The sequence below is a fragment of the Spermophilus citellus genome, assembly GCF_964194105.1.
Source record: "Spermophilus citellus genome assembly, chromosome: 10".
Classification (NCBI taxonomy): Eukaryota; Metazoa; Chordata; class Mammalia; order Rodentia; family Sciuridae; genus Spermophilus; species Spermophilus citellus.
The window spans coordinates 78,614,655-78,686,743 of record NC_138197.1 but is presented as its reverse complement, the minus strand read 5'-3'; the positions used below and the strand labels follow the sequence as shown (position 1 = coordinate 78,686,743).

The 72,089-nt window shown below is 37.1% G+C and overlaps 1 protein-coding gene and 1 long non-coding RNA gene across 5 annotated transcripts; one reads left to right on the top strand and one right to left on the bottom strand.

Annotated features, from left to right (window-relative positions):
- Nucleotides 1-43,754: 43,754 nt before the first annotated feature.
- ATP23 (ATP23 metallopeptidase and ATP synthase assembly factor homolog) lies at nt 43,755-57,968 on the bottom strand. 3 transcript variants are annotated; one of them, XM_081311876.1, is made up of 7 exons: nt 57,573-57,664; nt 54,567-54,612; nt 53,611-53,717; nt 53,369-53,450; nt 48,949-49,086; nt 47,143-47,226; nt 43,755-44,374 (listed from the first exon to the last, which is right to left on the bottom strand). In XM_081311876.1, exons 3-7 carry the CDS (start codon nt 53,646-53,648, stop codon nt 44,171-44,173), a joined length of 546 nt encoding a protein of 181 aa, XP_081168002.1. In that variant the 5' UTR covers nt 53,649-53,717; nt 54,567-54,612; nt 57,573-57,664; the 3' UTR covers nt 43,755-44,170. The 3 variants fall into 3 exon arrangements, 2 of the variants coding, with proteins under 2 accessions (XP_081168002.1, XP_081168001.1); XR_014024256.1 differs by lacking the exon at nt 53,611-53,717 and adding an exon at nt 46,788-46,926 and having other exon boundaries at nt 44,239-44,374; nt 57,573-57,968; XM_081311875.1 differs by lacking the exon at nt 53,611-53,717 and having other exon boundaries at nt 43,758-44,374; nt 57,573-57,966.
- LOC308658098 lies at nt 57,683-62,047 on the top strand. Of its 2 annotated transcripts, none has more exons than XR_014024138.1 (3): nt 57,683-57,819; nt 61,162-61,315; nt 61,983-62,047. It is a non-coding gene; the product is annotated as an uncharacterized lncRNA (long non-coding RNA). The 2 variants fall into 2 exon arrangements; XR_014024139.1 differs by having other exon boundaries at nt 61,162-61,331.
- The last annotated feature ends 10,042 nt before the right edge of the window (nt 62,048-72,089 follow it).

The following is a 72,089-nucleotide window of genomic DNA, read 5'->3' as shown; positions in this document are numbered from 1 at the left end:
AAATCAAAGATGCTTAATTTCAACTCAATCCTCCCTTCAATAGATAGGGAAATGAATATTGTCAACCACAGGCTAAGACTACCCACAGGCTTACTAATAGGAGGTATTCCTCCATTTCCACACTTGACTACATGAAAACAGTTTATTAATATTTGTGTGAATGCATAGTCCCCCAAAATGGACAGTTTTGCAATTAATTTGAATTTTCTCTGTGCCCTCACTACAAATATTTCTGAAAGTTTTGAAAGTGGAACAGAAAAATTTCATGGCTAACAGCTCTAATAGTGGTTGTTTATGTGTTTGTGTGTGTTTGTGGGGATGGACAAGTAGCGTGCTTGGGGAACGTTTTATAGTTTATGTGTGTGTGATAAGTATGTATGTTATAAGATCCCTCACTGTTTATACATGTGCTACACATGCCACTATTGTGTGAGAAATCATGAGAAAACAAATTCTGAATTCCCTTAGAGTAAAAAACTTTTAGATATAAGATTTTATCAGAGCATTATAGTTATACATAATAGTTGCATTCATTTTGACAAGATCATATATGCATGGAATTTGATTTACTCCATCTCAGCCCCCAGTTCCCCTCTTTTCCCCTCCTCCTATTCTCCTTCCCCTAATTTACTGATCTTCCTTTTGCTTATTTATTTATTTACTTATTATTGGTGCTTTCTACATTTACATAAAAGTGGAATTCCCTGTGGTATATTTATATATGTACATACCCTGATTTTATTAAATTCATTCCATATTTCCTCGATTTTCCCATCTATTATGGTTTAGACATGAAGTGTCCTCCAAAAGCTCAAGTGTAAGACAATGCAGGAAAGTTTAGAGGTGAAATGACTGGGTTATGAGAGCCTAAACCCATCAATATATTAATCCACTTGGATGAATTAACTAGGTAGTAACTGTAGGCAGGTGGGGTTTGGCTGGAGAAATAGGTTACTGGAGGTGACTGGGGCATATATTTTGTCCCTCATGAGCTCTATCTGTGCTTCCTGATGACTATATTCTGAGCTGCTTTCCTTCACCACTGTCTTCCTCCATAATGTTTTTCTTCATCTTGGGCTCAGAGCAATGGAGCCAGCTGTCTACCAACTGAGATCTCTGAAACCATGGGTGCCAAATAAACTTTTAATACTCCAAAATTGTTCTTGTCAGGTCTTCTGGTCAAAGCAATGAAAAAGCTAATTAAAACACTGTCCCTTCTCCCTCCCTCTCAATCTCCTGCTTTTCCTACTCCACTGATCTTTCCTATATGTTTATAATCCCCACACTTTTTCCCTTATTTTCTAGCTTCCACATAGGAGAAAAAATATTCGAGCCTTGATTTTCTGAGTCTGGCTTATTTCACTTAGCATGATGTTCTCCATTTCCATTCCTTTACTGCCAAATGCCATAAATTTCATTCTTCTTTATGACTAGGTAAAATTCCATTGTGTATAGATCACATTTTCTTAATCTATTCTTCTATTGACAGGCATCTGGGCTGATTCCACTATTTGGCTATTATGAATTGTGCTGCTATAAACATTGATGTGATCATATCACTGTAGTATGCTGATTTGAATTATTTTAGATACATAACAAGGAGTGGGACAGCTGGATCATATAGTGGTTCCATTCCTAGTTTTAAGGAATCTCCATACTGCTTTCCAGAGTGGTTGTTCTAATTTGCAGTTCCACCGACAATGTATGAATGTACTTTTTCCCATATCCTCACCAGTATTTATTATTATTATTATTATTATTGATAATTGCCATTCTGACTAGAGTGAGAGGAAATTTCAATGTAGTATGATTTGCATTTCTCTGAGTGCTAGAGATGTTGAACATTTTTTCACATATTTGTTGACCATTTGTTTCTAATTTTGAAAAATATGTTTTTAGTTCTTTTACACATTTATTGATTTGGTTATTTGCTTTTATGGTGCTAAAATTTTTTTATTTTTTATTTTTTTTTATTTATTTATTAAACCCCTGTCAGATGAGTAGCTGGCAAAGATTTCCTCCTATTCTGTAGACTCTCTCTTCATGTTTTCAATTGTTTCCTTTGCTGGGCAGAAGCTTTTTAATTTGATGCCACCCCACTTACTGATTCTTGGTTTTATTTCTTGAGCATTAGGGGTCTTGTTAGGGTCTTGTCAGTGTTAGAACTATATGATGAAGTGTAACTCTATGTTTTCTTCTACCATTTACAAAGTTTCTGGTCTAATTCATAAGTCCTTGATTCACTTTGATTTGATCATTGTGCAGGATGATAGGAATATCTTCTACATATGGAAATCCAGTTTTCCCAGCACCATTTGTTTAAAAGGCCATCTCTTCTCCAACATATATTTTTGGGAACTTTGTCAAGCACCAAATGACAAAGTTATTGATTAGCTATAAATGTAGAATTATACATGTAAAGAAATTCAACATTTTTGAGGAGTTAGTATGTTCCCAACACTATTTGCTATCATCTGAAAATTTGTGTCTCCTATTTTAGTTAGCTTTTTCACTACTGTGGCCAAAAGACCTGACAAGAAAAATTTTAGAGGAAGAAATGGTTTGGTTTGGTCTTGTTTTGTTTTGTTGGTGCTCATGGATCTCAGTCCATAGAAGACCAATTTCATTGCTCTGGGCCCAAGGTGAAGTCAAACATCATGGTAGAAGGACATGGTGGAGGAAAGCAGCTCAGGACATGGCAATCAGGAAGCAGAGCTAGACCTCTGCCCACCAGACACAAAATACATACCCCAAAATCATGCCTTAGTGACCAACATTCACCAGCCACACCCTAACTGCCTACACTTATCAATCAGTTAATCCATATCAGTGGGTTAATCTACCATCTATGTTATAATTCTCATAATCTTATCACTTCACCCGTAAACATTCTTATATTGTCTCACACATGAGTTTTGGGGAGACACCACATATCCAAACCATAATATTCTCCCCCCCTGCTCCCCAAAGTCTCATGCCCATCTCACAATTCAAAATATACTTAATCTATTTTCTTTTTTTGTAGAGGGTGGGTACTGGGGATTGAACTCAAGGGCATTCAACCACTAACCCACATTCCAGCCCTATTTTGTATTTTATTTAGAGACAGGGTCTCACTGAGTTGCTTAGTGCCTTGCTGTTGCTGGGGCTGGCTTTGAACTCGAGAGTCTCCTGCCTCAGCCTCTTGAGCTGCTGGGATTACAGGTATATACCACCATGCTACTTAGTCCATTTCCAAGAGTCCCCATAATCTCAACAGTTCCAGCATTACCCAAAAGTCCAAGTCTAAGGTCTCCTCTGAGACTCAGGGAAAACTCCCAGTGTGAGCCTCTGTAAAAAATCATAAGCAAGTTACTACATTTGATATATAATGGCATAGAATAAGCATATTCATTCCACAAGGAGAAACAGGGGCATAAAAAGAAGGGATAAGACCAAACCAAAACCAAAATCTAGCTAAGTGAATAAATCCTGTAGCTCTATGTCCAGCATCTGTAGCACAAGGCATTATGATGTTCTCTCCAAAGGGCCTGTGTGGCTCCACTCCTATGACTTTGTTGGTTACAGCCCACATGGCCTCTCTTTTAGCTTTTCTCTGCTCAATTCCTATAATTTCTCTAGGCAGACATCCCACACTACTGGAATCTCTTAATCTTGGGGGATCTATACTGTAGCTTGTCTTCCTTCTAATTTCTTCATCCATCACCCTCTCAATGGCAGCCCACAGGGAATCCAACCCTGCTACACTTTGCCTGTATGCCTAGGCCTTCCTTTGAAATATCAGTGGAAGAAGCCTCCATGATACCCTAAGTAAGTCCAGCACCCAGCATTCCTGCAGAACAAGCACCACATGGTTGACACCACAGTCTGCCACCATCTCAAGCAGTAGCCAAACCTCTAGAGACCATGACTGCAGCAGCCTCTGAGTACCTGGCAGCTCAGTATTATGAAAAAAACTTCCTAGGTCTCCCTTTGCAAGCAGGGTGCCCCCACAGCCTCTTCTCAAAGGAATTTTTATTTTTACACCCTTGTAGCTAAGATGGGTATAGCTTTGCCAATTCCTGAGATGCCCTCAAGCCATCTTTCCTATTATCTCTGGGTAAAATATTTAGCATCTCTTTAGTGGCTGTAATGTCTTTAACAACCACACCTTCCTTAACCCTAGATTTACTCACAATTTTATGGGAAAATGCAAGTTTTTCAAATATTTCTACTTTGCTTTCCTAATTATCACAGTAAACTTGAACAAAGTCTTCCAGCAATAACCATGCCATCACCTAAATGTTGTGCTGCCTTAAAATTTCCTCTGCCAGATTAAGTAGTCCACCACTAATAAATATAAACATTCAAGAAGCTCAATGAACTACACATGGAATGACTTCAAGGAGCATCACTTAAGACACATTATAAGGGCTGGAAATGTAGCTCAGTTGTAGAGCACTTGCCTAGCATTTATGAAGCCTTGAGTTTGATCTCCAGCACCACAAAAAAAAAGACATATTATAGCAGGTGTGGTGGTACATGCTTATAAATGCTTATTTATAATCCTAGAAACTCAGGAAGCAAAAGCAGGAAGATTATAAGTTCAAGGTCAACCCTGGCAACTTAAGAGAGACCCTGTCTCAAAATAAAAATAAAAAGGCCCAAGGATATAGCTCAGTGGTAGAGAATCCCTGAGTTCAATCCCCAATACTTAAAAAAAAAAAAAAAAAAAAAAACAGAACTGATGATGTAGTTCAGGGGCAGAGCACTTTCAGGTTCAATTCCCAGCATATATAATCAAACTATCTAAAAACAAACATAAAGAGAGATTTTTTTTTAATTTTATAAAGAAAAGTTGTTTATTTAGTTCACAGTTGTGGAGACTAAAAGTACTTGATTGGGCAGACCCATGTGTTCAGTCTTTGGTGAGGGCCCAATGGCAGATGGCATTGCAATGGTGGAAGCATATCCAACACACAAAGCAAAGAAAGAATTTTTATAGCAGCAAAAGACAAGTGATTTATCACATACAAAGAATCCTCAGTAAGATTATCTGCAGAATTTTTTATCAGAAACATTTGAGGTCAGAAGAGAATGGACTGATATTCCCAATGCACTAAAAGAAAGGAACTGTTAGCCAAAAATCCAATATCTAACAAAACTATCCTTCAAAAGTGAGGGAGGGAAAAGTGAGGAATGGTGGAATAAAATTGAATAAATTATGTTATGTAAATATATTAATATACCACAATGAATTTCACTTTTATGTAAATCTGTAAAGCACCAGTTTCTTAAAAACTCTAAATAAATGGAAGGAAGACCAGTAGAGTTGAAGAAGGAGAAGAGGGGAGGGAGGGAGGAAGGAAGGAAAAGAGGAAGTACTGGTGACTAAAGTTGAGCAAATTATATTCCATGCATATATGATTTAAATTAAAATGAAACTTGATTTTTATGTATAGCTGTAATACACTAATAAAAACCTTTTAAAAGATACATAAAAAGTGAGAGATAAGTAAAGGCATCTCCAGATAAACAAAAGAGAATTTTTCCCACTCAATCTGCCCTGCCGAAATATGTAAAGGAAACCCTACGTGGTGGCACACGCCTGCAATCCCAGCAACTCAGGAAGCTGAAGCAGGAGGATCACAAGTTCAAAGCCAGCTTCAGCAAATTGGCACCTCCCTGGGCAACTTAATGAGACCCTGTCTCAAAATACAAAATTTAAAAATGGCTGGGCATATGGCTCCATGGTTAAGTGCCCCTGGGTTCAATCTCCAGTACCCACCCCCCAAAAATGTAAGGGAGTCCTGACAGGTACAATAAAAGAGGAACTCCAGGCCATATGAAGAAAGGAAGATTTCAGCTAAGGCAAATGCATGGGCAATCATAAAAGCTAGTATTATTGTAACTGGTTTGTAACCCCATTTTTTTCTTTTCTGATATGAGACCAATACATTTTCATTGGTGCATATTAACTATACAGAATAGTAGGTTTCACTGTGGCACGTTCATACATGCACATGACATAATTTGATCAATTTCATTCCTTGGCACCTCTGCTTGCCCTCCCCTCCAACCTCGATTCCCTTCCTCTCCTCCAATGGTCTCCCTTCTTTTCTTTTTTTTCTCTCTAACTTCCATATATGAGACAAAGCATCCAACATTTGTCTTTCTGAGGTAAGACTAACACATTTTTTAAAACAATCATTAATCTAATAATTATAGGATAGTATTATTGTAACTTTAGCATAACTTCACATATTATTTTCTACCTAATTTAAGAAACTAATGCATTTTAAATAATTATTGGTTTAAGTTTTAGGGCACCATGTATAAAGATGGAAAATTGTGACATCAACAACTGAAGGGAGCTATTAAAGGACTAGAGTCATATTGTTGAAATTAAGCTGGTATAACAATGGAATATTATGCAGCACTAAGAAATGACAAAATCATAGAATTTGCAGGGAAATGGATGGCATTAGAGCAGATTATGCTAAGTGAAGCTAGCCAAGCCCTAAAAAACAAATGCCAAATGTCTGCTTTGATATAAAGAGAACAACTAAGAACAGAACAGGAAGGAAGAGCATGTGGAAGAGACTACAGTAAACAAAGACGAATGGGGGGAGAGAAACGGAGAGAGAGGGGAAAGCATATGGAAATGGTAGGAGACCTTCAAGGATACATAAAATTATAAGAGGCTATGAGGGGCAAGGGGGAGGGAAAAAAAAGGGAGAGAATTGAACAACAGCAGGGGAGATAGAGAGGGAAGATGGGAGGGGAGGGGAGGGGAGGGGGGATAGTAGGGGTTAGGAAAGGTAGCAGAATACAACAGACACTAATATGGCATTATGTAAAAATGTGAATATGTAACAGATGTGATTCTGCAATCTATATTTGGGGTGAAAATGGGAGTTCAAAACACAATTTGAGTCTAATGTATGAAAGATGATATATCATGAGCTATGTAATGCTTTAAATAATCAATAAAAATAAATAAATAAATAAATAAAAATAAAATAAAAAAAAAAAAGAAATTAAGCTGGTATAATTTCAAATTAGATCATTATAAGTTTGGGATTTTAAAATAGTACCCAAAGAAAATGGCTACAGAATATTCACAAAAGGAAATGAGAAATGAAAACATTTTACCACAAGCAAAGCAAACAAAAGAAGGATAATAGTGCAGGAAACAGGGACCAAAAACAGGTAATTGGCACACAGGAAACAAGTAGCAAAATGACAGAAGTTCCACCTTATTAGTAATTACTACAACTACAAGTGGATTTAGCCCTGCAATCAAAAGACAGAATTGGCAAAGGGACTTTTTTTAAATGATCCAACTATATGCTATCTACAAGACACTCACTTTAGAGCCAAAGATCCAAACTAATCAAAAGTGAAAAATTGGATTTTCCATGCAAATAGCAACCAAAACAGGGCAGGAGTGAATATACTAATATCAAACAAAAGAGATTTTGAGTCAAAAAAAAATATTACAAGAGATAAGAACATCATACATTAATAAAAGGTTTAAACAGCAAGAAGATATGAACATAAAAGACCATCAAAATATATAAAGCAAAATCAGAAGTGGAGGGAAAAATAGACAGTTCTCTAATATTAGCTGGTGATTTCGATACTCCTCTCAGTGTGATGGGTAGAACAGTCAGACAGAGACAAGTAAGGAAATCGAGGCACTAAATGACACAACAAACCAACCAGATTTAACAGACATACAGAACACTCTACCCAAAAATAAGAACAAACACATGTACATATGAAACATGTTCCAGGATATACCACATGTTGGGCCACAAATTAAGCCTCAATAGGTTTTAAAAGATAGATATCATACAAAATATCTTCTCTACCTCAGCCGTGCGACCAGCACGCTAGTTTCATACTAGAGGTTCGAAGCATAGAAGTTAACTAGTGAGATCAAAATAAACACACAAAACTCAATTTACCTTTTTCTTTGACCAGGTCTGAGACAGCTCTCCCTCTGGCTCCCACCTCGAGCCACCCGGTGGGGCAGCGAGGTTACACAGACTAACAGGAGAGAGAGACAGGGCACACCAGCGAGTGGCCTTTTATTGGGGAACAAGAAATTCAGGGGAAAATTCCATCCAATGAAGGTCGAGGGGGACAGCATTCCAAGGTCAGGGTCAGTGATTGGTCTCAGGGTCAATGGTCAGTCACACCCCCACACGGATGGGCTCTCGCACCTAGAGAGGGTGGGGATTAGTTCTGACACAGTTTGGCCAGAATGCCTCACGCCCAATCAGGGAGGTGCCCAATCACGTGCGAGAATGGCTTCCCACATCTACCACTTAGGATAAAGCTGGAAATCATAACAGAAGGAAAATGTCACAACAATGGATTTGACAGTGATTTCTTGTATATGACAGTAAAGGCACAGGTAACAAAAGAAAAAATAGACAAATTGGACTCCATGGACATTTAAGAATTTTGTGCATCAAAAAGTACTATCAGCAGAATAAAAAGATAACCCAAGAAATGGGAGAAAACATTTGCAAGTCATGTATTTCATAAGAAACTCATGTCTAGAATACACAGGACTCCAACAAAAAATAAATAACCTGATTCAAAAATGGGCTAAGGACTTGATCAGACATTTCTCTAAAGAAGATATAAAAGTAGCTAACATGCACATAAAAAGATGCTCAACATTTATTAGGGAAATGCAAATCAAAACTGCAATGAGATAACAACTCATAACTGTTAGAATAGCTACCTTTAAAAAAAAAGGAAAGGACAAATATTGGTGGGGATGTGGAGAAATCAGAAACTTGTGCACTGGTGGTGGGAGTGCAAAGTGATACAGCTATTGTAGAAAATATGGCAGTTCCTCAAAATTTTTAAAGTAGAAATCCCATATAACCCAGCAACTCTAGGTATATATACTTTCAAAAGAATTGAAAGTAAAGTCTGAGAGAGAAAGTTGTATACCCATGTTTACAGCAGCATCATTCACAATATCTAAACTGTGGAAGCCAGCCCAAGCATCCATGACTGACAAAATGGCTAAGCAAAATATGGAATATTATTCAGCCATTGGCAATGTGCTACTACATAATTGAACTTGGAGGTCATTATGGTAAGTGAAAGAAGCCAGTAACTGAAAGTCAAACTGTATGATTCTACTTATATGAGAGACCTAGAATAGTCAAAATGAAAGACAGTAAAAACAGTGGTTACCATGGGTCGGAGGAGAAGGGAATAGGGAGTCATTGTTTAATGGGTATAGAATTTCATTCTTGAAAGATGAAAGGAGTTATACATATAACTTTTCATGAATATATTTAGTACCATTGAACTATACACTTAAACAGGGTTAAGATATTAAATTTGATGTGTTGGGTTTTTATCTCCTTTTAAAATAAATAAAAAAGGACACATGAATTTTTATCAAAATCATTCTCAAAAAACAAAGCCCACAGTGACAGAATGTTCCCACAATATGGAGAAAAAACATTATCATTAAAAAATAATAATAGTCTTTTAAAAGGATAGGAGTGCTCCTAGAGTCTACTAGCTGCTAACTTCTACATAAAATCCTAGCCTCTGCAGAAAGAGAATCACAACAGCATCATCTACCCAGATTTCAACCAGTAGTTTAATAACTCATTATGATCAACTTGATTGGGATCCCAGAACTTCCAATATTAAATTTATTGTCCTAAGTGCAATTACACTATAAGCCTGTTAAGCCTTGGGATATTGGTGATTCGAACATTTAGACAAAAATATATTAAAATATTATAAAATTTTAAGATTTATTTAAGAAATCAGCAACATCTATGAATATACAATCTCCTTTTCCCAAAGGATGTAACTCCAGTCCCAAAATAAATCTTTAAATCTAAACAGCTATAATAACATTCCAACCAATAATTTCATATTTTCAAAATATCAAAATATATAAATTGTTTTAGGGTATTAAGAAAATATTGATAATAAAGCACTATTAGGAAATTTGGAACAACATTCTGTTACCATGGGCTTTGTTTTTAGATCAATGATCTGATAAAAATCATGTGTTCCTTTCCATTTATTTTGAAACAAGACAAAAATCTACCACAGTAAAATGCCTCTGGGTCTATACATAGTGCCTTAGAAATAAAAATTTATTATCAAAGGATGGCTGTAGCCTCAGCTCATCCAAAGAGCTCCTCCTACCATTTTTCCAAAATATTGGAGTCCAAAGAGAAGATCTTCCACTAAAACACAAAGCACAACAAAATAGAAGAGGAGGAACCAAAAGCTGAAGCCTCCAAATCAGAGCCTGGTTTCTGGTTCCTGGAGCAGGACAGACTGAAGGTCATACCGTGACCTGGGCCAACCTTCCAGGTTCATCCTTGAGGCCTTTCCTCCCAACCCAAGCTGCCCTGTCCAGGAACTGTGCTTACTTGCCACTTGACAGGAACTTTCTGAAATACAAAGAAATGCAGCTCAAATAAGAAAACGCCAAGCAAATGACAGAGTAGTGGGAGAGAATTTTGGAAGTAGGCACCTCTTCCCATCATCCCCAACACTCCTCCATAGATAACCTCTCTTCTGCACACACACTCTTGAAGAGAAACAAAAGGTAATTCAGCCATTGAACAATTATTTTTCTAAAACAAGGCATTAGTTAGAGGTTTCTAATTGATTCTAATTGCTTCATTCATCTCTGACATTTTTGGTGAATAAGTAGTAGATTTCATTTTTTTCAGTCCATGGGCAGGAGGGCATACAGAGAACCACAAAAAGTGAACGGTGACAGCCACACCAAACTTAATGCATGGCGGGGGAAGAAATGGGGATAGGACTTTCCCTTCCCACTCAATGTCAATCTGTGCTATTTGAATTTTTTATAATAAGCATGTTTTTATATATAACATCTCAATCTTTATTTTAAGGTATAATCTAAAATAATATTATCTGTGATATACTCACATATCCAAGCAATAATCCATGTTCATTTTTTTTAGGTGTAATTGGACAAAATACCTTTTTTATTTATTTATTTTTATGTGGTGCTAAGGATCAAACCCAGTGCTTCACCCATGCTAAGTAAGCGCTCTACCACTGAGCCACAACCGCAGCCCTTCACGTTCATTCTTTGTCCACTTTCTTCAGTCATTCCACAGAGTAGCTCTTTTCAGGCCCTAGTCCGCAGAGCAGGCACTGTAAGGAATACAAGCACAATTCTTGCTATAGCAAACATTTATGGAGTGCAGATGATGTGCCAAAAATTTTATCAGAACAATCCTATTTAACCCTCATCCAAGATGTCACACTGGGATCACAGCCATTCCTCAAATGAGGAAACAGCACAGAGAGGTTCAGTAAGTTGCCCAAGATCCGTCAGCTGGCCATTTGGCTTCAAAAGCACCCTTTCTGGCTGTGCTGTTTGGCCTCCCAAGAGATGAAAACCCTTCCTACCTCTAGAGGTTTGCAATCTCATTGGGGAGAAATGCACAATCCTGCATGGTAAATGGCATAATAAAAGAGAAAAAGAAGAATAAAACTTGACTGAGTGTGGCAGGAGGGCTGAGTGCCATCAAAGAACAATGGAACAACAGCGGAGAGCCGGCCTTTCCACAAGAGGGAAGGCAGGGCTGATAGTAACCAGCTGGTCCACATCAGCAGTTGGCCAGCTATTTACACAGATCAACAGCCCTGTGTAGAGTAATCCCTACTAACTAGATTGTAAGAGATTGATAACCCTAAACTAAACTAACTTGCCTAAAATGGTTTTAGGTGCCAGAGCCAAGTCCTCTAACTCAAAGCCCCTGCTCTTTCCACTGCTCACCTCTCTCTCTCTCTCTCTCTCTCTCTCTCTCTCTCTCTCTCTCTCACACACACACACACACACACATGAAAAGAAAAAAAATAGCAAAATGATACACATTAAAAATATCAGGGCACATAAATCTCCATGCTATCAAAGCAACCTGTTAAACTACACAGGGAACCACTGGCCTGATTAATCTGAAACCCAATTTAAGATTCAAACAAATTCAAGTCTAAGGCAGACACAGAGACACATGCCTGTAATCCCAGTGGCTCAGGAGGCTGAGGCAGGAGAATCTTGAGTTCAAAACCAGTCTCAGTAATTTAGTGAGACCTTGTCTGTAAATAAAATATTAAAAAGGGTTGGGGATGTGACTCAGTGGTTAAGCCCACAGGTTCAATCCCTGGTACCAAAAAAAAAAATTTTTTTTAATTTAATTTTAGTCTAGTCTCAGCAATCATAAGTAGCTAAGCTTCAACCAATCACAGGTTGCCAGCTGATCAGACTTTAATCAAATACGGTGTTTTATTTAGCTTTTTTGCCGTGTGACTAAAGGACCCAACCAGAACAACTATAGAGGAGGAAAATTTTATTTGAGGGCTCACGGTCTCAGAGGTCTTAGTCTGTAGACAGCCAGGTCCATTCCTCAGGGCTCAAAGTGAGACTGAACATTATGGCAAAAGAGTGTGACCGGGGAAGGGGCTCACATTGTGATCAGAAAGCAGAGAGAGAGAGAGACTCCACTCACCAGATACAAATATATACCCCAACGCCACACCCTCAATGCTCCACCTCCTCCAGCCACATCCCACCTGCCTTTAGTTACCACTCAACCCCATCAGGTGTTTAATTCACTGATTGGGTTAAGGCTCTCCTAACCGCATCACTTCTCCTCTAAATCCTCTCACATTGTCTCACATGTGAGCTTTTGGGGGACACCTCACATCCAAACCATAAGGCAAAGAGCTGTAATCAATCCAGCTAGGCTGCACTATACTCCCCTTTACTATCTATAAATACCATCGCTGTTTAGGAGCACTCTGAACTTTTTTGATTCTATGTACTAACAGATTCATAAGTAGTTCTTTGATCAAAAAAAAATCCCTGCTAAATATAAATTGTGCAAGGTTTTTCCCTTTAACTGACCAAAGTCAACCAGCTGCAGAATAGATCCCATAAGATGAACTTCCACCTCTGGAAATGTTTGTGCAAATGTTAGCACCTGTCACCCTGTCATGGAAGGCCTCTCTATCTGACCCCTAAGGGTCCTTAAATCTAGAGATGATACTATTCCATAGAATAATTCTGGGTTTCCATGGTAACACAGGCACTCAGAAGTAGAGTCACAAGTGAAATCCTACTTAGCACTGGTTTTACTTTTTTTTTTTTCCTATGACAACATTGTCAGTCCTTTGAAGACAAAAATTGAGTTTGGTCCCCTTTTGTTATCAGGGTCCTCACTCTTCTCAAGGTCACACAATAACCTTTGAGAGATGAGTCTAAAGATTCTGTCTCTGTTCTCATCTTACTTCACTCTTGGTAGCGGGACCCTTCCTCCCTGAAGCACTGCTTTCTCTTGGTTTCCTCAGCTCCACACTCCTCCAGCTTCCTCCCTGACTGCCCATTATATTAGCTGTTCCCTCTCCATCTCCTTTGCTGACTTCTCCTCTTCTTCCAGCTTTTATATTGGTGTGACCTGGGAAACGGTGCTGGACTGTCTTCTCATAGTTTGTACTCTCTCCCTAGATCTTCTTTCCATCTGGGTAAATTGTTCAAGACCAACCAAAAAAAAAATCCACTCTCCCTCCATCCCCACATCTAATCCATCGGTATAAACTATTGTTCCCCTCTCTAAAATAATCTTTTGAAATCAACCCGTTCTCTCCATCTCTACTATTTCCACTTGAGTCCAAAGCCCCTGAGCCTGGCTGACCTGAAGTAGACCAGGAATTCTCCCTGCTTCCATTCATGCCCCACAGTCACTCTCCTCCTAGCAGCTAGAATGATTTTTTTAAACTCTTATAAAGCTTCTGACTACTCTTAGAATGACATCTAAACTTTTTACCAGGGCCTTACAAGATCCCACACGACCCAATCCAGGTTTCTCCTTCCCGGTCCTCCAATCTCCCTCCCTCATCATTAGGCTCCAGCCATAAGAGCTCCATCCAGTCCCTCAAACATGCCAATTTTGCACCCACCTCAGGACCTTTGCGCTTGTTTTCAAGAGGATGCATTTCTCCCTCACTTATCATTGCTAACTCCATATCTTTAAACTACACCCTCTCAGAAAGGCCTTTTCTCACCCCATGGCCATTGTTATTACCCTATTTTATTTTCTCATGGATTCTTCACCTTTTTTTGTTTAATCCAAATGGAAAGTAAACTCTGAGACAGCTGGGACTTCATTTACCTTGTTCACCAGTATCCCAGTGTCCTACAATGATGCCTGGTACATAATAGGTACTCAATAAATATTTGTGCAAGAAATTAATTATAAGTATCTTTTAAATGTTTTGGTCAACTGAGTCTAGTGATGATTTTATGCCACAGTTGGAATTATAGGTGTTTAAAACATTGATCTTTAAACAAGTCATTGGAGAGTCCCAAGTTTCCCAAGTTGCCCTAACGAGTTCACATTGGATCTGTGACTTGTGAGTGGTTCTGGAAAAGAGTGCAACCAATAACTCCCAAGCTCAACCCCTTTCATCCTACATTCCACATTCCTTAGACTTGCATTTATGATTTCTTAATGTAGGAAACACAGCTTAGAAGTAACTTCTTTCTCTCAGGACCCCACCGTGTCCTTATATGAAATGGAAAGACACCAAGGTAGAACAGTGCTCACGGTGCCTGTTTGAACAAAGACATGAATGTTCTCATTTATATGGTCAGATATGTGTCCTATTCTCCTAGGAGACTATCCAAAAGTAATGTCATGACCCACTCACAATTTCCCATGAAGAATCCCTGTGTATACGATCTCTGCCGCCCCCAGTGAGTTTGTGGTTCCATGGCAAGTACATGTGCAGAAATGTCCATTATTTTTAGATAGTAAAACAAATCTCATAAGGAAGATTAAGGATTACATGTTACCAATGTAAAGAGAAAATAATCATTCTTAATCATGACTGTATTATGTGAAAAAACTGACTTCCTTTCATTGTATTTTGGTTTAAACCATTGTACTGAAATTGGCCTCTGAAAAGTTCTCTAAGTAACTTATTCATAGTGGAAAACCACAATTTGCCACAGTATTCTATTATTTCCATCCTGTTCAGTTATTTGTGACCTGAATAAATAAGCCCTGGTGAATTCATCGAATGAAAATCCCACTAAGATATGTAGAAGCAAAGATAAAGCCTCTCATCTCTTCTCTCCAAGAAGATGAACTTAATGAAGACAAATGTCATCATACTTTCAAAAGTAAGGCATGCCCCAAGCCTCCACATTGAGAGCCCCACTTCACAAGGGGATGCACAGGGTGTCACACAGGGACTGGCTTAAATAAGGTGAATCAAGAGGAAAAATATTTTTTTACAGCAGGAAAACATATTTCAAGATGGAATTATCAGGATTATTGTTCATCATCTTCATCTCTCCCTTTGCATCTCTAATCACAGCTGAATATTTCATTTCCAGCTCCTCTATTAATGGTGCAACTCCAAATTAATTTCACTTTCCCAATTGGTAATATGCTACATTGCTAGATAAGGTTTTTAAAAGATTCGCAGAGAAAAGATGCCAGAATAGTGTGAAATATCATCCTATCTCTGGAGAAGAAAGGCTAGAGACCCTGCCAGCCATCAAAATTACCAGAAAACACCTGAAATTGTTTATTGTGTAAACTCCAAACCCTTTGACCCATCCCTTGACATGAACATCCACATCCTTCATCTGGTTTTATTCATCCAACAAAGAGCATGGGGATGTGACAAACTGATGGGGTGAGGTTGAGTGGGTCTGCCTGTGCATGCACGTGTGTGTGAAAAGGAAGAAACCCTTTTTCTCAGGGTGTGTCAGAGATGTCTGTCTGATTCTTAATGACTTCTACTTACCCATATTTGATGTTTACATTTCCCATCCTCCTAATATGTGAGCCATGCTAAACTAATGGAAGACAATGGTAATTGTTAATGAGGAGAACGAAAACAAAATGCCACATGAAGAAATCATTGGCAACCCTGTTATCCATTATCACCGTCCTACCCTAAAAACCAGATAAATAAAATCACAGGATCTGAAGTTTTATTCCCATTCAAACCAAAGGCCTTTTTCCTTCTCTGAACTGTAAACTCCTCTCTCTAGAAGAGAATCTATAGTAAAACAAATCTCATTGTCTCTGGGTCCTAACCCAATGCCCTACAAATGGAAGGTGCTGAATATAGGTTTTCTGATCATGGTAATAATGAACTCTTAATTCCAGTCAGGAAATACATTTCATATATTTACTCATTAGACCCATGTTTCTCAAAATACGTTTTATAAAAGGTACATGTCTTGGCCTGGGATTGTGGCTCAGCGGTAGACTGCTCGCCTAGCACATGGGAGGCCCTGGGTTCGATCCTCAGCACCACATAAAAATAAATAAATAAAATAAAAAGGTATTGTGTCCAACTACAACTAAAAAATAAGTATTTTCTAAAAAATATTAGTCTGTCCTAAAATTAGAGCAAGTTCCAGGAAGTCTTGCCTTAAATAGTTATTTTTAAAAAAAAGTTACATGTCTTGAAATATTTAAGGTTTTTCTATTAAAAATTGAGGAAAGAGGTGTTCTTCAGTCAATTAAGATTGGGAAACCTAATTTATATGAAGTTAATTAAATAAGTTTTATTTCAACAGAATCTCTTTTCTTTTTTAGGGGGATGGGGTTACTGGAGATTGAATTCAAGAGATTGACCACTGAGCCACATCCCCAGCCCTATTTCATATTTTTTAGAGACAGTCTCACTTAGCGCTTCGATGTTGCTGAGGCTGGCTTTGAACTCATAATTATTCTGATTCAACTTCCTGAGCCTCTGGGTTTATAGGTGTGCTCCACCATACCCAGCGCAGCAGCAGAATCTCTTAAGAAAACATTTTCTGTGCACTGGAAAATCATAAGAGAGAGTTAAAGTTTTCAATGTATGCAATATTAGATGAATGTTAAGTAAATACTCACTATAAACAAACAATAGTACCCATGGAAACTCTCTCAGCATTGGTTGTTTCATCTGTAAACAGATGATAACTACATCTACCTCACTTGGTTATCATGAGATTAAAATAAAATTAAATATAGTCGTGTATCACCAACTACAGTCACAACCTGCATGAGGACATTTCAGTCAATGATGAACATCATATAAAAGTTGGTCCCATAAGATTACAATGCAGCTGAAAAAAATTCCTATCACCTAGTATTTCTCACAAATACAATGTGTTACAATTGCCCACAGTATCTAATTCCGTAACATGCTATACAAGATCAGAGCCTAGGAGCAATAGGCTACATATTAAGATGTTCACACAAAGACAAAACCATCTAATAATGCATTTCTAGAATGAATCCTCATTGTTAAGGAATGCATGGCTATATATAAAATGCCAAGGTTAGCACAAAGAAAGCCAGAATGTGTCTTCTTTCTCTGTCAAAGAAGGTAGTACTGGTGGGAAAATGAAACTGTCTTTTGACTTTTTCTAGATTGATACATATAGGTGTGTGAGTTTGGGGACAGAACTGTGGCATGTGACTCCTAATGCTCTGGTTCAGGAGCCAATTCAGCCCAGCCATGGAGGACTCCCACCCAAACTGGGATTTTCATTTCCTTAACTTGATAAAACTCCACCCATCACTGCCTTTCTTAATTAGACCTATGATTACTCACACACAGTCACAGGCACTTGCAAGAACCCAAGCATTCAAGCATAAACCGGAAGCACAGTGCTTCCATCTGCCAAAAAGGACTAAAGTATTTTCTTAGCCAAGGAGCTAAGAAATATATCATTTAGGGAAATGCAAATGCTGAAGAGTACACTAAACCTGCATTTAGTTTCTAATCTGTTTTTGCACCACTGCATGGCAAAGTTGATTCAAATAAATATTTAAACAAAATCTAAGTTGCACAAAACGTACAGAAATGTTTGGGCCATTTTGACTTGAAATTCATAAGTGATACACTAGCGCCCTCTGCTGCTTTTAGCTTTTCTAACAGCTTGGATTTTTCAGTGCATGCTGCTTTTTTTTTTTTTTTTTTTTTTTTTACTCTTTTTAAGAATATTGCAAATCTTTGTTTTGGCTCAGAATTTTGCATATAAGTTTAAAATTATTAGTAGAATGATAATGAAAATACATAGAATTATTTTGTGTTAATCTCAAACTGATTTTCTGGTCAAAATTGCTTAGAAATTGAGCTACAATCGTGGAGTATATGTCACTCCTCTTTAAATTGTAAAATATTCCATTAAAGGTAATTAATGTATGTATCCTGATAGCATATCAAACAGTCTCAAGTTTTCATTAATTATATATGTAGTTTATTCCTCATCTTACATGATCTATTTCTTGGGGTTGCTAGATGTAGCGTTTATAAACACAAATTTGCATGAGATCTACTTATACTAAATACTACTCATGCTTAAAAAAATAATTAAATTATCAAATAAAAAATTATTCATTGCTTATCTGAAATTCAAATTTAGCTGGTTTTCTGTATTTTATCTAATGACCTTAACTATTTTCATATATTCTCTATTTCCTTGTGATATTCAGTGTTTCTCCCTTCACATTTTATGACTCTGAATAGATTTTAATATATCAAAGCTTAAATTTTTAAAAATGCTGAATTAGGGTCACCTACACATTAGATTAAAAACATTTGTTCTTAAAAGTCATGCAATTAATGGATGAGTGGGATGAGAAAAATTCTGAATTCCTCAACTTTCTTTATTCAACAACAAAGATACTATATAAAATACATATTGAAAATTTTGTTTTTAGCAGGTGCAGTGGTGCAAGCCATAATTTTAGCAACCCAGGAGGATTGCAAGTTCAAGGCCAGTCTCAGCAACTTATCGAGTCCCTGAGCAACTTAGTGAGACCCCATCTCAAATACAAAGGTCTGGGGGTGTGGTTCAGTGTTTAAGTATCCTGGATTCAATCATGGGTACTAAAAACTTTTGTTGTTGTTTTAAGAATGGTAAACTAGAAAGAAGAGGTACCCAGATGCAACATTATCCTAAAGCCGTGAGTCCCAAGCCCACCTGAAACACCTATGGAAGTCTTAAAACTCAACGGACAAGCCTCACCTATAGATCAATTAAATCAGAACTCCTAATGTTGGAACCCCCAAGGAAACTTGGGCTTAAAAGTGACCAAAGCAGATTTAAATATTCAGCCAGGGTGGAAAACCATCATCTTTGTTAAGTATCATTTGGAAATGCTTCTTGGCTTTGATGTGCACTTGAGTCAATGCAGATTGATTTAGTAGAATCTGGATATTTCTGGCTGTTAATTGATACTGTGCTGCTGGATCAAGGACCAGACTTGGACAGCAAGATTGTAGGAAAGAGCAAAAAAAAAAAAAAAAAAAAAAAAAAGGTAATTTGTTTCAATATGGAAACATAAAGTCTGTGTGAACTGAAAATGTGAATTACTTATAATCACATTATTGCCATAGTGTAAGGATAACTTCCATAGAAATGAAGGGCAGGAATTAGAATGAAAGAAAAATTTAATAGATTTCCAGTGGGTTTACTTATTATCTTCAGTGACTTCCCTGTTTTCTGTCACAGTATCTCTCATCAGCAAAAAGGAGTTAGTATTTGTTCCCTGACTACTTTTTCAAAAATAGTTTTGAGAATTTTCACTAATTCATTTTATATGCGGCATCTCAAATATGCAGTAATTTAAGTTATACAAGTTTAGATCATATTAGAATTTAGTTCATAGATCGTTTCCATCAGACCTTTTTAACCATTTTGTTCTGTTGGAGCTGAAAGTAGCAATATGCAGATTGTGCATCCATGTGAAGCTGATCAAATCAACCCTTTAAAGTGTAATTGGTAAATCTCCTCATGTGATTTTGAAAAATTAATCAAGACAGGTTTGGTGAACCTTTGCTGAGAGAGTCTCTCTAGGACAAATGACTTCGTTCCCAATGTGTTGTCATAAAGGAAAACTTCAGCTGCAAATCCCAAGGTGACCCATTTATCTTGCTTGGTTGGAGAATAATCACTTCTTAAGCCCTGCAAATAATTCTGCTGATTAAAATCAATTTGGTTAATACAATTAAATGCAAGTATTTGATCTTTCAGGTTCAAAAACCATCAACTTGACTGATACATTAACATTTTAATATGGAAACAGCCACCATAATTCCTCCAATGCCTTCTAACAATGATTTATAGGAACAGAAAGCAGCACAGCAGTATAGTGTTGTCTTTAAAACTTTCCAGAATTAGTCATGAGATTTGCATTTAGTTTTCTTGCCTTAAGCACTCATATTTCACCTCAAAATCAGTGCCTTTACAAAGTCTTTTGCATGTATTTGCCAGAAAAAGTGAAGAGTTACAAACTGCATCAGGTTCCAGTGGGAAGCCAATATCCTCACCTTCAAAGTTATGAGACCTCCTTGAAGCACATAGTCATGGTCAATGTCAAGAACTCATTTTCAATTTTCATCTTAATAAATTAGTCTGTTGTATGTAACACGAGCAACCACTCCTTCTCTTCTTGGAACTCTCTTCCCTGTTTTCTTATAGAATATCACTCCTCCATTTGACCTCTTTGATCACATTTTTTTTCAACTGTTATACCTAAGGTCTCTGACAAGCCCTTAAATGCTGGTATTCCCAGTTTCTAATCCTTGGCCCTCTTCCTTTCCCATTTTATTCATTGCCCCTTTATTCTTATGCTCACTTTTCAACCATAAAGTGGGATAACTCCATTTATAACTCCTGGCCTGGCCTCTCCAAGCCCTAGAGACATGCTGTAAAACAGGGTAGCTAACTAAAATTAAATTAGTCAAAATTAAATAAAATTTAAAATTTTATTCCTTCCACATTCCAGTACGCAATGCTATAGTTTGGGTGTGGTTTCAGTGTCCCCAAGAATCCATTGTGACTGAGGGTTTGGTCCAACAGGGCAGTGGTATTAGGAGGTGGTGAAACCTCTTGGAAGGGAGGATTAGTGGGAAGTTCTTCAGTCATTGGGGGCATGAGGTATTTTTCATATAAGCCTTTCGTTCTTGCTAGACAGTTATTATAAAGGAGTAAGACTGGCTCCTCCTATCTTCTGAGATAGATAGAAAACAGAGAAGACTTATAAAGAAAAAATTATCAGTGCCCAGTATATAGCAAATGCTACGTATTAGTTACCATTATCTAGGTAGTACTGTCAAGTAGAACTTTTTGTGATGAGAGGAAATATTCTTTAACTGAACTCTCCAGTAAGGTATATACTAGCAATATTTCATTATTGAATGTATTAGCTATCTTTGCATCACTACTGTGAAAACCTGGCACAGCCTACTTATTAATAAGGGGTTTATTAGCTCACAGTTTTGAAGGTTCTGAGGTCAAGATTGGATGGAAATGGGGTGGGAGTAGCCCATTGATCTGGCATCTAGTGAGGGCAGTACATGATATCACATCATGGCAGGAGTGCATGTAGGAGGAAGGATCTTGTATGGAATCAGGAAGCAACAAGATTCTAACGTAAGAATCGTTATTATTCTCCTCATTTTACTATTGAGGAAACCAAGAGGTTGAGCATTGTTCAGAGGCCATGTCCCTAACCACTATACAAACTGCCTAGAAGGTATATGAATTTTTTTTTATTTCTAGCTGTCTACCTGGTATCCTAGAGACACCTGAAACTTATCACATCCAAAGGTAGTTACAACCTTATCTTCCACTTTCCTCACTCTTAAACAACCCATCCTGTGCCTCCTTGTCTCAGTTAATGCCCTATTACAGATGGTAACCTCAGAATTTCCCTTCTCTCTTCCCTCACCACCATATTGAGATCATCACCCATTCTGTTCGAGCAAGTTTCTAAGCAAGGTTGTTGGATATAAAATTTTCATATGTATGGGATACAGTAAGGAAGACCGGTGTCCATGGAGTAACTAACAAGCATGTATGATTTTGTACCATTTTTGCTTCATGAGTTAGTTTCTCATTGCCACTGTAACAAAATTACCATAAACAGTGGATGAAAACAACACAAATTAATTATCTTACAGTTCTGGAAATCAGAAGCCCAAAATGAGTCATGGTGCTAGCCTCAAGGTGTAGGCAATGCTGTTTCTTCTGGAGGCTCTATGAGAGAATCCATTCCTTGTCTTACCTAGTTTCTAAGGTTGCCTGCATTTCTTGGCTTCTGGCCTCTTTATCTTCAAAGAACATCACTCCAACTGTTGCTTCCACCCTCCCCTTTCCTCCTGCCATATACATTCTTCCTCACTGTTACTTAATTCCAATGGACCCACCTATATAATCCAGGACAATACTCTCATCTTAAAATCCTCAACCTTATTACATAAAAGTAACATATTCACATGCCCCAGGAATTAGGATGTGAACATCTTTGTGGGGGAGCCTATTAAATCTCACCATTCTGAGCCAGCACTCAAATGTTGGGGGAAATTAATGACAAACTAACTCTCCCTCAAATAACAATTATAAAATCTGGGGAAAATAAAAAAAATGTCTGGAGGCACAGAAGAGTTGTCAAAAGCAGGCAGAAACTAGAAGGGATCTTGAAAGACAGAAGGTGCATCTAGTAAGAGAATTTGAGAATTTACAGCCTCTTCTTGAGAGCAAACAAGAATGACAGAAAGCCACAGCCTTATTGATATTTTGTGACAGAGGAGAATGTTGGGACTAGAAAAGTAACTATATTGTTAGAGGGAAGTCTAGTACGAAAAGTATGAGCAGACTGGGTGAACACTACAAATAAACCCTGCTCAAACTCTTGGCTGGCTGCTGCACTACAGATATAGTAGAGACACCCCAAGGGAGAGGTGAAAAATGTCACCTGGAAGTTGCTGCCCAATCCAGAGGAGACCAGATTTGGAGTACAGAAAAAACTGTCTACTAGAATTAAAATAAACACTCTGCAGAGCAACAGAACATAATCTGGAGTCTCTAAACCATGACTCATAATGTGCATTTTTAAATAAAATTAAAAATGACTAGACATGCAAGGAAACAGTAAATATAGTCCACACTCAGGAGAATACAAACTCAGTAGAAGCAAAGCTCAATATGACATAAATGGTACAACTAATGAACTACAAATACAGCTACTAAAAAAAGATTCAAGAACTTAAAGAAAAATATGCTAAGAATGAATAAGCAGATGAAAATTCTCAATAGAAAATTTAAAACTATAAAACAACCATGGTTTGATCCCCAGAACTACCAAAAAAAATCTAGTGTTGAAAAGCATAACAACTGAAATGAAAAGTTCACTGTATGAGCTTTAACAAAAGATTAGAGTAAGTGAAAAAGTCAGTAACTTGAACATAGATCAGTAGGAATTATCCAATTTGAAGAATAAAGAGAAAATTCTAAAGAAAAATAAATGGAGCCTGCCGGGTTTCTGTTCTTGCGACTAAAAGGCTCAGGGGTCACTCTAGTTAAACTGGGCTAACTGGGCTGCACAAAATAACCACACAAGAGACACAAATACCTTTTTCTTTGGGGTTGCTGTGACGGCTCCTCTGACCTTAAGGGTCCGCAGAAAGAAAGAGAGAGAGAGAGCATGCGCTGACCCCTTTTATTGAGGAGAAGCTATTCAAATGAGGCAAGGGGTCAGGTTTCAGGGGCTGAGTCTATCTTCATGATGTCCACTGTCAGCAGGTTGACTGACACCTGGGTAGGCCACACCCAAGGGCACAGTAAGAGGAGGGGACACACACAAGGCACTTCCATGGAAGATTCTATCCTAAACAGGGCAAGGGGTTATATTACAGAGGAACAGGTGAGCATAGCTTCACCCATGGGGCTGTAGCAAGACACACCCATTTCTGTGACTGAGCACCTCAGCACCCAGCTGGGGAGTGTAACTCAGTCACTCATAAGGTTGGCCTCCCACAGGAGCCCTAGAGACTTATGTGTATGTAGGAGTTAATATATGTAAATTTTGCATTCCAGAAGAGAAAGAGAAAAATGGGACAAAAAATGCCCAGGAGAGAAATGATGAAGAAATTTCACAAATTTATTGATTAAACATAAATTTATAGTTCCATGAAGCTCAACAAATTCCAAAGTAATGTAAAAAGCGGGGGCAAGCAATAAAGGGATTGGTGGGAGCCTAAGCACATCATAAGCAAACAACTGAAATAAGAAAATCTTTTAAAAAATGGAAAAAATAGCACATTGCACAGAGGGAAATTATTTTTTATATGGCTGACTTTTCATCAGAAATGATGGGGTCCAAACAATGATGTCCTGGATTATATAGGTGGGGCCATTTTAAAACCCTGAAAAAATAAAAACTTTCAATCCAGAATTTTGTATCCAAAGAGATGACCATTCAAAATGATGGAAAAATAACCCGTTTTCAGATAAACAAAAGCTGAGAAAATTCATCAGCAAATCTGCACAAAAGAAATCCTGAAGAAAGTTATTCTGGGGTACAGTGGTGCCCACCTGTAATCCCAGCAGCTCAGGAGGCTAAATCAGGAGGATTGCAAGTTCAAAGCCAGCCAGCAACTTAGGAAGGACCTAAGCAACTAATAAAGATCCTGTCTCTAAATAAAAGACAAAAAGGGCTGGGGATGTGGTCCAATGGTTAAGCATCCCTGGGCTCAATCCTGGGTACCAAAAAATTAATCAATTAATTAATTAATTTTTTAAAAGAAAGTTATTCTGGCTAAAGGGAACCAACACCAGAGAGTAACTCAGGCTCTAGGATTGAAAGAAGAACACCATACAATAAAAAGAGAGAAATTATACCGCATTTATGTATGATATGTCAGAGTGCATAAATATATTCTACTCTCATGTATAACTAATTAGAACAAAGAATTATAGAGTAAAAAAAATGCCTTTATGACTAACTGAAGTCCATTGTATTTACAAACTGATATACTCAGAACTACAACACATTGTAGGAGTCCCAGATGCCAATGGTACATAACAGTGAAGTAGAAAAGGGATAAATAATGGTGGAATGAGGAAATCCATGTCAGATTTTAATTTTAGCATAGACAGCAGACAGAACTACTGTGCTAATTTTGCAGGAGAAACATTTTATTTTATTATGTTGTTATAGAAACAATTCACTTTTACCTAATACCCAAATGTTTACCTGTGCAAAAAAAACACATATGTAGTACACATAAACACAAAATAAAACTAACTTGCAAAGATTTAAAACAAAAGAACATTAGAAATAATAAGTATGTGTGTAAATACAAAATATCATACTATTTTCTTCTCTGTGTTTAAAAGACAAGTATGAGGCAGGTAACGTAGCATGCACCTCTAACCCCAGTGCTATGAAGCCATCCTGGGAAATTTTGTGAGACCCTGTCCCAAAATTAAAAGTAAAAAGGACTGGAGATGTAGCTCAGTGGTGAAGCAGCCCTGGGTTCAATCACCAGGACCACAAAAAAATTTTAAATAAAAAACACGACTTGTATGACTGTTTAAACACTATAGTTTAGTGTTTATAATATATTGGGATAAGATAAATGACAGCCAGGTGCAGTGGCACACATCTGTAATCCCAGTGGTCAGGAGGCTGAGGCAAGAGGATCTCAAGTTCAAAGCCAGCCTCAGCAACAGTGAGGCACTAAGCAACTTAGTGAGACCCTGTCTCTAAATAAAATACAAAATAGAGCTGGTGATGTGGCTCAGTAGTCAAGTGCCCGAGTTCAGTCCCCAGTAGCCCCTCCCAAAAAAAAAAGATAAATGACAATGCACCAACAACCTGAAAGAAATGTAAATGGAACTATATTATTACAAGTTTCCCATATTTTACATGTAATAGTACACTCTCATTCAAATAGATTATAATCACTGGAGGATGCATATTGTAATCCTTACAGCAATCATTAAAAATAAATAGTGCAGAGAAGTAAAGCTAAAAGACCAATGACAGGGCTGGGGATGTGGCTCAAGCAGTAGCGCGCTCGCCTAGTGTGCGTGCGGCCCAGGTTCGATCCTCAGCACCACATACAAAAACGAAGATGTTGTGTCCGTCGAGAACTAAGAAAAAATAAATAAATATTAAAATTCTCTCTCTCTGTCCCCCTCTCTCTCACTCTCTCTTTAAAAAAAAAAGACCAATGACAATATAAATAGGATATAAAACAAAAGAATATAAAGGATATAAAGCTAAAAGGCCAATGACAATATAAATAGGATATAAAACAAATAGAACTCTTATGCACTACTGGTAGGAATATAAGAATACAACCACTTAGGAAAAAGTTTTCAGTTTCATAAAAAGTTAAAAGTACACCTATCCTTTGACTCTGTTATTCCATCATAGGAATTTTACTTAAGGTATTTGTGGAAATAACAGGTTTATTTGTAATACCTAAAACCCAGAAACAATCCAATATCTAAAAATGAATAAACAAATTGTGTTCTATGTAGACCAGGGAACATTTCTCAGCAATAAAAGGGAAAGAATCCCTGATATGGAGTAAGTTTATACACATTATAAATGAGAGGAATCTAATATAAAAAGAGCATTCTGATGATTTCATGTATATAAAATTCTAAATTAAGCAAAATTAATCTATAGTAAAAAAATCAAAACAGTGGTTACATAGAAGGTGGGAGAAAAGGACAATTTGACTAGGAAGAAAGAGGAAAGAATTTTCTAGGATGATGGGCATTTCCTGTTCTTCATTATGTTGGGAGTTACATGAGCACATCCATTGTCAAGCTATATAGTTAATATTTGAGCATCTCAGTATATGCAAGATTTACCTTTAAAAAATAATAGAAGGGAGGTGGGAAATAAAGAAATAGATTAAATAAAAGAACAGAATGTGGATCATTGTCAAACCTGAGTGATAGGTGCAAGGATATTCATTATACTACAATGTTCTACTTTCTAAATGTTTGAAATTTCCTTCAATAAAGTTTTTTTAGCTGGTGGAATGAGTTTAAGATTAACATACACTGAAATGTAAATGCAATCATTTTTTAACTAAAATCATATGAGAACTGGTATGACCACAGAGTCTTTGCTAAGCAGAAGTTTGAGTACTAAAGAATTAGGAAAAATATTGTTTTGTTTATTTCTGCCTTGGGAGAAAGAAAGAGTGAATAGTGAAACAGAATAACCTTAGTGTGCAATCATCAGACCACAGTATTTCAATTACTCAACTTCTCTTCTCAAGGGGATAGACATATCCAGCCAAGATATTACCAAACCTAGTTATTTGTTTATTAAACTCATTTCAGAGAAATATACTGAGTGTACAAATAATAAATGTTGCACTAGAAGTTTTCTAACTTTTTTCTGAATTTAAAATATTGAAGTAGTTGGCTGGGGTTGTGACTTGGAGGTAGAGCACTTGCCTAGCATGAGTGAGGCACTAGGTTCAATCCTCAGCACCACATAAAATAAAAAATAAAGATATTGTGTCCACCTGTAACTAAAAAATAAATATTTTAAAAATATATTAAAGGAATAAGAGTCATAAATTCTAGTAATAAAGCCCCCTGGAGGTGTAAGCAACTAGTTGTTAGGGAAGTGTAACCTACCCATTTCCTTTTCTTTGATTATCAGCTACCTTTCCTTTGCCTTATTCTCATTCCCCACTCTAATTAAGGGAACCCTTAGAGCCATCACAGGAAATGGGTTATGACCACTCTGGCTGCTTCAGGCTAAAAGGAGACAGCATGGGGCAAGCAGTTTGGGTTTCCCTTTTAGGAATGTTTGGTGTATGTTGAGAGGTCCATGGTAAAAATCTGGTTTGGAAAGAACAGGTTGTAAACTCATCTGGGAGATGGATGCTTCTATGGGAGAAGAAGACATGAATATTGAAATACAAAATAAATGTCACAGCATCTAGAACATATCCATGAATATCATGATGATGATAGAAATCAGTAACTTTTTTACCAGGAATTGCAAGAGCTAAGAAGTTGTTCCCATGACAAAGCCAGCAGGACATGGCCTCTATTTGGGAATATAAGTTTTTAAGTATATTAGTTATATTGCCAGAGTTATTAGGAATGTAAACACAACACTTATTTTTTATAATGTCACTGATGCCCCCATAAGATATAGTTAAGATATCTGATGTCATCTGATTTTGTCAAGTCTGCCTATGTAGGATGTTAAAAAGATGTTTAGGCCTTAAGTTGACTTTAACAACTTCTGATCTGATAGTCTCTTTTGATAGTTATTAGGCACTCCTATAAAATAATTCTTCTCTCATAGACTCCAGCTTTCTTTACTCCTGGTGGGGCTGACACAAGTGTACATCTTAAGTTACATTAAAAGAACTACTTTCTTTCCTTTTAAATGCCCAGATATGGCTGTGCTTTAGTTATAACCATTTTTGCCAGGTGTTTAAGACCAAGCTGGTCAAATTGACCTTGTTCTAGTCCTCGAAACACTGGCCAGAGCAATTAGACAGACGAAAGAAATTAAAGGCATAAAAATAGGAAAAGAAGAACTTAAATTATCACTATTTGCAGATGACATGATTTTATACCTAGCAGACCCAAAAGGGTCTACAAAGAAACTATTAGAGCTAATAAATGAATTCAGCAAAGTGGCAGGATATAAAATCAACACATATAAATCAAATGCATTCCTGTATATCGGCGACAAATCCTCTGAAACGGAAATGAGGACAACTACTCCATTCACAATATCCTCAAAAATAATAAAATACTTGGGAATCAACCTAACAAAAGAGGTGAAAGACTTATACAATGAAAACTACAGAACCCTAAAGAGAGATATAGAAGAAGACCTTAGAAGATGGAAAAATATACCCTGTTCATGGATAGGCGGAACTAACATCATCAAAATGGCGATATTACCAAAAGTTCTCTATAAGTTCAATGCAATGCCAATCAAAATCCCAACAGCATTTCTTGTAGAAATAGATAAAACAATCATGAAATTTATATGGAATAATAAAAGACCCAGAATAGCAAAAACAATGCTAAGCAGGAAGTGTGAATCAGGCGGTATAGCGATACCAGACTTCAAACCCTATTACAGAGCAATAGTAACAAAAACAGCATGGTACTGGTACCAAAACAGGCAGGTGGACCAATGGTACAGAATAGAGGACACAGTAACCAATCCACAAAACTACAACTATCTTATATTCGATAAAGGGGCTAAAAGCATGCAATGGAGGAAGGATAGCATCTTCAACAAATGGTGCTGGGAAAATTGGAAATCTATTTGCATCAAAATGAAACTGAATCCCTTTCTCTCGCCATGCACAAAAGTTAACTCAAAATGGATCAAGGAGCTTGATATTAAATCAGAGACACGGCGTCTGATAGAAGAAAAAGTTGGCTATGATCTACATACTGTGGGGTCGGGCTCCAAATTCCTCAATAGGACACCCATAGCGCAAGAGTTAACTAGAATCAACAATTGGGACTTACTCAAACTAAAAAGTTTTTTCTCAGCAAAAGAAACAATAAGAGAGGTAAACAGGGAGCCTACATCCTGGAAACAAATCTTTACTCCACACACTTCAGATAGAGCCCTAATATCCAGAGTATACAAAGAACTCAAAAAATTAGACAATAAGATAACAAATAACCCAATCAACAAATGGGCCAAGGGCTGGGGATGTGGCTCAAGCGGTAGCGCGCTCGCCTGGCATGTGTGCAACCGGGGTTCGATCCTCAGCACCACATACCAACAAAGATGTTGTGTCCGCCGAGAACTAAAAAAAAAATAAATAAAATATTAAAAATTTTCTCTCTCTCTCTCTCTCTCTCTCTCTCTCTCTCTCTCTCTCTCTCCTCTCTCACTCCCTTTAAAAAAAAAAAAAAAAAACAAATGGGCCAAGGACCTGAATAGACACTTCTCAGAGGAGGACATACAATCAATCAATAAGTACATGAAAAAATGCTCACCATCGCTAGCAGTCAGAGAAATGCAAATCAAAACCACCCTAAGATACCATCTCACTCCAGTAAGATTGGCAGCCCTTATGAAGTCCAACCAACAAGTGCTGGAGAGGATGTGGGGAAAAGGGTACACTTGTTCATTGTTGGTGGGACTGCAAATTGGTGCAGCCAATTTGGAAAGCAGTATGGAGATTTCTTGGAAAGCTGGGAATGGAACCACCATTTGCCCAGCTATTCCCCTTCTGGGTCTATTCCCTAAAGACCTAATAAGAGCATGCTACAGGGACACTGCTACATCGATGTTCATAGCAGCACAATTCACGATAGCAAGATTGTGGAACCAACCTAGATGCCCTTCAATAGATGAATGGATTAAAAAAATGTGGCATTTATACACAATGGAGTATTACTCTGCATTAAAAAATGACAAAATCATAGAATTTGGAGGGAAATGGATGGCATTAGAGCAGATTATGCTAAGCGAAGCTAGCCAATCCTTAAAAAACAAATGCCAAATGACTTCTTTGATATAAGGGGAGTAACCAAGGACAGGGTAGGGACGAAGAGCTTGAGAAGAAGATCAACATTAAACAGGGATGAGAGGTGGGAGGGAAAGGGAGAGAGAAGGGAAATTGCATGGAAATGGAAGGTGATCCTCAGGGTTATACAAAATTACATATAAGAGGAAATGAGGGGTAAGAGAAGAATAATACAAGTGGAAGAAATAATTTACAGTAGAGGGGGTAGAGAGAGAAGAGGGAAGGGGAGGGGAGGGGAGGGGAGGGGAGGGGAGGGGGATAGTAGAGAATAGGATAGACAGCAGAATACATCAGACACTAGAATGGCAATATGTAAATCAATGGAAGTGTAACTGATTTGATACAGCAATCTGTATACGGGGTAAAAATGGGAGTTCATAACCCACTTGAATCAAAATGTGAAATATGATATATTAAGAACTATGTAATGTTTTGAACGACCAACAATAAAAAAAAATTGACCTTGTTCCTATCTATTGTGAAGAGTCAGCAGAGTTTCCTCAAGGGGTCACTCTTGGAAAATTGTGAGCAGCCTCTTAACAGATTTAGTGCCATGAGGCAAGGTCTTGTTGACCATGTGTGCCTTCCCTCAGAAGCATCAGGGATGTTCCTCTCTCCAATGACCCTCCTTTTTGTACATGTGCAATGGTCAGCTTTCTGTTCTCTAGAATCTCATTAATCTCCCTTATTAGGAGATCATGTGGCCCAGAGTTGCAAAGCCCTTAGAGAAGTCCCCTCATTCCCTCAGAGAGCAAGAGCCAAATATTGGCTATTTTCTTCTTGGCCCTTTTCCTTCCTTTGGTCTCCAAGTTTTAGTTTTAAACATCTAGCAAGTCAGTTTCACCAGTCTTAAAGTAAAAGTACTGGATTTTAACTTTAATGTCTATAACTTTAGTTATTGATCCCTTTCATTTAAATGGGGTCATTATTAGTACTGGAGGTCAGCCTTATAGCCTGTCTGTCCTATGGGTAATGATGGCCTGTTTTCTCATATTAATTGAGGTTGTTATATTAGAAGTTGCACTTTTATAAGACACTAACAGACAATAATTATAAAGTTTACAAGAAAAATATAAAATGAAATTAACAAGAATGAAAACATTGAGTTTATATAATAGCTATGAACCAATAAACATAATTTTTATAACCCCAAATCTTTTTTTTTTTTAAAGAGAGAGTGAGAGAGGAGAGAGAGAGAGAGAGAGAGAGAGAATTTTTAATATTTATTTTTTAGTTCTCGGCGGACACAACATCTTTGTTGGTATGTGGTGCTGAGGATCGAAACCGGGCCGCACGCATGCCAGGCGAGCGCGCTACCGCTTGAGCCACATCCCCAGCCCAACCCCAAATCTTTACTTCAAACTTTAGTTTAATGAACACCAGCTTGGGAAAATGCTATTTTAAACCTTATATTTTAAATATTTGTATACTTGGAAGATATGAATACATCTAGTTTTCAAAGAAGCCAGTAATGGCACCAAAATTACACTGATGCTCTTATATTAACAAATTTTAGCTCTTAAAGAAAAATTCAGAATCTGTAGTATAGTAAAATACTTGAAAATAACAGTTGTTTTACAGAGTTATACAAACCCTAATTCCTTTTTTTAAAAAAAAAATATTTATTTTTTAGTTGTAGTTGAACACGATACCTTTATTTCATTTATTTATTTTTATGTGGTGCTGAGGATTGAACCCAGGGCCTCACACGTGCTAGGTGGGCGCTCTACCGCTGAGCCACAATCCCAGTACCCAAACCCTAATTCCTTTAAGACTAGTTTCTCAAAAGAATAAAACTTAACAGACACAAGAAATTATCTTGTTGGATAAAGAGCAGACTAATATTTTAAGAAATTTTGAAATAATCATTATGAAATTTCTGAGTTTAGACAAATTACTCCACTTTAATAAAATAAAATACTTTGTTTTTATACACTTGAACTGAAACCCAAATTAAACCTCTTGTATTCTTTGTATATAGAATTACCCCTGATAGAATCTTAACTCTTAGTAACCTTGTTTTTAGTGATGACACAGAAACAAAGCAATCTCAAACCTTTTTCCATCTACCTATTTATGAAAACACATTAGGTGTTTAAATATATTACCTTATGGAATTTATAATCAGAAATATTTGATTTTATATTTAGCAGTTGGTGTTTTAGCATTTTAAATTTGCAAAATAATCAGATATCTCCTCTAAAAAACACATTTATAAAGATGAATCCCATTGATGTTAAATCAAATTTGCTCATTTTTAACTGTAAAACCAAGATATCAGACAAGTGTAGTTAACAGTTATACCCATCTCTTCCTTGTTGAAGAAAATCCTAGAAGCAATGGATATTATATTCTAGACATTTTATATAAACCAATACTCTATTAATTGTCTGACCACCTAGAAAAACTTGTGAGTTAGTAATTTTAAGGACGTCTTTACTCTCATCTGTTTACCTAATTTTAATTAAACTACTTTTTTAAGCCATGTGAACTAAAAGGTATTTGTATCTATTTTTCATTTAAATTTTAATTTATGAGTGCTCATTTATCTATGCCAATTTTAATACCATGTACATGATATCTGGACACAAGCACATATGTAAACACACCAATACAATACACAGGTGTGCACACATACATAAAACAGATAGGAAACAAAGATTTTGTAGCTAATTTTTTAATGAATTAATTTATTTATTCTAATTAGTTATTATATGACAGCATAATGCATTTTGATTCATTATACACAATTGCAGCACAATTTTTCATTTCTCTGGTTGTACACAATGTAGCGTCACACCATAATGCAGTCATACTTGTACTTAAGGTAATGATATCCATCTTATTTCACCATCTTTCCTGCCCCCATGTCCCCTTCTACCCCCTTCCCCACTTTGCCCAAAGTTCCTCTATATTTCCTGTGCCCTCCCCGATTATGGATCAGCATCCACTTATCAGGAGAACATTCAGCCTTTGGTTTTTTGGTATTGGCTTACTTCGCTTAGCATGATATTCTCCAACTCCATCCATTTACCTGCAAATGCCATATTTTATTCTCTTTTAATGCTGAGTAATATTCCATTGTGTATATATACCACATTTTCTTTATCCATTCATCTATTGAAGGGCATCTAGGTTGGTTCCACAATTTACCTATTGTGAATTGAGCTCCTATAAACATTGAAGTGGCTGCATTACTATAGCATGCTGATTTTAAGTCCTTTGGGTATAAACTGAGGAGTGGAATAGCTGGGTCAAATGGAGGTTCCATTCCAAGTTTTCTAAGAAATCTCAGACTGCTTTCCAGATTGGTTGCACCAATTTGCAGTCTCACCAGCAATGTATAATTGTGCCTTTTCCCCCACATCCTTGTCAACACTTATTGTTATTTGTATTCTTGATAACTGCCATTCTGACTGGAATGAGATGAGCTCTTAGTTTTGATTTGCATTTCTCTAAATACTAGAGATGTTGAACATTTTTTCATAGATTTTTTGATTGATTTTTTTACACTTCTTCTGAGAAGTGTCTATTCAGCTCCTTAGCTCATTTGTTTATTAGGTTGGTTTTTGTTGTTGTTGTTGTTGTTTTGTTTTTGGTTTTTGTTTTGTTTTTTTGGATGTTAAGTTTTTTGAGTTCTTTATATATCCTGGAGATTAGTGCTCTATCTGACGTACATGTGGCAAAAATGTGCTCCCAAATGTAGGCTCTCTCTTCACCTCATTGGTTGTTTCTTTTGCTGAGAAGAAGCTTTTTAGTTTGAATCTATCCTATTTATTGATTCTTGAATTTATTTCTTACACTTCAGGGCCTACTTTTTCCTCATTAGGCACAAGGTCTCTTGTCTAATTCCTAGGTCTTTGATCCACTTTGAGTTGAGTTTTGTGTGTGATGAGAGATAGGGGTTTAGTTTCATTTTTCTGCATATGGATTTTCAGTTCTCCCAGCACCATTTGTTGAAAAGGCTATCTTTTCTCCAATGTATGTTTTGGGCAACTTTGTCTAGTATAAGATAACTGTATTTACGTGGGATTTTCTCCATGTTTTCTACTCTATACCATTGGGCTACATGTCTATTTTTGTGCCAATACCATTCTGTTTTTCTTACTATAGCTTTGTAGTATAGTTTAAGGTCTGGTATTGTGATGCCTCCTGCTTTACTCTTCTTGGTAAGGATTGCTTTTGCTATTCTGGGTCTCTTATTTTTCCAAATGAATTTCATGATTGTTTTTTCTATTTATATAAGGAATGATGTTGGGATTTTAGTTGGAATTGCATTGAATCTGTATAGCACTTTGAGTAGTATGACCATTTTGACAATGTTAATTTTGCCTATCTAAGAGCATAGGAGATCTTTCCTTCTTCTGAGATCTTCTCCAATTTCTTTGTTTAGTGTTCTGTAGTTTTCACTGTAGAGGTCTTTCACCTCTATTGTTAGATTGATTCCCAAGTTTTGTGGTAATTTGTTTGTTTGTGTGTTTGTTTTCAGGCTATTGTGAATGAGGTAGTTTTTCTAATTTTATCTTTCAGAAGATTCATCACTGATGTATAGAAATGAATTTGATTTATGGGTATTGATTTTATATCCTGCTACTTTGCTGAATTCATTTATTAATTCTAGAAGTTTTCTGGTGGAGTTTTTTGGATCCTCTAAGTATAGAATCATGTCAGCAAACAATGATAGTTTGAGTTCTTCTTTTCCTATTCATATCCCTTTAATTTCTTTTGTCTGTCTAATTGCTCTGGCTAGATTTCAAGGATTATGTTGAATGGAATTGGTGAAAGAGGGCATCTCTTTTTTATTCCAGTTTTTACAGGGAATGCTTCCAATTTTATTTCCATTTAGAATGATGTTGGCCTTGGATTTAGCATAGATAGCTTTTACAATGTTGAGGTATGTTTCTACTATCCCTAGTTTTTCTAATTTTTTGAACATGAATGGGTGCTGTATTTGTCAAATGCTTTCTCTACATCAATTGATATGATCATATGATTCTTATCTTTCAGTCTATTGATGCGATAAATTACACTTATTTATGAACCAAACTTGCATCCCTGGAATGAACCCCATTTGATCATGGTGCATTATTTTTTTAATATGTTTTTATGTAATTTGCCAGAATTTTATTGAGAATTTTTTCATCAATGTTCATCAGGGATATTGGTCTGAAATTTTCTTTTCTTGATGTGCCTCTGCCTGGTTTTGGTATCAAGATGATACTAGCTTCATAGAATGAGTTTTAAAGGGTTTCCTCCTTTTATATTTCATGGAATAATTTTAAGAGTATTAATATTAATTATTCTTTGTAAGTCTTATAGAATTCAGCTGTGAATCCATCTGATCTTGGGCTTTGCTTTGTTGGTAGGCTTTTGATGGTGTCTTCTATTTCCTTGCTTGAAATTGATCTGTTTAAATTGTGTATGACCTCTTGACTCAGTTTGGGTTGATCATATGACTCTAGAAATTTGCTGGTGTCTTCAAATTTTTCTATTTTACCAGAGTATAAAGTTTCAAAATAGTTTCTAGTTGTCTTCTGTATTTCAATAGTGTCTGTCATGATATTTCCTCTTTCATCACAAATTTTAATAATTTGAGCTTTCTCTCTCCTTCTTTTCATTAGGGTGGATGAGGGTTTGTCAATTTTATCAATTTTTTCAAAGAACCAGCTTTTTGTTTTTGGACACCCCCTATATGAAATCTTATTTCTCTCTTTTGCAGCCTTTAAGATTCTATCCTTATTCTGTATGCTAGGCATTTTCATTATAATGTGATTTCCCTATGTCTGGGAAATTTTCTGTTATTATTTTATTGACGAGATTGTGCATTCCTTTGGTTTGAATCTCTGTGCCTTCCTCTATTCCAATAAATCTTAGATTTGGTCTTTTGATGCTGTCCCACAATTCTTGGATTCTATCTATGGTTTCTTACCATCTTCACTGTATGGTCAACTTTATTTTCAAGATTGTATTCTGGAATGGGGTTATAGCCCAGTGGTAGAGAGCTTGCCTAGCATGTGTGAGGCCCTGGGTTCGATTCTCAGCACTGCATATAAATAAATAATAAAATAAAGGTCTATGACAACCAAAAAAAAAGATTATATTTTGTCCTCATTATCTGATGTTCTGTCTTACAAGTGATCTAGTCTACTGGTGATGCTTTCTATTGAGTTTTTATTTGGTTTTTTTTTTTTCCAGAATCTCCATCTCTTTCTTGAAGTAATATTTTCCTACCTGTATTTGCTCCCTTATCTCTTTCTTAAAGTGATCAATTTTTGCCTGTATTTGCTCACTTTAATTTGCAGATAATTTTAATTATGTACATTCTGAGCTTCTTCTCTGACATTTCATCAACTGCACTATCCATGGATTCTATTATTGTAGTATCTTGGTTTGTTTAGGGCACTCTCTTCCCTTGTTTTTTCATGTTGTTTATGTGTCTTCTTTTCTTGCAGTTCCTATCTGAGTTATTATAGTTTTACCCTATAATCTTGTAGTGTCCCTGCAGATAGTCTGTGCCTCACCTTGGTGTTGGGCTTCCTGTTTCTGGTCGGTGTCCCACAATGGATGCTACTGAAACTAAAGGTGGTGGCGGCAATAGCAGAGGTAACTCAAGATAGCAGCAGGGGTGTCCCAAAATGGATGGATCACTTTCAGAGATGGGGCTGAAATGGTAGGCTGCCTGATCAGAGATGCAGCTGCCTCCAGGCCCTGTTTGTTGTCCCAAGGTGGAGGCTACTGCATGAGAAGGGTTATGGTGTAGCTGCATATCCCAAGATGGAGGTGGGCTAGGCCTGGGCTCCAGCATGGGTCTGCTGGGTGTTTGCACTGATCCTGGGCCCGGGCCTGGACTTTGTCATGGGACTACCAGTCTGTGGAGCAGTCCTGTGCCTAGCCTAGGCCTGGGTTCTTGCATGGGTCTATGGGTGATCGTAGGCCTGGGCCTGGGCTCCAGTGTGGGTTGATCTTGTAGTTTTTTGTAAGTACCTCTCCACAGGTAGGAGACAATACTACTGATGTTTATTAAAGTCTCTATTAGATTTTACCTGTTAGAAATTAAAATAGAGCCTATAAAACTTTTACATCATGACTTAAATATAGGGCAGGACTGTGCAATTGGCAATATCAGGTGTAAAGTCTGACACCATGTTGAACACTGAAATCAAAGGTTCAGGTAGCCACTTGTCCCCAATGGCTATCACATTTATTCCCCAAAATTACCATGTCTATGTCTTCCTTAGGATTCTATAAAAGGAAATTTTCCAAAGTACTTAAGAGTTAACCCTTGAAAATTTGACCTCAACAAAGACAAAGTAAAAAACCTCTATAGTTAGATAAAATAAGACTGATCAGGAAAACATATCAATTTAGGTGTGCAGGATCAAATGTAAATTCATCATAAAACCATGAGGTCAAAAATATAGAAATTTTAAAAAAACAAGTTCTAAAAAATTGACACAGCCATAATTATTCTAGTAAAGGAACACGCAGAACATCTTTATCAGATCAGAGTGCACTTTAGGGTTAGATTAAGAGTCAATTCAGATATTCAAAGACTGTGAGTCCTGAAATCTTCAGGTAAATATTTTCATGGTAGAGAAGACTTGTGTATATGAGATCATTCCATTTTTCCTCTCTGTGCTATAGTGTTTAGGGAGAAACTTGTTAAGAAAGCAGGGTGATAGAATATAAGAACAGATAATATAAGCAGCTAATTAGGTCCCAGAGAAGCTTTAATATAAAAGTGACACCTTTTTTTCCCCTCAAACTTGGACAATCACCTCTGCAGCTTACATTTCAGATGCAAGCCTTGAAGAGAGAGAGATCTGGCAGAAGGCTAACAAGTAAAAAATAAAATTAAAAAAAGCTACTATTATGAACTTTAGAGGGAAAACCTTATACATAGGGCATTTTCTTATGTAAAATCAGTCTCTTCAGGTGTGGTATTATAGTTTGTTTCCTCTGGAGACCATTTTTCATTCCTCCAATTGATGCCAGGTTTGAATGCAGAAAATTATGGAGATGTCATTTCCCACTAATACTTTTGAGGATGAGCTCCCCTCTGAACAACAAAATTAAATAAAGAAAAGAAACTAGAACATAGGTGTCTGCGCCAAGGAACTGTCTCTTTGGCTAGAGAATGTCTCTCCCCTGTTGGAGCCTCTCTCGCCCAGCAGTTTCCACCCCTCCTTCCATGCATGACTTCTGGATTTAATTGCTATTTTACCAGTGTGGTCATGACCCCTGTGCTTTTTCATGGGTGACCATGAAAAAAAACTCAAGACTTCAGATTATTCACCCTTGTCATGTGACTTGTAACCCTGGGAGTTTTTCATTACAAGTCTTTCTTGTAATGAGTTTTGATCTGTCTGCGTTGAGGCTATCATTAGTTAATGAACTTTTTTTTTTAAGGGGGGTGGATTCTGCCTCACTTAGAATAAAGGATCAAAGTTGAATCTGATTTATATTTTAGGTGCAATTTGGGGTTTTTTTTTAATATAACAAAGGCTAAACTGTAGAATGGTATTAAAATTTATGTTTCCCTTTGATGGCCATGATTCTCTATAAGAATTTGTATTGAGACCATGATTGACAGCAGAAAAACATTAGTGGTAAAGGCTGGAATAAAGAGATTACACTCCCCGGGGGCAAAAGGAATCTCCAGAGGGAGACATCTAGTGGTTGTTAAACATTTAACTCCCTTTTCCCAGAGGAATCTAGGCAAAGGTGAATTGAAAAGGGTGTGGATATAAATCTTCCTATTTTATTTTTTTTTTATTGGTTGTTCACAACATTACAAAGCTCTTGACATATCATATTTCTTTTTTTTTTAAAGAGAGAGTGAGAGAGGAGAGAGAGAGAGAGAGAGAGAGAGAATTTTTAATATCTATTTTTTAGTTCTCGGCGGACACAACATCTTTGTTGGTATGTGGTGTTGAGGATCTAACCCGGACCGCACGCATGCCAGGCGAGCGCGCTACTGCTTGAGCCACATCCCCAGCCCTCATATTTCATACATTAGAATCAAGTGGGTTATGAACTCCCATTTTTACCCCAAATACAGATTGCAGAATCACATCAGTTACACATCCACATTTTTACATACTGCCATATTAGTGACTGTTGTATTCTGCTACCTTTCCTATCCTCTACTATCCCCCCTCCCCTCCCCTCCCATCTTCTCTCTCTACCCCATCTACTGTAATTCATTTCCCTCCATGTTTATTATCCCGTTCCCCTCACAACCTCTTATATGTAATTTTGTATAACAATGAGGGTCTCCCTCCATTTCCATGCAATTTCCCTTTTTTCTCCCTTTCCCTCCCACCTCATGTCTCTGTTTAATGTTAATCTTTTCTTCCTGCTCTTCCTCCCTGCTCTGTTCTTAGTTGCTCTCATTATATCAAAGAAGACAAAAAAAAATGTGGCATTTATACACCATGGAGTATTACGCAGCACTAAAAAATGACAAAATCATGGAATTTGCAGGGAAATGGATGGCACTAGAGCAGATTATGATTAGTGAAGCTAGCCAATCCCTAAAAAACAAATACCAAATCTTCCTATTTTAAGTCAAAGAAGCTAGCAAAGCACACAGGAGTACAAAACAACAATGGGGAGAATCCCTACAGGCTTGTCTCGGCTTAATATGCGAACAAAGGGAACCCAAGCATTTCCTTATGAACCACTCCATGTAAAATGTCCCTCTTTGAACAGCTAGAGTCTGATCAGTAAGGGGAGGGGTATCCTTGGGAGGAGGAAGCACAAGAGATTGCAGTACCGAGGTGTATGTGTTACTGGGGCATTCACTCAGCACCACTTGATAGACCAGTCACCATAAGATACCCTATGGGGGGGGGGGGCTTTGTAATTCAGGGAGGAGTTGCCACCGTTCAGAATCTTTCAGTTTTTTCAACCCTTTGTTCCTCTCTCCACACATCTAATAAGTGCCGATGAGTGCCCAATTATTGTCCCATAGAAAGAAAAAGACAGAACATGCACCTTAAAAAGATGTGAGGTATGAAGGAGCTTACCTTGGTGATTGTTGGGTGTGTGGGAGACTCCCCACTGAAGTTAAGTTTCCATCTAGGGAGAACATCACTCCTCTCAGAAGAGCGCCAAATTCAAAGGTTTTCTCAACCAATCCCTGTAGGACACAGTGTTCTCTTGCTGTTCCTGAGTCACCTGGCCAATCAGCACACGCCAAGTCACCTACAGCAACCCTTCTTAAGCAGAAGCTTGCAAATTCACGCTCTCTGCCCTCTTCCTCTTCTTTCTCTCCTCTCTCTGCTCTCTTCTTTCTCTCTGCTCTCCTTCTCTCCTTTTCTTCCCCTTCAGGCAGCCCCCCAATAAAATTTCTTGGTTGAATCTCCCTCTCGGGTGAGTCACTTGCCTTTCAGTGATGACCCAGCTGATGAAATCAGGACTGGGTTCTTGTTCCCCTGGTGTTGAAGTTAAATACCCGAGATTCACAGAGGCAAGAGCAGAAAGTAAATTTTATGTTCAAAACAGAAAAGAGAGAGCTCTCTCTGAGTCCTCTCCTCCATAGGTATGGAGGTGTCTAGCCTCTTTATAGATTTTAGGTTTCCTTTCTTCTCATGCCTAGCTGTCCAGGGGGGACAAAGTGTTGAAAAGTGCAATTCTTTCCCTCTCCTGGAGGTGTTAGCAACCAATTGATGGGGAAGTGCTATCTACCCATTTCCTTCCCTTTGATTATTAGCTACCTGTCCTTTGCCCAGGTCTCACTGCTATGAAAAGGGTGTACAAATATTTCTTCAAGACCCTGCTTTCAATTGTTTCGAGTATACATCCAGAAGTGGAATCGCTGTATCACATATTCATTCTGTTTTTAACTTTTCGAGGACTGCCATAACTCTGCTCTAATCTTTATTATTTCCTTTCTTCTGTCAGTGTTAGGATTTATTGGTTCTTCTTTTTCTAGTTCTCTTTCTAATGTGTTTATACTTCTAAATATCCACCCTGAGCACTGTTTTTGCTGTGTCCCATAAATACTCCTATATAGTGTCCTCACTTTCATTCACCAAAGGTTTTTCTGATTGCTCTTATAGTTTCTTCTTTGGTTCACTGATTGTTTAGCTTCCACAAATCTAGTTTTCCTTGTTACTGATTTTTAGTTTTATCCCATTGTCACCTGCAGGAATTTGGAATGGGTTCGTGTTCCTTGGAGTCCAAGAATAAACACCATGAACACCAAGGTAAGCAAGTAAGCAGGGACTTGACTGATAGGAAGGTGAAAGGAAGACTCAGAGCTCCTGAAAGCAGTTGGGAGGAACCAGAGAGCCATTTAAGTCCTGCAGTATTCTTCTTTCAAACACACATTGGAAAAATTGATAAACTCCTCCTGATTGGTTCTTCACTGTTAACTAGGGCTGTGCCCTTTGTTAATCGGTTCTTGATATTTCAGTTGTCCTGGGGTTGGGGGCATGCTGGATTACACAGTCCCTCTCCTCCAGATGGAAATTTACACCCTTAGAGAAACAGGAACAGTGTTATTATACGCCAGGGGCATGTTAACACAGCTGCTCTGTGCTTGTCCTCTTGTCCATCTTTACTGTCTCTTCGCTACTCTTGACTGCCTATCCTTTTCTACCTCACCACTATGGTCAGAGAACATCCATTATAGACTTATATTATTAAATATATTGAAACTTACCATGTGGTCCAACCTGGGAAATGCCCCATGTGCACTTGAGAAAAATATGTATATTTTTGCTTTGGGGTTGAGCATGCTGGGTGGGGCGGGGGCCAGCACACAAGTTAGATCTGATGAATTTGTTGTGTTGCTCAAGTCCTCTACTTCCTTACTTATTTTCTGTCTGGCTGTTCATTATTGAACTTTCCAACTATTCTCATTGAATTATTTACTCTCAATTCTGTCAATTTTTGCTGCACATATTTTGATAGCCTGTCATTAGGTGCATAAACATTAATAATCATTTTATCTCTTGTTGTATTGAACCTTTCACTAATTTACAATATCCCTCTTGGTCTTTTTTAAATTTACTTTTAAATTTACTTTTTTAAATTTACTTTTATTTTTGGCACTGGGAATTAAACACAGTACTTCTTTTTATTTTGAGTCTCACTAGTTACCAACACTGGCCTGAAACTTGTGATCCTCCTATCTCAGCTTCCCAAATCACTGGGTTTACAGGTCACATCTAGCTTTTTGTTTTTTAAGTCTGCTTTATCTGATATTGCTATAGCCACCCCTGCTCTCTTATGTTTACTACTGTAATGGAATATCCTTTTTCATCCTTTCACTTTCAACCAACATGTATCTTTGGATCTAAAATGAGTCCCTTATAGACAGCATATAGTTGGATCATTTTTTTTCTCCTTCTACAAATCTGTTTTGATGGAAGAGTTTAATCCATTTACATTAAAAGTAGCTGATAAGGAGAAGCTTCTGTCACTTTCCTCTTTGTTTTCTATATGCTGCATCACATTTTTATGTCTCAATTCCTACATTACTTCTTTTGTGTTTGATTTTTTTAAGTGAAATGTTTGAACTCCCTTTACATTTCCTTTTTTGTATATATTTAGCTATTTTTGTGGTTACCATGGAGATTACATTAGCATCCTAAAATTATAACACTCTGATTTGAATTTACACTACATTCACTTCAGTAACAACAACAACAACAACAACAAAACACTGCTCCTTTTGTTAGAGTAGGTACATAGAAAGACATGAGTAGGAGGATGAAGGACTCACTCCCTCTTGAGTGACAAACTATCACTCCATCTTGGGTGACAGAAAACTCCACCCATAGCTACCTCCTTCAGATACTACCTTCTTCAAACTAAAGAAACCCCATGTTTCAGCTTAAGGAACCTTCCATCTTTGGAGCACGCTCAGAACACTGATGCACTGTTAAAATTTGTATCTAAACAGATTTTAAATTCTAAAAAAAAAAAAAAAAATAGAATCCTGCTTATTTCACTCCCTTCAAGCCACATCTACACATAAGCATCACCATCTTTTCAGTCTGCACATAATCTAAGTGAAATCTAAGTGATATTTGCCAGGAGCAGGTGAAATATGCATGTGATGCCTTTGGTAAGGGTTTTAGATAAGCTGACAATGTCTTCTGAATCCAAAATTCAGACACAGGGCCTGACAAGATTTGAAAAGGATCATATGAAAACTAGACTGCATTATAAATTTAATGCATTACCTTACTGAAAAATATTTAATCAAGACTGTCCTCCGAAAATTAAGCCACATGGTAGCTCACATGCATACTGAAAGAGTGGAGAGAAAATGGCGTGACCATTGAATGAGTTATTCTCAACTTTAATTCTTTACATGTTTTAATTATGACAATATTTTTTAAAATGTCCTACAATGAGATCAGTTCATTTTTCTTTACATTTAATGTAAATATCAACTTTGATCCCCTATCAACATCAGACAAGGGCATACTTCATAGGTTTCATAATCAGATTTTAAAATAATCTCATGTAATAAAAATAAATCAAAATAATAAATAAAATATTAAAAAATACAAATATACAGTAAAAAATACAAAATGTAATTTATTCATCCTAATTAGCAAATGATTAGCTCCAAAGACATAATTTTAACCTTGTGGCTTAAAACAATTTCATTTTTTGCCTGTTACTCTTTCTGATCATATATTAAAGTATCTTCTGCATTTTATCTGTATTTAATTGATCATTTATATTTTGTACATTTGTTTTCTTGAGAACCATATTTTTTTCTTCATGCTGATTGAAGCTCTGTAATATAAAATGTCATTCATATATTTGAGTAATATCGATCCCGGTTTTGAAAGTCTCTATGAGCATATCTTGCATATTTCTCATTATGTGGGATCCTTCCAAAAGGTTCATGGTCATTGAAGCAAGATTCAAAAACTTCATCAACAGCCTTCTCAGCTACTTCTTTGCTGATATTCCTAACAGCCAGGATAGAAAGAATTGCTCTGTCTCGCACACAAGTCTAAGGAAAAAGAAAAGTATGTGGCCTTCATTTTATGTGAAATTTAATCATGAAATATCAATTTATATAATGTCTGAACCACAATTAAAATTAATTTACTCTCATATTACTTTATTAATTTGTCATTCAAAAGAAGAAAACACAGAAATGTAATTCAAATTATGGAAAATGTTTAGCCAGACTTAAAATCTTCTAGGCATAAGACAGACCTCGATGTTCTCATGTTTTCCAATAATATAAGCAGATGTCATTCTCTGAAGTTTTAGGCAACGTGTGCTAAATGGTAATTCCCAATTTTCAAAATCACACACATAAAAAAAAATGTCTACAAGCAAGGTCCTAATTGATTTCCATAAAATTTAATTACATTTAAAATATACTTCACATCTTCACCTCTCTTCCTTCTCAGTTGACCAATGCTAGCTAACTTTTCCTTCAAGAAGGGCACTCTCTTCCCTGGCAGCAATAGAAAATCACACACATATACATCCAAACTTGGAAAATGCCTTAATTTTTAGACAGAAACAAAAATTAAACAAAACTTTTTTTCCCTGACTGTTCTTTGCATAAGTATTAAGGTTCTAGTACCAAGAAAATAATTTACCTAATGTTACACAGTAAGTGACTGGAATTTTTCAACCTTCTAACTTAAATATTTTAAGAAATATAAGAGCCTGCTGTTCCAGTTCTTGGAGAGCTTTTAATTCATCTTTTTCTACTCCAGTCCAAAACTAAAAGAATAGCTTTTGATCATTTCCTAAAAAAATAATCAAAACATGATTTGATGGCTGTGCATCATGACAAGCACCAATTTTCTCTGTGTTTTCCCAGTTCTAATTTAACTTGGTCTACATGCTTAAACTGGAATTAGCACTGGAATATAAACCAGTGCTTCTCAACCCAAGTTACACCAAACACTGATTTGTTTGTTTTTGTTGTTGATGATGTTTTGGTGGTACTAGGGATTGAACTGAGAGACACTTTACTACTGAACTACATCCCCAGCCCTTTTTATTTTTTATACTGAGAGAGTGTCTCACTAAGTTGCACAGGCTGGCTTCAAACTTGGAATCCTTTTGCCTCAACCTGTCAAGTAGTTAGGATTACAGGCCTGAGCCACTGCATCCAGCAAACGCTGATTTTAAAAATAAATGCCATGCATAAAAGAACAAGAAAACAAACGAACCATATGAAGCCACAACAGCAATTGCCAGAGAGAGGAAATTTCTCTTTCTAGAGGAAAAAAAAAAAGAACTAAAAATCTGACTCCTGCTAGGCATGGTGGTGCATGCCTATAATCCCAGCAGCTTGGGAGGCTGAGGGAGGAGGATTCAGGAGTTAAATGCCAGCCTCAGCAATGGCAAGGTGCTAAGCAACTCAGTGAGACCCTGTCTCTAAATAAAATACAAATACGGCAGGGATGCAGCTCAGTTATCAAGTGCCCCTGAGTTCAATCCCCAGAACCAAAAGAAAAAAAAAAATCTGTCTCCTGAAGCCAAATGGTTGGAAGACACAAATGTAAACCACAATTTAGCTTTACTTCTTTCTACATGTAATAAATTTCTATCAAAATAAAAGTATAACTGTGCAATCTTACAGTCAGTTACAGGACCTACTGTTTCCATTTCTTGGGTTCAGAAGCAGAGATTCCATTCTCCCACAACCAGGGTCTACTACTTCCACTTGTCTCCCAACCTGTTGCTAGTTTTACTTATTTTCTGTTTCTTTTCTTTTATTCAATGGTAAAAAGGGGGAGAGACTTCTCTTTCAAAGACCGTGGACCCAGAGCTCATGCTTTAATCACATTATCCTCTTATTAGTTCTAGGATATGCTAATGTACACCCTGCTTCCATTCTCTCCACTGACAGTGACACAGAGAATTTGCCAGGGAAGTGGGTAAGAGACATGTGGTGCATGACCAGTTAGTAGGTACACTGGGTTGACTTGGCACTGACTGGAAGCCTAATGGTCCAATCAATCCATTCAGAATAACTGCTCTCTCCAAGCATCAGGCTTGTCTTCCAGCTCACTGAGTTCACAATTTCTATTAATAATTCGCTATGACTTTCCACCCCTCCACCCCAGAGTTGAGTTGCTCTTTCCTCTGGAAACCAAAGGCCTCTCTGTCATTCCAAGCCTATCCTCCTTATATCTGGTTGAAACTGCTATCCTGATGAGTCTAACTTCACAAATCAGCCCAACAAGCTCTTCTCACAGAAAACCTCTAACCAGTCTTTCTCCCCAGCATGGACACAGCCTTGAGAGCAGTGGGCAGAACTTTTCATTTCCATTATCAATCCTTGAGCTTTATACTGCCTCGTCACACGATTTTAAAAATAGACTTTCCCTAGATCCCCTATCATGACATTTCTCCAGGGCCTTGACTTAACTATCAGGGACACTGATCCTTACCCATGCAGTCTGTTCTGAAGGGAATTACAATTTGTCTCCAGAATACTGTGTTAGCTTCCAAATGTAAGTGCAGGACTTTAGAATGAAAGACAGGCTGTGGTTTCCTTCTATTCTTCATCTACCCCCATCCAAAAGTATCCTAGAGGCAAAAGCAAAGCCCTTTTCACTACCAATATCTCCTAGACACATAGTTTGTCTGTAATTGTAAAGCAGAAGTAAATTCCATCTACTCAGTTAAATGGGCTTTTCAATAAGGAGTTCTTTCAAATTTCAAATACTAATGTACTTCATTGTTTCATTCATTATTTCCAATCCTAATACTCTTGAGGGTAGGTGATTTCATGTTAGTTTTTACCTGATGGTGTTGTTTTAATCCAAACCGTAACCTGAATATTTCATTTACAAGTGAACAGTCCCCACTAAGGTTAGCAGCTCGAACCTATCACAAAGAAAAAAGGCAAACAAAAAGAAAATAAATGCTCATGCCCTGTGTTTTTATGATAGCAAACAATTTTTTAAAACTGAGAAAGAATATAAAATTAGCATGTTTTTCTAGGAATAGAGTTAAGTCTTTCTTTTAAAGAATTTTCTTTATTAACAACAAAAGCACACATTTGTGACCTATAGTAGACAACATCAAATACACTGAGGTTGGAGAAAAGTTCATTCGCTTACCAAAGGGAATTTTCTAAATTTTACCCCATAGCCTTAAGACAAAACTATTTTTTTTAAACCAAAAGTTAAAAAAAGTTAAAGTTAAAAGTAAAAGTTAAAGTCCATATCTCTACAAGATATAAGCACTTCTAGAAACTACCAAAAGGACTTCAAGAGAGTATTTTGATCTACGAACCAAATTGCAAAGTGAGCTCAAAACTGGACACACTGGTATCTAAGACATATCTTTGAGCATAGGACTCCTCCCAGCCCCAGTCCACATGGGGGAAAACTCTCTTAGACTTTCCCTAGATCCCCTATCATGACATTTCTCCAGGGCCTTGACTTAACTATGAAAGATTAATTACAAAGAATTAAAAACATTCTTTATACAAAGAACCAAGAACATTCAAAAGCACTCATGCTATGAAAATGACAGACTGCAGTTAGAACATATTTTCTAATTTGCTACATTTCAATAGATTTTTTTAAAAAGTCTTGGAACTACCCACATAGGTTCCACACCCTCTGGCAACATTTTTTCTAATTCATTGCGAAGAGAATGGCTTCATTCCCCAAGGAGCTTAACACACTTAACTAGCTAATAGGCATTAAATGCCCAAGATAGAGAGCTATTTAAAAACTCAGGTTTCAATCTACTCTCCAAATAATATGAATTATATATAATTAGATGCAGTGGGGTCACTTATTAATTTCATGGGAAAGAAAAATAATCTAAGTTGTAAAGTGTAAGCTTGAGATTGATATGAGTTTTTTTTTTAATTTTTCATTACAATGCCCTCTTCAATTAATAAAATAGCAGTATGGAATACACATCTCTCTAGGAACATATGTGTGTATACATGTGAAAGGAATCCAAAGTGCTTATGAATAAATATATTTTATGTTATATATTTGAAACTAAATGTTTTATTCTGGGTCAAGCAAGGACTTTACCTATGGAAGATGTGTTAACACGGCAAACTAATTAAGAACCCTGGTTGAAACCCTGCCTCTGCCACTTCCTAACTACGAATCTAAACAAATGCTTCATTTCCACTTATGTAAAGCAAGGATAATAAGAATATCTTCCTTGATAGGTTGTTGCGAAGATTAAATAAGAATCCATTCAAACAGAATAGTGTTTGGCATGTAGCCCTCAGTAAATGTTAAATATTATATTATTTAATGTTATATAACTTATTCCATAGGAAAAAATGGTTTATTGTTATAATTAAAGTCAGTCATCATTATTATTGGGCCTTAAGTTATATTTAATACCACTTTAAAATATACTTAAAATTTCTCTAGTTGTACCTCAAAAATTATATTTATTAGTTACATATAGATTATATGTATATTCTATATATAAATATAGAAATTCAAGACTAAAGTAGAACTGTGACAATAAGAAAAGCAGTAAGTTTAAGCAAATTATACTGAATAAAATGTAAAGCACAGAGTATTCTGGGGAAAAAATGTAAGTGTCTTCTACAGTGAAACTCACCTCTGAGCAGGCCAAATGCCTGACATTAGTGAACCAGTGGACATGAGCACGACAATGATCAAATGCGTGAATGAGCTCGTGGGTGACCACTCTGCTCATGTGGGCCTGGTTACGGATGTTATTCTGGCACAAAACAATCTAGAAGACACCAAAATAAAAGAAGTTCACGTATTTCTAAAATCTACTTTCGTTCCACAGATTCTACCTTACCTCCTACATGATCCTGTGAACTCACCTGCTTGGAATGCCTCTGGCTACTCTTCTTCACCAACCCCACACCTGCTCCTTGTCAAGTCCCAGTCCTCAACGTGCATGCTCTATTAGCCTTCCCTATAACTATTTTCTCCCTTCTCCTTTCTCGGGATCACAATGGCACTTGGGTCAAGGACATTTATTCCCATAAGAGTCCTCACTGAGCTATCTTGTATTTCATAGCCCTGTGGTTACGACTGGACTTTGGAATGAAAGAGACAGATTCAAATTCCAACTCCAGTCCTTGCTAACTTGGTAAACTGGGGCAAGTTTACTCAACTATAAAAAGGAGATCATTTACAGTACCTGCCTCATTGAATTGTGAGAATTAAACAAGAATATATCTAAAATAGTTCTTAGCACATTTCTGAACAATAAATGAACACCGTTGTCCCCATTCTATTAGAATAAGAAAAAAATGCCAGGAAAAATTCCCAAAAAGATCTTCACAAATAGCACACTGAGCAGGACTCTGTAAGAATAAGACACAAGAGAGCCAATAATGACACACCATTTATTGTGCACTTCCTAAATACTAGACACTAGTATATGTACCAGAAATTTTATATATTCATTTAAAATTTATTTATTCAATTTATTTATTAAGACCTAATAGTAGATTCACAGTCTACTAATACACAGAAATTAATAAATACTTACCAAAATGTTTAAAAATATGAATGACAGTTGTCATCAAGAAAAACTCAGGTTGTTCTGAGAATATACAGTGAGAAAGAACATACGGTGATCTAGTCTGTTTAAAGGCACAGAATATTTGAAAACTGAAAGCAGGGCAAAGAGCTGAAGCCCAGAGTCGGCCATGGCAGGCCTGAGATGAGGCTGGTGAGGAAGGCAGAGACCAAAAGACTCCCCTGTCTTATCTTGAGAACAATGGGAAGCCACTGAGGGGGAGAGCTGACATAGACCACTGCTTTTGTTTTATGTTGTTTTTATCCTTTTTACTATACTTGGATGAAGCAGCAGAAGATGACAAAACTGGATGCAGAGAAATTACTTCTAGGCTAATGAAATATTCTAGGCAAGAGTCAGAGAATGGGGTACCTGAGTTAGAATGGTAAGACTAAAAGAGGAATTTAGGAGGCAAACTGGACAAAATTTGGTTATGGGTAGAAGATGAGGAAGGAATAAAAAGTATCCATAAATTTCTGGCTTAAGTAATAAGATGGATGGTAGAATCATTCACTGAAATATGAAAAGCTAAAAGACCAAACAAATGAAATATGCAAAATTTAAAAAATTAGGTTGGGTGGTGACAAAGAATGCAAAAATCATGAATTTGGACTTGGACATGTCAGGTCTAATTTGCCTTTAAAACATCCACGGAGAGGTGTTCAATGGGCACTTAGATACATGAATGTGGAGTTCAAAAGAGATTTTAACCTAGAAAAATTAATGAGATACCCTTGGCAGAATACAAAGTAAGAAAAAGTAAGTACACAAAGGATAAAAGGACTTCAATAGTTAATGACGAGAAGAAGGGTTTCGTATCAAAGGTGTAACCAAAGAGTGTTATGTATATGAAACCCTGAGAAGAAAGTATTTGACATGACCAGCTAAAGTCCAGTGTATATATATTCCAAGACCCAGAAATTCTGCTCTAAGGCTTGTATCTTGGAGAAACTCTTGCAGATGTGCATTAGGACTAAAGGTAAAAATGTTCATAGCAGCATCATTCATAACAACAAAACTGGAAACAATCAATATTAGGATAAACTGTAACACTCACACAGTGGAATACTATATAAAAGTGATTAAAACTAACATTGAAACACTAAATGCTCACTATGGGCCACGCACCATGATAAGCAACTTTATTAGAGATATCTCATTTAATTCTCAAAATCATTCTATAAGATAGATATAATAATTACCCATATTTTACAGATAATAAAATAAACCAGAGAGGTTTATTTAGTGTGGAAGAATCTCACAATGTTAAACTAAAGAATTAATTTACAGAAGACAATCTACTGTAAGATTTCATAAAGCTGGGTGTGGTGGCACATAACTTAAATCCCAGCAACTCGGAAGGCTGAGGCAAGAGGACCACAAGTTCCTTACCCTGAGTTTTGGAAATCATTATTTTTCTGAGTGTTTTATCATGTACATATACCGTCTCAGCAACTTACCCAAAATCTGTTTCAAAAATCAAAGTGCCAGGGGTGTAGCCTTGGTAGTAAGAACACCCCTGGTTTCAAACACCAGTACTGGAAAAAAAAAAAAAACTACAAAGTATTACATAGAACTCAAAGCATTCTAGATACAAAGCACAAAAGCAGGCATCTAGAACAGTACATTTCTAATCTGTATATGTACATGGTAAAACATTCAGAAAAGTAATGATTTCCAAAACTCAGGGTAAGGAATAAAGGGATGTGGTTAAAGATGAGCACACAGGCTTCTAAAATCCTGGTGATGTCCCGCTTCTCGAATCTGGGTTACAGTTGTACAGCTATTTCTTTTATTAATGAAAGTGGACATACAGGTTTTTTACTCTTCTATATGAATGAAAAATTTAATTTAAAAAACAAAAAGGGAAGCCGGGTGTGGCAGCCTGTGCCTATAATCCCCAGTGGCAGGGGAGGCTGAGGCAGGCGGGTCGCAAGTTCAAAGCCATCCTCAGCAATTTAGTGAGGTCCTAAGCAACTTAGTGAGACCTGCCTCAAAATTAAAAAATAAAAAGGGCTGGGGATGTTGCTCAGTGGTTAAGTACCCCTGGGTTCAACCCCTGGTACCAAAAAAAAAAAAAAAAAAAAAAAAAGTTAATGTGAAAGTTCAAAAGGTCCACACTATTTAACCCCCAGAGTGAAGCAACAGATGAACTCACCAAGAGCCATTTTGAAACTTGTCAGTATTGTGAATACCAAATTACAAATGAGGAAACTGAGAATAAGAAAAAACTTGCCCAAGAACAATAAAAATAACTTGCCAAAACCCAAAATTCTCACCCTTGAACTATTCTGCCTTTTCCCACGATTACTATACAACAATTACAAATAACCAAAATACATATGAAATTCACCAGCAAAACAGTTAAGTGTAGTTAAATGAGGATTACAGATACAATTGGAAATAGTTACTTTTATAACACCTTTACCTACAATCATCACATGACATAACCCATTTACCACCTTCAAGACTCTGTCAAAACTCTTCAAGGACTTAAAACTAACAATGAAACATTAAATACTCACTATGGGCCAGGTACCATGAAAAGCAACTTTAAGAAAACTTACTTCGGATCAGAAACTTCCACAGGTAATTATCACTTCTCACCATGTTAAGGTGTAACCCTTTTACTTAGCTCACCATTCTTTCCAATTCTATTTCCCCTTTCTCCCCACGCCCACGTTCCTGCCTTCCACCTAAACTAGACCACATGCCATTGCTCAACATGCCTGCTGATTTCACAGCACACCACTTATGCTCAGGCTACTACAACTCTGAGTCTTTGCCCCTGAAGAAGCTTTATATCCTGTAGCAATCCCTTGGTATTTTTCAGCCAATCACATCACTTTCCATTGTGGTACCAAGTGCTGCAGCCTGGATCTGAAATGTCCCTCAAGGGCCCACGTGTTGAAGGTTTGGTTCTAACCTGATGTACTATTGGGAGGTGATGGAACCTTTAGGATATGGGGCATGGGGAAAAGAAGTTAAGTCTTTGTGACTGTGCACCTGAACAGGATATTGAGACCCTGACCCTTCACTGTCTCTCTTTCTTACTTCCACTCCACCATGAGATGAGCATTTTCCTGTCATGCACTCTTGCCATGATGTACTGCCTTGCCTTGCCATAAATCCAAAGGTATGGGGAGCCAAGCAAGTAAGGACTAAAACTTCTGAAACTGTGAACCAAATAACCCTTTCCTTCTTATAAGATGATCGTCTCAGGTATTTATCATAGTGATGGAAAGCTGACTAACACAGCAGGCCTACCTGAAATAGTTGAATCTGCCTAAAATTTTATAATCATCTGTTTGTGTCTTATCTCTTCTGAGAGAATATAAGCTCCTTAAGAGGAAGGACCATGACTTAAACTTTTTTAAAAACCTACACAAAATCTATGAAACAGAATATCCAGAATGTAGAAAGTGCTCAGAAAAATATCATAAGAAAGGATTAAAGGAGAGAAAACAAAGATACCAACCTGAGATGTTGAAGCATCAAAACCTCCACTAACATTTCCATTACAATCTTCACAAGAAAAGTGTCTTTCTTTGTTTACAGCACTAAAAGGCAAGAACAGATAAAAGAGAAGTTTATATGTGGAAAATAGCCCTGGACCAGAAGTTTGGAGAAACCTCCAAAATACAGGAAATCCCCTCTGCCACCAACAGATGTGAAACATTGGGAAAGCAATTTAATACCTACAGAACTCAATTTTCTCACCTGAAAATAGGGAGATTATCTGCCAAACTGATCCTCATTCAAATTCTATGTGATTCCATAAAGCATTTGGTTGACTGAATTGGATACCGTGATATGTGATGTATTTCCTATTTTCATATAAAATATTATAATATAAAATAAAGAAAATAAACCTTTTCACTCAAAAAAAAAAAGACTATTGGAAATATGCCCAAGTTCCTGCCTTTGGTTGGAATGTTAAGTGGAAGTCAGAAGTTACTTCTTCTAATCCCCTCAAAGTTAAACCTATAAAAGACTCCTACATAACACTCTGAACACTCTGTCCTCCATTAAGGACAATGCCTAGGCTGGTGGAATAAAAAGGCCAGAAAGATTACTAACAAGAAAGATTTGGCTGGGTGTGGTGGCACACTCCTGTAATCCCAGCAGCTTGGGAGGCTGAGATAGGAGGATCACTAGTTCAAAGCCAGCCTCAGCAACTCAGCAAGATTCTGTCTCTAAATAACAAATATTTAAAAAGGGTTGGGGATGTGGCTCATAATTGAACATATCTGGGTTCAATCCTTAGTACCAAAGAAAGAAAGAAAGATTTGAACGTTGTATTTACTAAATCTCCAAGGTGAATAATAGAGCCAGAGACTGAGTTAGGTCAAAAAACAGCTGAAGAGCCAGGCTTGCCTTGAGAGAATACGGCAATCACTATCCGTGAAAAAGTCTTCATGATCTGAAGTCAGAAATCTGAAGTAGCTCAAAGCTTTTCGGGTTTTTTTATTTTAGCAGTCAGAATATAGAACAGCACTTTTAAAAGATTTAATTACCCAGGCACAGTGGTACATGTCTATAATCCCAGCTACTTGGGAAGCTGAGGCAAGAGGATCATGAGTTTGAGGACAACCTGGATGACAACTTGGACAACACAGTAAAACCCAGTCTCAAAATTTAAAAAAAATTTTTTAAAGTAAACAAGAATTACTTACCAACCGGAGTGCTTCATGGCATCAAGTAGAAGTTTGACATATGGATCTAAAAAGATATTGGTTCAATTAAGTATGCTAATTGGAAAAGTTGCACCAATTAAATTATCCAAATAGAAATAGATTATCAAAAAGTAATTCACAGGGCTGGGGCTGGGGATCAGTAGTAGAGCAGTTGCCTCGAATATGTGAAGCACTGGGTTCGATTCTCAGCACCACATGAAAATAAATAAATAAAATAAAGTTCTGACAACGATTAAAAAATATTTAAAAAAAAAAAAAAAGTAATTCACAAGTCACAAGGAAATCATACCATCTGAAAATTGGCAAAAAAATGAGCATAGAAATGTGAACTTAAATTAACTTCAAAGCAAACTTTTAATTAAATAAAACACTAATACAAACATGAAGGTGGTACCACCAAGCATCTTAAACAGTGTCAAAAGTCATTTGTAGGCCAGGCATGGTGGCGCATACATGTAATCCCAGCGGCTCGGGAGGTGGAGGCAGGAGGATCGCGGGTTCAAAGCTAGCCTCAGTAATTTAGTGAGGCACTAAGCAACTCAGTGAGACCCTGTCTCTAATAAAATACAAACTAGGGCTAGGGATATGGCTCAGTGGTCAAATGCCCCTGAGTTAATACCTGGTACCAAAAAAAAAAAAAAAAAGTCATTTTCCGTTAAATGATCAAACATTTAGAATTACAGTGTATACCAAAAGAGTGGAGGAATCTTGAGCCACATTCATAGAAAGAAGCAATTGCATAATTTCCAGATATGAAGAATGACATAGCTACACTATTTCTGTGCTGACCAGACAGCACTGGTAACACAAGGTCCCATTCCAAGTTCCATACTCCAAATGGGACTCACCAGTTGAAGCTCTCCCATGGGGGAAGGCAACTAAAATAGTGGGGGGCTGTGCTTGCCAAGAAGCTCTAAAGGATTTGAGGGTTTGGAAAGAGAAAAAAAAAGAGTTAATTAGGACCACAAGAGGTTCAAGTATTGAAAGGGTGTCATGTGGAGATGATTCAGTCAATATGCTTCAAAAAGTGGCATGAGGACCAAAGTCACATGTGACAGATTTCAACTCATGAGAAAGGATTTTTCCAACAATTAAAGTTGGAAACAACAGACAAGCAGCCTGAGAGTGCCTCCCAAAACAGGTAACCTGTTCCAGGAGAGGTATATAGATATCTGGACAGTGATGGCACAGAGGTTTTCCTGCATGGGAGTGAGAATCCTAAATGATTCCTGAGGGCCTGTCCACTTTTAAGACTTGAGCCTGTGACTACTCCTGGAAAATACAATGAACCCAGATGCCTCTAATATACACTTTGCATGCACGTATCTTGTCTGAATATAAATGTACAGGAAGACGGGGGGGGGGGGGGGGTAAAAAATGTTTAATGCAAAAATAGGTGAGTAAAAGAAAAGTAGCAAGGTATAGCTTACTGCTTTACTAACTTGGTTCTTCTCAGTGTTAACAGAAATATTACTACTAATAATAAGTATTACTAAATAAGTATATACCAGATGCCAGGCATCATATTTAAGTGATTATTCAAGCAACTAAGGGCTTTCTCTTTGGAAGGCTGAGGTGCACGGAATCATGGTCAGCACCCCAACTTCCTCACATCCTATCCCAAATTGTCCTCCACTATTTGGCTCTTCTGCTGTAAGAAAGCTACCCTTTATTCAGCTCCTGATATGCTGGCACTTTACCTTCTTCAAATCTATTCCTCACAACCCTAAAAGAGGTGTGATTATCTGTTCATCCCTTTTGGTTTTTTTTATTTTGTTTTATTTTGTTACAGATAAGACAGGTTAAGTCACTCTTCCATACAAACTTAAAAGAAAGACCAGAATTTGAACTCATATCTAACTTTACTGCCCAGGTTCTTTCCACTATATTCCACTTGTAAATGCCTTAAAGGTAGGGACCTTACTCCTCTTTGTATTTCTTCCCACACATCCTAGGAAGCATTCAGTTCACATTTATAAAGTAAATATAATGTCATTATCATTTCCTTCCTTTCATCCTCCCATCTCCTTTGATTCACTATATGCAAGTAATCCAAAGGCTGGAAAATCTTTGGGAAGTCTACTTTTGACTGGCCAGCTGTTTAACAGTAACTTTGCTATAGGACAAGTATGTTTAAAACTTTACTAAACCTATCTTAAGTAGACTTAGGAAGTCTATTTCAATGCAAAGGAGTTAAGAAATCTTCTCTAGTGCAATATCTCTGGGACTGAGAGACAAGCCTCCGTGGGTCTCCCTATTTAATCCACAGCAGTAGTTCTTAATCTTTTTGAATCCGTGAGCCTCTTTGAGAATGTGATGAAACTATGAACTTTCTCCCCAAAAAACTTCATGTAGGTGTATATACACACAATTTTTCAAGGTTTCTATGCGTGGTAGCCCACCAATGCTTGAAGTTAAAAAACCCTCACAATGAAGAGCAGGTTTGCAAAACTGGTTTTGCACTGCCAACAATAATCTGTATACGGGGTAAAAATGGGAGTTCATAACCCACTTGAATCAAATGTATGAAATATGATATGTCAAGAACTTTGTAATGTTTTGAACAACCAATAATTTTTTAAAAAAAAATTAAAAAAAGAATGCCTTAATTAACGGGGTTCTTTTAAACCCCACCTCACCCTGACCATAAAGTCTCCCTGTTACTTCATAACTTATATAAGAAATCACTGAACTTGACCAAAAAGGGCAAACTCCTAGCCCAACTTTTTGTTCATCCCACAAGCAACAGTAGTGCTAAACGAGGCCTCAGCACCTCCTCTGATGTGGAAATTAAGGTCTGGGCCCCCGTCTCCGCCCTCAAGATGCTAGATCTTCCTAAACTCTACGCAGAGGTGCCTGAAACCGGCAGCGACTGAGACTGAACCAAAGCTCCCCGGCTGAGAAGAAGGGTCCAGGCCCCCTCCTCGCCCACTCGGTGTCAGACACCACCCCGCAGACCCCCAGCCTCCAGGTTACTGCTCCTACTTGTTTCCACCGTCTTCAGGAGCATTTGCTGGCACTTCTGGTTATGGGTGATGAAGCTGGAAAAGAACCCTTGTTGGGGATTCCCCTGGGCCAGCCGTTCCGGGAAGACTTGGCACGAGACTTGTGGTTGCTGCAGCTGCTCCCCTGCTGCGGGGCCAGGTTGGCGCTGGTCCGGAGCTCCCGCCATGCCGCTGCAGACTTTGCAGCAGCTTCCTCCAGATCCAACTCCGGTGTGATACAAGAAAAGGTAACCTCACTCCCACCAACCCCACGGTCCGGGCCCCTCCTCCCCAGAGCCAACCAGCAGCTAAGCAGGACGGTGGACGTTGGGCGGCAGGGTCGCTGAGCCCGGATAGGGACGCCAGCGGGGCGTGGCTACAGCCTCTGGGCGGGGCGAGAGGCCCTACGCGCGACCAAAGGTTCGTGCAGGTGGGCGGAGCTGGGACTGACGGCTGCCCTCCCAGGCAGCACTCCGGCTACTCACGATTCGCAGTTGCCCCTCGGTGTAGGTGGCTGGTCCCCAAAAGCACCTTTATGAAGTTTTCTGCTGAACTGCTGGATTTCCTGCCTCCTTCCTCTCTTCCTGGCCAACACTGGTCACTAAGTCCCTTTCTGCCGCTGAAGGCCTCTACAATCCTCCCACTCCCTACCTTGCCCAAGGAAAGGCCAGTTGCTATCTCTTGTCCACCTTTTCTGACTCCTGCGGTCCCTCTGATCCACTCTACCAAACCATGCCCAGACCATATTGAAAACAGTACCTTTCAGGAGCGTTTGAAAATCTTGATTTTCAAACATTTGATTCCAAAGAATGATTTGTCACATCAAAAGCCTCAAGATGTGGAACCCAACTCCTTTTTTTCTGGTTCATCTGGACCCATTCGTCTACCCTACTCTCTTGCCACCCCAAATAACTCTGAGATAACAAAACGCTGTTTACTTCTACCTCCAAGCCCGAACTCATCTTGTTACTCCTATTTTTAAGCCCTTTTTTTTTTCCCCATGATTTAAAGCCCAGGTCAAAACATGTCTTAGATATTAATCTAAGTTAATGTCTCCAGATCTCCCAAAGTACAAAGTACTTCATACCTGTTACTGCTTTCATCACAACAAGCCAGGTTTTATCTAAGTTGTGTGTTTTTCTTTTCCCGTTAAATTATTCAGCTCAGCTCACACATTCAACACCACTACAATGGTGCCTGCAGAATGGAGAGCCTGAGGAAACAACCTGGGCGTGGTAGCACACTTCTGTAATCCTAGGTATTCTGGAGACTGAGGCAGGAGGACTGCAAATAGAGGCCAGCCCGGGCAACTCTATGAGGCCCTGTATCAAAATAAAAGGATGGGGATGTAACTCAGTAGGGGAGCACCCCATGGTAAGCTACCCAGGGGAGAAGAGAGGAGAGGGGAGGAGAAAGGAGGGGAGAGAGAGGAGAGGATCCTTCTAAGGAAACAAAGATGAATAAAACCGGTGAAAGTGAGGAGCAGCTTAAGACTTACACAGGAAATATATCTAAATAATATAGGGTCACAAGACCTTGAGATAAACAGTGCCTTGTGTCATAGTTGCTCAGTAAATATCTAAATTTAGTGGGATGCTAACATTACTCACATTTAAAATATTATAAAAACATGAACACCGCTTATGAAGAGATTTCTGAAGCTATAAGAAAAAAGAAAAAGTAGATACTGTTTATTGAGCTCACCTTGGATACATTATTTCTAATCCTCACTACAACCCTTCAAAAATATGTAATATTATCTCTAATTTGCAGGTAAGAGTACTTCCCTTTGTAAAATAAAATAATTTATCTAGGACCACACAACCACTTTTCAATCCTGTTATAGAACTAAAACACACACATACAGAAAATTAAATCATTACAATTCAGTGTGATTAACTTGGAATACTGAAGGAAAGAGAATGTAGGGCCTAAAATGGACTATAGCTGTAAACATTTTAAATACTATTTAAAAGATTATTCAGCTACATGAATAAGCAAAACATGCAAATTAAGAGCCATTAAATTAGCACTTTTCAATACTCACTACTAAAGTAACAGTAAAAAATTATACCAAAATACCAGTGGTCATATAAGTATTAAAATTTTTATTATATTATTCTGAATTTTCCTCAATTCTATTATAAGCATAAAAATGCTTTTCTAATTAGTGGGGTGTTTTGGTGGTTTTGGTTTTTGTTTGTTTGCTTTGGTACTGGGGATTCAACCCAGAGGCGCTTTACCACTGAGCAATATCCCCAGCCCTTTTTATTTTTTTTAGCAGGGTCTCACTAAGTTGCTTAGGGCCTAAACTGCTGAGGTTGGCCTCCAACTTGTGATCCTCCTGCCTTAGCTTCTGAGTCATTGGGATTACAGACCTGAGCCACCGTGCCAGACTTGAGTGGGCTTTGGATGCCAAATGTCCAACTTTATCCACATACAGTATAAGGACACACAGGTGGAATGAGAAGGCATCAGAGAAGAAAGTACAAATATAAATGAGTTTAAAAGACAAAAATAATTACCACTAAGAAATGAGAGTGTGGGCAGATTTAGCTATAAAACTGTTCATTACTCCATGGTAGCACTTAGTAAAACAAAAAAAGGACAGAAATGCTCAAATGTCCAATAAGAAGTATAATGCAAACGAGTGCCTTTTAATAAAATACGCTCATTAAAAGCTTTTCAAGTTACAAACAGTACATACAATGTGATTGATTGCCTTTTCAATTTTTAGTTACTATCTCATAGTAGTGGAAAACTCCATAGTGTTCGCAGTGGTTGTCTCTAAGTTGGTGAGATTTAAAGGTCTTGTCTTGGGGTTTTGTTTTGTTGTCTTCATTTTCTTATCTGACCGCCCCCCACCTCAGTACTGGGGGATTGAACCCAAGGACTCTCTCACAGCGCGATATCCCCTGGCCATTTTTTTTTATTTCAAAATAGGTCTAGCTAAATTACACAGGCTGGCCTCCAGTTCAGCCTCCCGACTAGCTGGGAGTACAGGAGTGCACCACCATGGCGCCAGGTGCTTGCCCTCATTTGTTTGTTTGTTTTAATATTTTTAAAATAGCTATTCAACCAAGAAGAACTTTAGCAAAGTCCTATAAAAATTCTAATTACTGTTGCCAAAAGGAGAATGCTGAACAAATGTGTTTATGGGCTAAAAATTCTTTTATGGAACTCATTAGCAGTATAAGACACAAAAATATTTATGATGTCGTAAAACTGCTGGAAAAAGCATGGCATTCAGTACAATTCAGTGTTTATTTGGCCCTCATTTTCTAAAGCAAAAATAAATGCTTTTTATAGGAAATTAAGTTGTTCAATTCTATCTCATTAACAAATGAAGTTACATATAATTTTAAAGTGTTTACCCTCTTCCAGCTGTTTAACATTTAATGCTGTTTCAACTCATTTTCAATTGACAAAAAGTGCACATGTGGTGTTCGACGTATTTTGAAATATATATACACTGTGGAATGGTTAAATCAAACTAATTAAAATATGCACTTTTTAAAATAACTAACACCTAACCCACTTATTGAGTCAACAAAGCTCCGAAAGATTATTACGTTTCCTTCTCTTTCCAGTCACTTTCAACGTTAGGAAAGAAAACGTAACCCGCCGCCCTTCCTACGAATACGCCACGACTCCACCTTATAATAACCCCAGCCCTCCAGGAATCGCCCCCGGAAGACCAACAGGCATCTACTTCCGGAAGAAGTCACGCCTCCGACCCCGGAAGTGAGTGAGCGAGAAGGCGTGAGGCATTCTGGGAAAAGTTAAGGAGGCGGGAATGGGGTTGTGGGTGTTACCTGGGCAACCGGAGGCGACTGACAGTTATCTGCGGTTTGGAGCGTTTAGCAGAAAAGGTTGGGATGCTCAAGGTCTTTAGGGATGAGCAAAAGGGCCAAGAGAGCCCTCCTCAAAGAAGATCATCCAATCGGGAGGTTACCGGGTCGCGTTTCACTGCGGGAGTGCTGGACGTGGGAATCTGGGTCGCGCCCTCTTTTGAGTATTGAGGCGAAATGAAGTGCAGTCCAGTGGCTTCTCCCTGTCCTTTCTCTAGTTTTCCGCTTCCTTTTAGAAAGTGAATTGAGAATTTCTAAATTACATCATAATGTGTTTTAATGTGAAAGTAAATTATTCTTGTTTTTGTAACTATGGAAATTTTTTAAAAAATAATTTATCAGTAATCCAGCTATCAGAAGTAGCTTAAATTTTTAATGTATTACCTATCAATTTTTGTTCTCTGCCTAAGGTTTGTTTTGGTTGTTTTTTTTTTTTTACATAGTCAAATTGACTTGGCGAAAACCATTTTGCTTTTTTCATCTATGATTGATATTAATTGTGATGTTAAAAATCTTAGCAACAAGAAGGTATTGAGGCCTTACTGTAAATCTGTTCGCAGTGAGTTTGGATGCAGAATGTGAAGACAAATCTTTCAAGAAGTTTAGCTGTAAAGGAAAAGAAGTTTAGTTGCCAGAGGAGAATGGCAAGTGAAAGAAAGAAATTGGAATTTTTCCGAATAGGAGAGAGACTTACTGATGTGTATTAATACAAGAGGAAAAAAAATGGTAACCTGGAAGAGATTAGATACTGCCAAAAAAGAGGATAACTGACTAACTCCCTAAAGAAACAAGAGGAGGAGCTGGAGTTGTAGCTCAGCGGTAGAGAGCTTGCCTCATATGTGTGAGGCAATGGGTTTGATTCCCAGCATCACATATAAATAAGCAAATAAAATAAAGGTCCATTAACAACTAAATATATATATATATATATATATATATATATATATATATATATATACACACACACAAGAGGAAATGAGATCCATAGATCAAGTACATAAATTGATTGGAGATAGAACTTGGTAGGAGGATGTCAAAGTGGGCATGACTGTTCAGAATTAAGGAACTATTACAAATTGGCAAAAGAGTAACAAAAATATATCAAAATATAGTCTGTGTAGTGGTGTAGTCCCAGCTACTTGGGAGGATGAGAGTCAGGAAGATCACTTGATTCCACAAGTTTGAGACCAACAGGGCACTGGTCAACATAGTAAGACCTTGTCTCAAAAAAGAAACACAAACATGCACACACAAGAGCTATAGATGCACATATCAAGCTGAATTATTAGTAAATGTAAATGTCACATTAAGTGCCTGTTAAATTGTCAGAGATTAAAAAGAAAATGTGTGTTGGGCAAGGATTCAGTGGAACAGGCATTGCAGGTAGGAACAGAAATTGATACCCCCAGGAATTTTAGAGCTATCAAAATCCTTAAAATGCGTACATTCTGAGACTGAATAAGTATACTTGCAGGAACTTCTCAAAATAATCAAAATTGAAAATATATATTGAGCTGCGTAGAGTTCATTACAGCATTGTCTGCCAACAAAAGACAGATTAAATATTTTATACCCATACTGCTTAAACATGATAGTTTCAGATAAGAGAAGTTCACTCACATTAGTTTAAGAGTATCCTTGATATTTCTGTGGAGATGCAATCTCATTGCTACTCTGGTGCACAGTCAGTGGGATGCTTTGAACCATCAAAAAATGATGATGTAGGGCTAGGGTTGTGCGCTTGTCTAGTATACATGAGGCACTGGGTTCCATCCTCAGCACCACATAAAAATAAAGATACTGTGTCCACCTATAACTAAAAAATATTTTTTAGAAATGATGATGTAGAAGACTATAAGAAAATGCTTATGAGATACTCTGATTAGAGAGAAAAGTGGGTATGAAATCAGTGTGTAGAATGGTTCTTAACCACACAGTGTCTTTTAGCTCTTCTGCTTTTTTGTTTATCTGTGTTTTAATCAATGAATATATTTTGTTAAGACAAAATGTTCTTTAAAAGATGCAGATAAGCATTTTGGGGCAGAAAGTTGGGAATTGATCCTGCCTTGAAATAGATGACAGTCTTTCTATGAAACAGGAAATCAAATGAAGTAAAAAGCTTTAACCAGCTCTAATAACTATTATAAATGTTTTATGGATCTGTGTTATTTGTTGATGTCCCATGTCTCTCACAAAAGACTGACATACTTAGAAAAAGATATACACTATAATAGGAGAAAATGATTGACAAAAGGTAATTGGAAAACAAAATAAAGCCAGGCATATATTATACTCCCAAAAACTCATGCCAAAAGTTCCTGTGTAAGTACCAAAGGGGTAGCACAAATTGGACTCTTAAGAATCCTAACAACTAAAACAAAAATAAAATATACTTTGATGTGGCCCATAAGGTTTTTCTTTTTTGCAAAATTTTTCTCCCAGAGGCTGGGGGCATAGTTCAATGGTAGAGTATTTGTGTATTGTGTGCAAGGCCGTGGGTTCGGTCTCTAGCACTTTCTCATAAGGAAGTGATACAAGATTCATCTGTTACTATTGTAATTTAGGAACATCTCAAGAAAGGTTACAATCATCAATTAAGTAATTGCAAGTACTGTGAAAAATTAAAACACAGGTAAGACAAAGTCCCTGATGTCATCTATTATATGTATAATATGATGAATAGGTAGTATGATAAATACTAGAGTAACTAATTTGAATAACAGTATTTTAGTCAAAAAAGTGAGATGGGATTTTACAGTACATAAAAACTTTCAATCAGTAAGGTAATATTTATGGTTGTCATTTCTTGCATGTAATATGCCTATACAATGCTCAGCTCTTTAATTCATTAGTTCATTTTAATTCTCAAAACAACCATTTGTAAAATGGGGATACTATCCCATTTTACAGATGAAGAACTAGACATTTACCAAGATTAGATAAATTGTCCAAGATAAGCTGGTTGCTAAAGGAAAGAACCAGGATTTCTAAGCAAGTCTATTCCATCCACCACTTTCTTAACTACTATTTTTAAGAGATAGCATTCCAGTAGATTTGCCAAGTAGAGATAGGGGAAAGATAACTGAGGTAGAGAAAAGAGCAGTAAATGGAATCAAAAACTGGGAAAAGCATAGGTTATGTTTTGGATACAGCATACATATCCTCACAAAAATCTCAGTAATATGGGATATATGCAGGTGAACACAGGAGAATAAAGCTAAAAAGATTGGGGACAGATTTTTAAGGACATTGTAACAATGTCAACCTAGTAATCTTTTATCTTTCTCACACAGACTTATTGGCTTAAGCTATTAAGAATCATAATCAGCTGGGCATGGTAGCACATACCTGTAATCCTACCAACTCCAGAGGCTGAGGCAGAAGGATCTCAAGTTCAAAGCCAGCCTTAGCAACACCCTAATTAACTTAGCAAGACCCTGTCTCAAAAATAAAATATAAAAAGGGCTGGGGATGTGGTTCAGTGGTTGAGAGCCCTGGGTTTAATACCTGGTTCCACAAAAAAAAAAAGAATCATAATCTTTGGCAGAATATACTATAAAGTCATTGAATTTTTACCAATTTAATAGAAAAATTGTTTCTTAGAATATTTAATTATGCACAGCACTTATTAAAATCAGAATTTAGCCAGATGCAATGGCACAGGATCAGGAGGCTGAGGCAGGAGGATTTTGAGTTCAAAGCCAGTCTTAGCAAAAGCACTATGATAAGCAACTCAGTGAGACCCTGTCTCTAAATAAAATACAGAATAGGGCTGGGGATGTGGCTCAGTGGTCAAGTGCTCCTGAGTTCAATCCCCAGTACCTCCCCAAAAAATCAGAATTCATCACTATTAGGAACTTCCATTTATGTCGTGTGTGTGTGTGTGCACGCACGCATTTGTATGAACTTTCTGTTCTTGAGACTATTTAATATTTTATTGTTTTTCTTTTTTTATTTTTAAGTAATACTGCATAAGAATTATTAGATATTATGTAATTTTCAAGTATTGTAGGTTTTTTCCTAATTTTTCTTGAAATGTACCAATATTTACTAATCTTTTCAATCATAGGACTATTTTTGACTCAAGATGATTTTTCAAACACATTAAATATTAGATATTTTCCCAATATTTTAAGGTGCACTTTTCTCCTATGCATATTTCTATGTATTTTAAAGAAATCTTATTAACATTCCCTAGGTGTTTCTTAAAAGAAATAAAATGGATGATATAAGCCCTAAGTATAAGTACATGATAGGTGGCAAAGTATATTATAAACTTTTGTTTATCTAACTGAAAAAAAAAGAAAGAATCATAATCTTTTAGGGCTGAGACAGTATGCTCACAAATTCAAGGCCCACCTGAGCAATTTAGAGAGACCCTGTCTCAAAAAAATAAAAAAGGACTGGGGGTATAGCTTGGTGGTAGAATGCTCCTGGGTTCAATCCCCAGCCACCATTCCACCCCACCCCCCAAAAAAGAACCATAATCTAGAACTTCACAGAAAGTTGGCTTGTGTAGGGTATTACCTGATAAACACCTCATTCTTTAGGCATATGGTACCTAAAAAGCAGAGTTTTAAGCACAAAGATCTTGAACCTGAAAATTCTATATGAAAGCTATGGGTGAGAGATTTGACAGTGAAACTAGACTGGAGACAACCCAGCCAGGTGGAGTGGAAGGTCCAATTGCATATAATAGAATCCTTTATAAAACTGAGTAAACCAGGCATGGTGGCCATGCCTGTCTGTAATCTCAGTAACTCAGGAGGCTGAGGCAGGAGGATTGCAAGTTTGAGGGCAGCCCAGGCAACTTAGTGATATCCTGTCTCAAAAAATAAGGGATGAGAATGTAGCTCAGTGGTAAAGCACCACTGGGTTCAACCCCTAGTTTCACCCCCCCAAAAAATGATTGGGTAAAGGGCATAAGATTATAACTCTTAATATCCCTTTCAGAACTAATTCTGTGATCATCTAGGCCAGAGACTGCATGTCCCTAAATTAGGGACTAAAAAGGTTTCATAAATGAGGAAATGATAAGGAGTGATAAAGATAGATAGGATTATGGCTGAGTTTAGATGTTCCATCTAAAACTTCAGTTCATTCTCACAGAAAGACATAGTATTTGTCAGATTTTCTGATTTTTCAGGATAAACAGGAAAGTCATATTTTAAAGAATATTATACAGAACAAACAAATTTTAAACTTCTACCAAAGGTGAAAAGGCTTTCTGCCATAGGTGAAAAGGCCTAAACAAGAGTGATACGTGTTTAAGTTAAAAGAATTAAATATGGAGAGAGAGGAAAAAATTAAAAAGGACCAAGATATACCCTAGGTAATGAGGATATGTTGAGCATGGGGAAAATTTATCATTAATGTGTGTCCACAAATTTAATTTGTGTGTCCAAATTCAACTATTGAGTTTCAGAACTCTGTGGGATTTATCTGGAGAACGGATACAGGAATGTAAAACAGAAGTCTGGAAAGAAAAGATGAAAGAAAATTCAAAGATGTAAGACTCACTTTCAATAAAGTTTTATTAGACATATATCACATTATGAATTTGTTATTTTATGAAATTTAAAACCCTATAAGAGCAGAAAACACATTTTTTCACCACTTACCCAGCATCTGGTACTTGATGTATGTTGAATTAACAAATGAAAATACAAGACAAAGTGCTTTGTAGTATAGGAAATGCAGGATTTAATTAGAGAAGCTTATAATGCTGGGTGTGGTGGTACTCACCTATAATCCCAGCTTCTCAGGAGGCCTAGGCAGGAGCTTCTGAATTCAAGACCAACCATGGGTAATTTAGCAAGATTCTATCTCAAAAAATAAAAAGGGCTGGCTGGGCGTGGTGGTGCATGCCTGTAATCCCGGTAGCTCAGGAGGCTGAGGCCAGCCTCAGCAATTTAGCAAGGCACTTAGTAACTTAGCGAGACTCTGTCTATAAATAAAATATTAAAAAGGGCTGGTGATATGGCTCAGTGGTAGAGATATCTTGGATTTAATCCCCCTACCATGCATAAAAAAAAAAGTATTTGAGATTGCCAAGAAGAAGAATGAATAGAGAAACAGTTTGAAGCCAGAACCTTGAGAATCACCCCCATATAAAGAAGGTAAGGAGGAATGGACAAAGTAAACAGGGAAGAAGTCATCAGAAAGAGAAACTTCAGAAGAATGAATTTCACAGCAACTAAGAATCCAGGTGACACGAGGGAAAGGTCAGTCAGCACTAATACTACGGAAACAACAAGTCATCAAGGAGGATCCAAGGCCACTGCATTTAGTGATTAAGACAATCATAACTTTAAACAATTTTTAGTTGTTCAATGAATATTAGGAGAGGAGCTGAAAAGAGCAGTACTGAGAGGCTTATTGATTTTTTTAGGGGGAAAAGCTAGGAGAGATTATGTATAAAACATAATGAATTTATAAAGCAAGATTTTGGAGAATTCAACATCAATGAAATCCAAAAAAATGAAGGAAGTCATTTGTCAAGAATCAGCATTATCTCATAAATGCTGTTCAATGCCAGATATTTATTTAATCTCTCTCAATTTGTTTTCATGTTCAATAACCTATTGTCTGAGCCCAAGGATCCACACATGCCTAAAAACTAGCTTTACCACTGGACTTCCCAATTAAATGAGCCAATAAACTCTCTTTTATACTTAAACTTAGATTTTACATAGTTTTTTGTCATTTACTACTCAAAACATCTGAAAACAGAGCTGTGCATTATTAAATCATATCTTTTTCTGCTGTGTCTTGTCTTAAATGTATTACTCTGTAATGTACTCTATATTCTTCAGTTCTCACTAAATTAATCCATGGCTGGCCTCAATCTTACAATTGTCCTGCCTTAGCCTCCCAAGTAACTAGGATAACAGATGTGTGCCACCATGCCTGGCTCACCATATACGATAAATTAAGTGTTTAAGGCCAATTAGCTAGATTTAAGAGAGAAAATAATTAAATCCTCACTTTAGTCATCATTACAGAATAAACTGCAAATTCAGTTACTTAAATGAAAAAGTTGAAGTCTGATTCTCTTTTTTTTTTTTTTTAAAGAGAGAGTGAGAGACAGAGGAGAGAAAGAGAGAATTTTTTTTTTTAATATTTATTTTCGGCGGGCACAACATCTTTGTTTGTATGTGGTGCTGAGGATTGAACCCGGGCTGCACGCATGCCAGGCGAGCGCGCTACCGCTTGAGCCACATCCCCAGCCCCGAAGTCTGATTCTCAATGCTGTTCAATGCCAGTTATTTATTTAATCTCTCTCAATATGTTTTCATGTTCAATAACCTATTTTATTTTTACCTTTATGACCCCAAGATAACTTTTGCTATGCTGAAAAATAGTATTAGAATCTTTAGCAGTATTGAAGAAATTTTTAAATATATTTTAATATAATTTTCAATCCTAGAAATTTATCCTACAGAAACAAAATATTTATAAAGTATTAACAATATAGCATTAGAATATCAAACATAGTACATGTGGAAAAACTTAAGGTTTGAAACATCTATATCATAGATATAATGTACAGGGGTGAAAATTGATTCTTGAAACAAAAAAACAGAACTCATTTTTTATAAAGCATAAGTATTCATAAAGTACATAAACAGATAAACAGTATGTATGTGGTATTTGAACTTTATAGGGAAGTGATTGAGGAAGAAACATCTAAAAATTATCCTTATGGAGGTAAAAATAATAAAACAGCCTGAGAAAAATTGATACATGTAGTTCAGTACCAACAACTGTTAAAAAAATGTGGTAGAATTCTGTATATTTACAAGAGAGAATACATAAGATGCATTAAGTTTTAAGAAAACAATTGTTTAAAAAATGCATAATATGATTCCTTTGTATAGTATATGTTAGTACAAACAAAAGGATTAATGGTATTTTTCTTTGGGGTTAAAATTACAAAAAATGGCTGGGTGCAATGGTGCTTCTGTAATCCCAGCTACTCAGGAGACTGAGGTAGAATTGCAAGTTTAAGGCCAGCAGGCAATTCATAAGACCCTGTCTCAAAATAAAAAAAATAAAAATTTTTGTTTTTATTTTTCATTTGTTCTAATTAGTTGTACATGAGAGTAGAATGCATTTTGACACATCATACATAAATGGAGTATAACTTCTTATTTATTTTGTTATACATGATGTAAAGTTACACAGGTCATGTAATCATATATGCACATAGAGTAATAATGTCCAATACCTTCTACTATCATTTCTACACACCACACCCCCACCCGTGCCCCTTATCCTCCCTTCACTCCCCTCTATTCAAATTACCTCTATTTCCCACCTGCCCCTTATTGTGAATTAGCATCTGCATACCAGAGGAAACATTTAGCCTTTGGTTCTTTGGGATTGGTTTATTTCACTTAGCATAACATTTTCCAGTTCCACCCAATTATCAGCAAATACCATAATTTCTTTTTTAAGGATGAGTAATATTTCATTTTGTATATATACCACCGTTTCTTTATCCATTCATCTGTTGAAGGGCACCTAGGTTGGCTCCATAGTTTTGCTATTGTGAATTGAGCTGCTATAAACATTGATGTGACTGTCAGCAAAGTATGCTGATTTTAAGTTCTTTGGGATAAACTGAGGAGTGGGATAACTGGGTCAAATGGTGGGTTCATTTCAAGTTTTCTGAGGAATCTCCATACTGCTTTCCAGAGTGGTTTCATCAATTTGCAGTTCCACCAGCAATGTATGAGTGTACCTTTTTCCCCACATCCTCGCCAAATCTTATTGTTGCTTGTATTCTTGATAATTGCCATTCTGACTAGAGTAAGATGGAATCTCAATGTAGTTTTGATTTGCATTTCCCTAATTGCTAGTGATGTTGAACATTTTTTCATATATTTGATAGATTGTATCAAAATAAAATTTTTAAAATGGGCTGGAGATATAGCCTGGATTCAATCCTCAGTACAAAAAAAAAAAAAAAGAATTACAAGAATGTTCAATTCTGTGTATAATGTTTACATCTGAAGTGGAGGGTACTGGGGATTTAACCCAGGGTACTTAACCACTGAACCACATCACCAGCCATTTTTATTTTTTTATTTTGAGACAGAGTCTCACTAAATTGCTTAGGGCTTTGCTAAGTTGCTCAGGCTGCCACTAAACTTGAGATCTTCCTGTCTCAGCCTCCCAAGACTTCAGATTACAGGCCTGCAACAACTACATTTTTAAAATAGCACTTTTATAATAAAAAAATAATAAATGAAGCTGGCTGGGCACAGTGGCACACACCTATAATCCCAGCAATTTAGGAGACTAAGGAAGGAAGATCACAAGTTCAAGACCAACCTCAGCAACTTAGCAAGACCCTCTCTCAAAAAAAAAAAAAAAAATTTTTTTTTAAGACGGAGAGCCTGGGGGTGTTGCCTGGTAATAGAGTGTCCCTGGATTTAACTTTCAAAAACAAAAATAGACTCAGTCTTTCTGAAGTACAATTTAACAACATATATCAAAATGTTAAATATACATACCTTTGAACAGCAGTGATACACCTAGGAATTTATCCAAAGGCAGAATCACAAAATGTAAAATGTTCATTACAATATTAGTTAAAAATTGGAAATGACTTAACAGGCTTATAAATAAGAACTTTTGTGTGAAAAAACATGGGGTTTTTTGGTTTTTTTGGGGAGTTTTCGGGTTTTGTCTGTTTGTTGCTATGGTTTGAATATGGTATGTGTATGTCCCCCAAGGATTCCTGTGTTGAAATTAAATCTCCATTGTGAGGTATTAAGAGAATAGGAACTCAATCCAACAGTGGTGTTTAGAGGTGAGGTTTTAGGGATATGATTAGAATTAGAAAAGATCATCAAGGTAAAGCTCCCATGATTGAATGAATACTAGTGGTTATGTAAAATAGAAAAAGAGCAGTCAGGAGGGACATATGATGCATTATGCCATCTTCAGACTGCCAGCACAAAGGCAGTCACCAGATGCAGACCCTCAATCTTGGCCCAGAATTATGAGCCAAAATAAACCTTTCTATTTATAAATTATCTATCCATTGACTTTCACAGTGATCTTATTTATGTAAATTATGTGTAAGTATATACAAAAGTAATATTTATCAATATGTTAATAATGGAAGCCAGGCATAGTGGAGCATGCATGTAATCTCAGCAACTCGGAAGGCTGAGACAGAGGATCACAAATTTGAGGCCAGCCTCAGCAAGTTAGCAAGGCCTTCAGCAACTTAGATCCTGTTTTGAAATTTAAAAAAACAATTTTAAAGGGCTGTGGATATGTCTCAGTGGAAGAAAGCTTGCCCATATGTTCTCTTTCTTCTTACATGTAAAGCCCTGGGTTCAATCCCGATCACTGCAGGTGGGTGTTGGGGGGAGGTGGGGGGGGATATATAAACTCCCATGTACTCTCAGTTAGTTTCAATTCATACACAATCCTATTTCATCTGTATTCCCAGCTACTGCCTCCTTACCCTAATTTTTAAGCAAATCCAATACATTTTATCTGTAAACAGTTTAATATATCCTTCTAAAAGATAAGGATGCTTTTTAACACAATCTTAATACCATTATGGTACCTAGAAAAATTCTTAACAATGCCTTAGTAAAATCAATTATTTCTGATCAGGATTTATAATTTCCTGATTGTCTTTT

Coding starts and splice junctions, on each gene's coding strand:
- ATP23 (XM_081311875.1), bottom strand. CDS start 57,759: ATGGCGGGAGCTCCGGACCAGCGCCAACCTGGCCCCGCAGCAGGGGAG. Junction 54,613..57,572: donor CCTGAAGACGGTGGAAACAA/GTAGGAGCAGTA, acceptor ATATCTTTTTAG/ATCCATATGTCAAACTTCTA. Junction 44,375..47,142: donor GATTAAAACAACACCATCAG/GTAAAAACTAAC, acceptor CTTTTTCCTTAG/ACTTGTGTGCGAGACAGAGC.